We start from the raw sequence: 60,814 nt of genomic DNA, 5'->3' as shown, positions 1-60,814 counted from the left end.
ATCCCGAAAATCGTCAAAAAAATGTGTGGTTTTTTTGACACGTGTCGCTATTCCCACATTTCCCGCATTTCAGGGGCAAAGAAGTGCATATTTGAGAGACTTTTCGCCAGAGTGAGAACAATGAGAAGTAGAATGAGCCATCGTAAAACTGTTTTCATGCAATATTGAGGTCACTAGACGAAAAATAGGAATTACTATAATTTCGTAAATAAAAGATACTCTCGCAATCAGTTGTCCGCACGGCCGGTACAACCGAACGTTCCTTGGTTGAAAGGCTCGGCCTTGTCTACCGGTAAAGAATATTGCAAATGGCCGCCGTGTCAATAAAATTTCGTTATGTCGAAAAACATTTCCTTATTTTCATTCGTTTCCAATTACCTAAAGCGTTCCGATCTGTGGCGGCTCATGTTCGTTAATCCAAATTACTGATATGCTATCTGAAAATGAGAACAATCTCCTGTACGATGAAGTAAGTATAAATTTTGAGCCACAACTTAATTCCGGGTTTCTCGAAAAGCCAGGCATCACATATTCCAAATTTCTACCTTACCCTCAGCTGCGCCACAAATTAAATGCATTTCGTATTTAAGTTGAAGCCATAGAGTCTACACACCTAGAATAAGCATCTTCAATGGCCGCTTGCAAGCTGCGCAAGTCGTCTGCCATTAAAGGTATGTTATCTCTCTCGCTCTGCACGCTGAGAGAATCGAGAGCGAGAGAGACAAAGCCTACACCGAAATTCAGTAACCCTTAATGCATTTGCCCAGTCTCGGCCATTGAGTTGCCTACTCCAGAAGTATAAAGTCTATGGTCCACCAGGTCTGGTTCACGAGCCAATCACACTGTTCGGTTAATTTCAAACAGCCAACGATTGGCGCAAATTTGATCGACCGAATCTGTCTGACGCTTCGACTATTAGGTATATAGCCAAAGGTCTGACGGAATTTCATGGGCCTACACAACTATGGACCCTATGAACCCTATGGACCCTATGGACCTATACTTATTTTGTTTGCATATTTCTCCAAAATTTGACCAGGTGATTCACTATCGTTCTCACGTGTGTATGTTACATACGGCGGAGCAGGACAAGAGCGAAATCATATTTACTCTTGTACGGCGCTGTTGATTGAGATGACAGCGAGTTAATTACATAAACTAAAACGATGAAACATTTCAGAATGTCTTTCAAACCGGTTGTATAGTAAAAACCACTCATTATCGACTGTTATGTCAACCACGAAAACTGACCGGGAGCAGAGCCTTGTTCGTAGTATTAATTCATATCTCTTAATTTTAGGTTAATTTCTTCATTTCCCGACGTAGCTTATGAACTAATTACTGGTTTCGTACCTATAAAAAGAGTAGAACGCTGTTTATTCGATTGTGTGAATCACTGTTCCTTTAGCATAAAATTTCTGTAATTATTGACGTATATAACATTATGCAGTTGCTGCAGTACTTCAATTTGAAATTTGTTATATGACTGTTAGAGTTCAACAATTTTTATCAATCCATTCTAGGAAGGAGCTAGTGAAACTGCCCACGATGAATACCCTCGAATTCCAATTGACTCGATGGCCCCTCCTGAAGAATGGACTTACACAATGCGACGGAGAATGCAGGTTTGATTAAAAATGAAGAATTGGCTTTGTCTATGGAATTTGCACATTTGTTGTTTAACTGTATTTTACAAGAATAAAATTGATACTGCAATTAGCAAACAAAGTAAATGCTAGCTTACGTTGCACCTTTTAACATTACAGAACAACATCTTGGATTTAGTCATAAATTTTACAAAATGTTGAAGAACGTTATTCCCATGATTTCAGGAGGTGCTTCCTGGTCTTTATCTCGGCCCTTATAGCGCCGCGAGCCCTTCAAAATTAGAATCGTTGCTGGAACATGGCATAACACACATAGTTTGCGTGCGTCAAGATATTGAAGCACATTTCGTAAAGCCCAACTTTCCTGATAGATTTCAGTAAGTCAAAATATTCAATATTCTTATGAGTTATCAAAGATCAGTAATTTCAGTACCAGTCTATATCCAGCTTAATCTTATTCTGATCAAATTCTGTACCATCTTGAAAATCGCTTTGCATTTTCGAAAGCAGTTCGTCATGCAAAATACTTTCCTTTCAACAGAAATTTCACTTTCAAGACTTAGATAAAATCAGTCTTGAAATAATAACTCTTTTTTCTAATAAATTTAAAGATTTCATATTTTACATAATTACATTAAGCACATTACAATCAAACAATTTATATTGAAAAATTGATAATATCTGTGCTTGCAGGTATCTTGTACTGGATATAGCTGACACAGCTCACGAAAATATAATACAACACTTTCAGAAGGTAAAAATCTATATAGATGATGCTCTGAGTTCCGGTGGTCGGGTTTTGGTACATGGCAATGCAGGAATATCCAGATCCGCAGCATTGGTATTAGCCTACATGATGGAGACTTATGGATTAACGCAGCAGTAAACCTGTTTTTTAATTCAACTCATGATTGCTATTTATTTCGCTTCTGAAATATTCATCATTTGATAATCTGAATAACAAATCAGTGCCGAAATGAAATTGATTGTATATATGAAACTTTCTCTTACAAATCGCACAGATTTGGATCAAAATTGACCGACACATTTTTGATTTAGCTGAATTTTGCTTTTACGGGTTCTATATCGAAAAAAGAGATACTTATTCGAGGATGCTTTTTTCACATATTATGGAAAACAGAAGGGATCGAAAATTTGATAATCTGGTAACTTTTGGCTTGGAGACTCATTTTCAAAAATTCATAACTCCAGTTCTATTTGTGCTAGACGTTCTTTTTTTACATTTTAAAGCTAAAAGAATGAATTTTAATAAAGAAAAATCGTTTCATTTAAATTATCAACAAATTCATATTACTATAAACAATTAAAATACTTAAATCTATTTTTAACAATTGCCCACACCTCGTAGCGAGTTCTTAGTATAACCATCGTATTCTAGGTCAAATTTTCTATCAAAAACGCATTTTTAATCGATGGAGAAATTATTATTACCATTGGAAAAAAATTAATTTATCTACCGCCACACTTCACATCGGCGCACGGGTTCCATTGCACGCCTCATCAGAGTATAATATATGGTACTTATTAGTTAATAATAATGTTTTGAAATCTTAATAAATAAATTTTTTATTTGCTACAATAATATTTTTTATACGTAAAGTCTTATTTTCTAATAAATAATATTATTTAATTAAAAATATAGAATAATCATTTACATTACAGAGAAAAACGATACAAGGCAAGAAAATAAGGCGTGCAATGGAATCCGCGCTCCGATAAATTACTTTTTTCCAATAGTAATAATAATTTCTCCATCGACTGAAAATGCGTTTTTTATAAAAAATTTGACGTAGAATACGATGGTTATACTAAGAACTCGCTACGAGTTGGAAGCAATAGTTAAAAATCGATTTAAACATTTTAATTGTTCATAACAATATCAATTTGTTAATAATTTTCAATAAGTCTGAAATTTTTTCATTGAAATTCATTCTTTTAGCTTTAAAATGATAAAAAAAACTTTACAGCTCAAATAGAATCGGAGTTATGAAAATGAGCCTCCAAGCCGAAAATCACCAGATTCTCAAATTTTCGATCCCCTCTGTTTTCCATAATATGTGAAAAAAAAATTTTCGAATACGTATCTCTTATATATAGAACCCGTAAGAAAAATTCAGCGAAATCAAAAATATCGCATACACGTAGTCAATCGCGTAAACCGTTCCGATAATAAACAACACATTTATTACAGAAGAGCCTTCGAAATAGTACAAAAGCGAAGATATTGCATCGTTCCGAATGAAGGGTTCATGGCACAATTGAAAGAATTTGAGCCTATTTATCAGGCACAGAAAACTCTCAGACACGGACAGCAGAGTTCAGCAAGACAGAGGAGCAAACGTACTATTCACCAAATGGACACTGAACAAACGGACGAATGCCCTGTCGCAATGGATAGTTGATATAAACTCTAAAAGTATCAAAATTACTACAATAAGACTTGATTAAAACCTAGGAAGACAAAAATAACCCAATATTTACCTCCGTATTGTGGTACGGAATTGAGTTCTGGTTATGAAACAAGCCAAACGATGTTCTGGTCAAAACGCAACGTACTCACAAATTCCTCAAAAAATAATCCTCATTTGATATCAAACGTTGAAATGACATATACGGGGCAACGGTTTTTAACATTAATGACTGCAATAAAATAATTCCACGCATAATATTAATTAATGACTAAAAATTACAAAACCTAAAATGGGCGATGATATTTTGTTATAGTAGGTATATAGTAGCGTCGAGTACTCCTCCGGTGTTGCTTACCTTATGTATTCGCCAGCTTCAATATCAAATATATACCTTACATAGAAAATAGGACCAGAATCTACTGCTAGAAATGATGTTTACGTTAATGCTGGTATTTTTTCCCTGGTCTATAATCGCACCTGAATATTTGTATTTAGAAACTGAATTTATTTGATTAGATAACTTTAAGCTAAATAACGCCACCTTATGTATTCTATGTTTTATTTATTGATCGTTGAAGTTTATTTCTATATGTAATGAATCATACATAACAGAAATAAATATAATATTTTCAAGGACTCTGCTTTTCTTAACTCCTTGGAAGTTGGAAATCTAAAGTCTACGCTCAGTGCCGGTAATTATATAGGTATATATGTACATATATTTATACTTACACTTTGTACAATATAATGATTAGATAGTAGAGCCACATCCGGTCAGATTATCAGCATGGCGATTTGCCAGACCAAAAAACCAATGGTAATTAAATGAGACTTATCGCACTACCGGTTTGGTTTTTACTTCCCTTTTTCTAACATTTATCTAAATTATCTACCTATTAACTATAATAATTACTTCTAATACCGAAGAAGAAAATTTTAATTATTAAATCTGTTACCAATACATTATCAAAATATAATATTTATAAATTTATATTTTTATCGTATTACAGCTGGAAGTTTGAAGCAGACAATGTCATTTCCATTCTGATCCTGAAGTTCCCACTTGACTTTAACGGATACCTACAAATAATATTCATATTACCGAAACCATTCTCGAGCCAAACTAGTTTACGGGCACAACCCAAACAATATTTTTTTCAGCAAAGCATGAAAAGTCACTTAGACGCTAATTGAGATCCGTAACTCGGGACATTCAACAGAAGTCGGAACTGACATATAAAGTCCTTGTACGATAGTTCAAAATGTGCAGTTGTGAACTGCGACATGAAAATTTGATACGGTTCTTCCGAGGTTAGCGGTGTAAAGAGCAACTTTATCAAAAACAGGCGTTAAGAAGTGACTTTTTTATGCCTGTGCCTGGGAAAGACATTTTTTGTGTGTTCCTAGAGAAAACTGCCTTGAGTTTTACATCTTTTATGTCAACCAGTTTTTCATTTTCATTGTCTGCAATTTAATATAATATACTTATTCTGAACTAACCGAAGGGTATTTTGTAGATACTGGTAGCTCTGCCTTGTATTTGTAACTTTGGCCCTTCCTCATGGGACAAGTTATCCCAGACTCTGGGTGTTGGCATGCGTCAGCATTTGGCAGATGAAAAGGTACGGGTACAATCAGAACAGTGCCATGCACGACTGCCTTCAAGTCGGTAGCATCTTCGTCTGAAAATATTTAGTCTTTTTGTAAAAATTGTCAGAAAATGGGTGCATTAATTAAATCACTATGCTTTCAAACAGCTGAGCAGAATATTGAGCACCAATATTTATTGAGAATCAAATAAAAACGAATGAGAAAAACAATTTTTCATACATTTGTGACTTTTGTCTTAAGATATAATTTCAATAATGTATAATTTTGCATCAAAATACCAGCTTACATGTTATAAAGTCAATTTCTATCGATGCGTTCTTTCCTTTGTGCAAAACACAGGGTTGGTTTGAATCGTCACAACCTGATATTTGAACTCGGCTGTAACTTCCTAACTTGGAACCTGTAACAAAGAGAACATAGAAAATCGAAATGAATGACAATTATATCTGATCAACATTTTTGTTATGATTTCTAAACACAACCAATCAGTTATGGAATCATTTACTAAATATGTCGTCTACATACGTCATATCAAAATGTTTGCACAGTAAAAAGATAAATATATCTTAAGCAAGAATTGCGTTCGAGTATTGACTTTGATGCTTCGTAAATATGATGAAGAGAAAAATGGGTTATAAATATTGAAATTATGCGAACCGCAATTGAGAATTGGAACTCCATCGACAATGGATGAGAAACTAAAGAGAGCCACAAAAATTATCGGAAACATGTTGCCGCCTTCGCCTTGACGATCTAACGAACACTGGATACGAGATGAGTCGCAGTCGCCCAACACATCGCGCGAGATTATCAGAGAACAGAGAAAGGACGTGATATCGTCATATTCCTTATCCGTCGAAACGCGCAATACACAAAGTATTTTCGAATTTCAAGGGTACCGGGTTCAGTTCAGTTAGTCAGCGGCGTTGAACTTCCCTTGTCTCGTAAACAATACATGAATCACGACCAAATGAATAACAAGTGCTGGGAACTGTGTTGTGTGATGTTGCACCAGAAGTGTTACACAAGGTTAATTAAACTAATTATAATTAAAGGTCGCACAAATGTTACAATGTTGCGAAGAATAATATCTGCATTCAGTCAACGGTATATTTCATTCAATCAATGTATAAGGTGGTAGAAAATGATAAACGATGTCACTGATTGTAACCCATCGGTATCGACTCACCGGCGGAACAATCAATGGCTATAGCTCGTTTCCCTGTTTGTTCCACTCAAAATGAGATCGTAACATAATTTTTGATCTAGAGAATAATAATTGTTAGGGAAGTATTTTTCTGCTAGACGCTACCCTGCACGGTAATGCCACCATGTATGCTGAACCCAGATAGCATTTCATGCAATAATTGCACCACAAAGAAGGAACCTGTAATTGTTGGTAACAGACGCACGATATTATCGTATTGACGAGTCTCGGAGGCTGGCATGACAGTCTTACCGACGGAGCTTGTATATTTGATAGACGTTCGCGTTCTCGGTCGATTGTCGAAACGAAAACACATCTACCCAGGCTCTGACTAAATCTATTGCATCGATTCTTTAATCATCATCGTCGTATACACTGAAATCAGTGGCCCTAGACGACACAATCCACGTCGTGGGTTCGCTTGACGGTGATACAATACTAAGCTATCGACCAACAACCAATCAGATGCTTAGAAAGAGACAGATATTGGGCGCGTGTGTTTCTTTCTCTCTCACTTCAGGCATTACTACATTAGTATAGGGAATGCGCAGTCGATCCCATGGTGTCAGAAGATAAGGTGTGCTCTTCCGTGTCCACTGCCATTCCAGCCATTGAGAATGTGTGCGTATATGACGTCATTTGTGTTTGTTTAACTATGCTGTCGTGAAGTCACGTGCGGGTTATCACGTGACTTTACTACTGCGCATCTCCATTTAGAGTGGTAGCGTCTGTGGAATCACGTAATGGCCATTGGCCATCACCTGGGCGCATTTGCCGGCTGGTGTATAAAGAAGACTTGCACATGTTCGCTTCTGAAAGAAGCGGTCTGCTGATTGCCGACAAGTACATACATGACAGGTATGCTCTGCCGCAAAATATGGTATTTCTTCGATAACGTAACCAATTTACGTCATACATGTTTCGAGTGACGTACATCAATAACCTTCTTTCGTAACTGTTCACCACGGTGTTGTATTTATATGATTATTCATGCATCAATCCAGATTATACATTATACGGAACACGGTTATAGTTGTACACTCGCAAGGAAGTTACAAAGGAGAACCGTTGAATCGCTACCTATATGTAAGAACTCGAAGTATATGAACGAACACCTCGTTCGTTTTTGCTTTCGACCCATGCTACAGCAGTATCAGTAACAATCATGTCCAATTCTGCCGTACATTCGACCCACGCTGCTGTGGCATGCAAAAATCATGCCCAATTCTGCTATAAAGTTGCTATCGAACACGATCTTGTATGATCGATGCTACAGGAAATAAGTCTGTGGTCGTATTATCGACCGATGATTTTCTTGTATAAGTCCATGGTTTTGTAGTACCGACCGTTCACTGAATGTCAGTCTACCGACCTATAATTTTCTCCGTTTTCGTCATTCTTCGCGACTCGTTTCTCACTCAGTCCATTCATTTATGAAGGGCTGATTTTAGATACCCATTGCGTACTCTGTTGACAACAAGTCAAAATGCACAACGCCATGCATGCCTGTAAAATTCTGGGTATCAATTTTGAATTTTTACCCACAAACTTAGAGTATATATTACTGAAGAGAGCTACCCATCCTGTCGCCCTCGCAAAAATTTATATATATATATAGAATATATACAGAGATATATATTCGGTAGTGTCCGACCGAAACACAATTTTATATTTGGATTCTCTCCTAGAAATCTGCATTTTTTACCGAAACCGATACCCACCGATAACGAAACTTCGGTCGGTCTTTAATATTCGGGTTGCTCAGTCTCTCTCTCTCAATTCGGTGTAGAGCGAGGCAGATTATAACCGACATATACCTTCAGAGCTGCGTTCTGAAATCTTACTCGAGTTAACTCACGTATCATCGTATCTCTGTCAAACGCATATGATCAAACAGAGAAACAATGATACTCGAGTAATTCGTGTAAGGTTTCAGAACGCAGCTCTGAGCATACATATCTAAGGATGCGTTCCGAAATTAGCCCTCAGTGCTATCAGCAATCTCTTATCTCTTTTGCGCTGCCGAGTTTGTGAATAGCTCTGTTTCTGTCCTACGGAATTTTCAGCGCTGCCAGCTAGTTTCGGAACGCACCCTAAGCATATGCCTCTCTTTCTTTCACTCCGCCGCTACACTTTCTGTACACGCGATGCTACCTCTAGTATTATATGCCATAGACTTATCTGGCCCACAAGCCAATGTGGCACGCGAAGCTTCCGTTTCAGCTTACGAGCGTAGTGTCACGTCAATCGAACCGGAAGTTACGTATTTCTATACGTCGTCCACGTAGCTGGTGAAATTAATGTCAGTGGTGGTTTTTCGTCAATCACAGAGAACAGTGTTTGAAGTAACCGCAAGCAGTACGCAACGTAAGTAAATGTCTCATTCCCAAAATTTACTTAATCATTTTAAATAAGGAAATCAAGTATTGATTTATTGGTATTATACTCTTAAAGAGGACCAATTTCACGTCATAACCTTTAAATATACGATTTAATACAGGTTCAGTTTACACACCTTTTCAAGTTTATACCATATGCACCGACTCAATTTTTTATCGAATTGATTCACATTTTTAAAGATGATTTTAATTTTAGAAAACACAATCAACGATGGATCAAGTCACGAAATTAGTTGAACCTGGCCGCCAATTTGCCAAAGACAGCATTCGTCTTGTCAAAAGATGCACAAAACCAGACCGCAAAGGTATTTACACCTACCTTGTAACAATAATTTTTAACTTGGCGCAACACGTTACCTTGTCGAATTACATGCATAGGCTAAGAAATCTCAGAATTACATCAAATATAAATTTGTTATTACGTCTTTCTGCTAACGAAAAGTACTGCTTGAAGCCAAGTAAATGAATCTTAGGGTTGATTAGTTTTGAAAATTAGGAAACAATCAGGAAATTCTCAACCAAAATTATTGTCCTAAAGCAAAACTTTCAAGAGAGCCAGTACTTTCATTAAAAAAGTATAATTTCAGACTCAAGTATAGCTTCGAAGATTTCTATTCACCTTTTTCTGCACACATTTTACTATGTGATTCATAAGCCAATTTCTGATTTGAATTTCTATTAATATTGATAATGAATGTTGAATAATGTATAGTATAACCATGTGTTATAAAAGGAAATTTGATTAGAATTGATACTCTTTTGCTATTATGCAAGGACTTGTTATTTGAATAACGCTCAACGCTGGATTCTATGCCTGTTGTGATTTATATATAATTTCATATATACGACTATAATACCGATCACATCTTTTTTAAATTGGTTTTTACTCAAGTACATGAATGTTAAGTATTCAATGAATATACTTCAAATTAATTGAAAATGAAAATACTTCAATTATATATACATATTATACATATAAGTCAAATACTGAATATAATAGATCTGGTTTCAAAATCCAATATTAAGAAACCAAAATATTTTTCGACAAATTTTTCTCTCCTTATTCATTACAAGGAAAAGAATGGAATTTTAAACCCAATTGTAGAAGTGAAGGTAGACCAAGTCAACGTGTGTTATTCGGTTTATAGAATATGAACTTTTTTCACCTTCCGTTATTGTATTATTCTCAAAGATACCTGCAAATGTTGTTGGCATAACTATAATACTTTTGGCAAAAACCTTATTTTAGTTCGTATCTACATTGCAGTGAAGATATTGCTGTAGTTCGTATTTGGCATTCATAGTTACAAATGAATTTGAAAATCTTCGAAAAGCACACTACTCTTTGATTTTCTGATTCCACTTGGATGAAACCGATAAAAATCGTATTAATTAATTAATTCGTTACTTCCAAACTGATGCTTTATATGTAATTGATACTGATTTGTTCTATTTACTTTACAGAATTTCAAAAGATAGCTATCGCTACCGCCATTGGATTCTGTATCATGGGCTTCATTGGTTTCTTCGTGAAATTAATCCACATTCCCATCAACAATATCATTGTGTAAGTATTCCTTTAATACGGGAAATTCATGTATCATTTATTTGCAATGTTTTTGTAAATTAGTCTAATATTGGTGCAGTTACTTAATATCGATTCCACTGTACACTAATTATATTGTTTTTTTTTTTCTGTTACAGAGGCTCATAAGGCTAGGCTACAATTGAATTGTTTTAACTGTTAAGGTCCATCAGCGTTAACGCCCCCAACCCCTACCCATCCTCCACTTCCCGACCTCTTTAATTTATATCAAAGAAATTATTATGGCTGAATTACAGTATGTGATGATATGAGTGTGTGAAAATGAATTTTGTAATAAAACGAGTATTGAACAAAAATAAATCATTTCCTGAGTAATTTGTCCCTCAAATAACAGATACAATGCGCAGTGAAAAAATGTCAATTTGTAAAAATAACAGGCACAAGGATGTAAATTGGGAATAAAAAGTGATGGGTGAAGGCACTTTTACACTTTTATTTAAAGAATAGAATTTTTTTCTTCAAGTACAATACATAGTAAAATTTGACAAGCCATTTTTTCCATTGATTGACAAAAAATTTCAAGGCAATTTCACTTTTCAATTTGTCGATATCCTTTTCAACGGAAAAATGACTATCGCATGGGAACCCATAGCCAGGTACTGAGTATAGAAGGATATAAATATCAATTCAGCCACTTTATCCGATCGATGAAAATAAAAATTGGTATTAAATATTTTTGTGATAGAAAAAAAATATATATATATAATATGTAATATAAATCATACTTATAACTAATGTGCATTGCGTATCACGCTGGCAGTATGCTGTGAACAAATATCTCAGGGGGTTATTTTTCTTTATATTCCTTTCATTAAATTTATTTCATCAAATCGAATAAAAGGTTTGGCAATTTATAGATTATATTAGACGAAGTTTAAAGCTAGGAAGCATTAAAAAACAAAAACATATTTGAGACTCTTGACATACGTGGAGATTTCCTTTAAGGAAAAATAAGCTATCTCCAAATAGTTATCAAATCTCCTGCTAAAGGCAATGCAACGTCATTTAGAACATTGATAAAATTGAAGGTAAAAATTTTCAATCTACCATTAAATGGTTATAACATTTGACGGAAGCATCCAGTCCTTGGACTTTATGCGTTCGTTTATATTTTTTGTGTAAAATTTTTTCTCTACAAGCATTGCGCTAGTACGAAATTAACCAATTAATTAGGCGAATGCTCAATAATCATTATTTAAAGTCTGTTTGTAACTCGTAACATATTTTCTCCGTAAATATATCTTTAAAAAAAAACACATATGCAAATAATGGTGTTTGAACATTGAATAGAAAATCTCGTGAGAGCAAGAGTGACAAATTCTTGATCGTGACAACATGTTGAGGGTATTTGAATTGATGTCATAAACGATGAATGTACCTCGTACAAATCAAAGAAATAATGCCAAATCTTTCTTTAAACATTCGAATGTATATATATTATACATGTAGCAAAATTAGTAAGGGACAAGGGTTAAACCAGCTGAAATCTGTTCGCGTTACAGACACATTTTAAAAAAAGGTAACTGCTACCCACGGTAATAATGAGGTATATCGTTAGGCACGTGGTTCTCTTAACATTTAATCAAATCGGTAAATGTTCACTGATTATCGACAGGTTATAAAATACGTGTACATATATTATATAATATATTGATATACATACATTTATATGTGTGTGCATATATACACTATAATTATTAAATATTAAAATTATTGTAAGTATCTCTTGAACGCTGAATTGATTCATTAGAAAATAATTATTGAATTCAAGTGTCAACAAATTTTCTATACACTGGTGTATACTTCAATAAGCTTCGATAATTGGAAACGAGAAATATATAATATATTTCGATAAAATATTGCTTGCGTGATAATTTTCTGCACAGCACTGGTACGCTTAAAACGATTGATTCCAAATTTCTCGTCTCTCTCGTACTAATTACAGCAATTCTTGTCACAGATGCGCGAATATAAAAGTAACAATCTGAAAAAAAATTTATTCCTAAAATCAACACACATACACCACAAGTATACATACATTCAAACAAGCATTCATACATAATTGAATATGAAAAGAAACATCAAAAGCTAGGCCTCTGTACGTCCGTAGAAATGCATTTTTTAGATATTGAAATATGTTAGTTTGGACCTCAACGACTCAATCCTAAAATGGATCCAAGATCCTCTTCGAATCACTCATTGCGACGCCGCATTTTAACTTGCAGCTAACATTATATTCGACTAGAGCTCACTCACCAACAATGGCATCAACGTCACACAAGCAAGATTACGTAAAATGATTACTGTGCAAGTAGAAATTATATCATTTACATATCACTACAAGTGACAAGATTCTATGAAATACATACTTATACTCGTAGTGCAAAAAAGTACGTTAGTCTTCGGTAGCCAAATAATAATATAGCACATAGTACGTAAAAGTGTGTCTGCAAATGCGGGTTTCCCTATTGAGCACGCAATTCGTAGTTTATATTCGCCCAGCAAGGCATTTGAAAATAAAAAAATTAAAATTGAAAAACAATTAGCTTTAGTTCACAAATGCGTACAATAGCCACGATGTATAGTTTTTGCAACTGTCAGACAAAAGGAAATATATTCAAATGTTATTTCAATATAATGATGATCGTAACTTCATATTCGCACATCTAAAAAACGCATTATTTTATCTACGATGTCAAAGCTTTTAGAATGTCACAGTAGATTTACTACAAAGGAATGTGTGAAAGTTCATTGCAAAAAAAAATTAACGATTCTTATAATACGAGTAAAAATAACAAGTTTTCAAACGCCATTACTGTAGTGGTAGTAATCGGAGAAAAAAAAATGCTAAAATGAATCTCGATAGTTAAAAAATATTATTATACATGAATAGTCTTACCGCTGAATCTAAGAGTATAGGGAAAGAGTGCTCGCTATTAATCTCAAATTTCGATTCATAAAATACTTATGTCACTAGTGACATCAAGTACATGAAGTTCCTATAAATCTGAATCGATACCTTTCATCTTGAAAGGACACTTGTATCTAAAGTTCGAAAATTTAGGGTCAATTTTAAAGAAAAGGAATTTGTATTTCAACAAAATAAAAGTGAGTTTGTTAGAAGCACAGGTTTTCTTCAATTTTATGAAACAAATAACAATAAGCAATTGCGTGTTGCTAGACCTCCACGCTTTGTGAGAATTGACCATAATTTCATTATTGAATAATCAGGTTGCCTTGAATCCATTAAGTTTTTTTATATTTTTTAGTCAAGGAGCACGATCCATAAAATGATTAAAGTGAAGTTTTTACTAATTAACTCATCATTTCAGAATTGTCAGACTAGTTTTGTAGATTATAAAGAACTTCATATTGGTTTCCTCTTCGTCACATAAAGTTGAATAATTTTCTTCTTACTTTTGTAAAATGAATGTACCCGAAACTTTCGAACTTCAAAAATAAAGTGATCTTTTTTGTTCATTTTACCTTTAACGGAGAAGTTATTATCAATAATTAGATATATTGAAAATCGCATTTGGCGAAACCTAAAATCGTAACATAAATCTACTTTGATCATTTTTTGTAGATACATATCGTATAAAATAACGTTTTAATATGTCAGAGTAATAATAATATTAATAATATTAATAATAACGTTTTGGCGCAACTATATCACAACTGCCGTTTTAAATTACCCCTCTTTTTACGAAATCAAAACTCTGATATCACAATATATAAGTGGTAAATCACTATTCATTCAAGTGATTCACTCAGTTATATACCTACAAAGTTTCGTCGAAAGAGTTAAAAAGTGCGCAAAACGAAGCATCGAATCCATACATATATTATAATTTATCTCTCTGTTTTTTCTTTGAAAAAACGGAGAAAGGGAAATAAAAAATTTAACCAGATATAACGGAAGCATGGCAGGAAGTTTGAACGACTTGTTAAAGTAATGCTGCAATACTCACGGAAGATATCTAATTCGTCGGTAACTAAAACTCTATATAATTTTGCAAATATATCAAAACTAAAAATATAGAATAAATTTACCATCTGACATTCACTGATTTGGTAATAACGATGTTATTTGAGACAAAAATTCGTTATAATCGTGAAAAAAAATTTATTATCTTGGCCCGCAATGCAATACTACGATTTTTCAGTTTTCGAAACTGTCTTCTTATCTTTGTCAGCATTAAAGAAAAATTAATGTTCGTATATTCTGCACGTAATAGATACATAAAAATTACTTGGCTTTTGAAGCATTAAACGGTTTGAACTTTGTTAAAATCGTTAGAACGCTCAATCAAGCAGTATAGACATTCTCATGGAAATAATTATTTTTCTTCTCGATTACAATAAAGATCCCACCGCAATTGATCGACCGAATGCAATAACAAAAATCAATTTCACTTTTCCGTTTGTGAGATCATACGACAATCTGCAGTAATTTGATGGGGCAATTTCAGCCGGTAAAGAAGTACATACATGTCGCCTTAATGCATGTATTTTTTCCTAGTATATACGCAGCACTCTCCCCAAGGTACGTGGACACGCTATACTCTTGGACTAAACCGTACAACCGGCATCCGACGTAGGTATATAAGGACTGTTTTGCCGGTAAAAATCCTGCCCAGAGTTTTCATACCCTTCAACTTTTACGGGGTAATCCGTGACGCAGTTTTGAGGTTGATTCAAGGTGGATTGGGCGAAATTTTCTTGGTAACTGGGCAGAGGTAAGGGTTCGGTAAATTGTTGAAACGAACTTTCGTTAGCACCACCTTGTTTCAGACACGTTGGACTGTGAACGCTCAGCATTTCCACTAACCGGCGCCTCTGCGTCTCAAGTTCCTGTATCTGTGATTTTAAATCGTGATTTTGGGTCTCTAATTCCTCCGATTCTTGGACGAGTATCACCGTTTTCTCACGCTTTTTTAGCCGACATTTCGTCGCTGCTATTTTATTGCGCTCTCGCCTTCTTCTACGCCGCTCTTCGTCCTCCGGTGTTAACTATTACAGACAAAAAATAAGATTGTCATTATAATCAGAACTGATAACAAATCGATTTTTTACTGTCAATTAAGCACTTTATACAGCGAGAAAAATTTCATTGGTTACACTAACTAAAATTTTTTTAAGAAAATTGGTATCGTTACAATAACAGTTTAAATATTGTTGTAGGAATTGCAAGTAAATGTAGTATAAGCAACTATTTAGTGTGATTATAGTTGGCAATACTACATTCCCTGGTATAGCAATGTTAAGTCTATTTCATCGGTTGACTATTTTCTTTCTAGTTAAATAAGGCCCTAACATTAATTTATTGTTGCACCAACGTCAAATTATTGCAATTTTTACCAGAAAATACAGTGCGATTAACAATAATGAACAAAAATAATAACATGTGTTACATTTCTTGGTTACTGCAGAACTACATACATACATATAAGTTCATTTTAATCTTACATTTTTTTTTTTGCCTCTTACCTGAAAACTCGTTGCTAAACTCAGGAGAAAGAAATCTCGTTGAAGCGCAGAGCATGAAAAAAAATATTTAGAGGTCACTACCAATTATTGAAATATTTTTTTATTTATTATTATGTGTAAAGCTTACGGACTTATATATATGTATAGTATAAAAAGTTCTTGTTACCGAAAGAGAAGTATCACATCACCTCAATGTCCACATTTTGTTTTCTACACTGATTTTTATGAACAATCATTAATTGAACCACGATATGAAAAAATAAAACTATCCACTTTTTTAAATTATTTTATTTTTTTCGTATTGCGGTTCAATTAATCATTCGTCATAAAAATCAGTACTGAAAACGAAATAGGGACATTAAAGTGATGTGACATTCCTCTTTTGGTAGCAAAAACTGTTTATACTATGTATACGTATATAAGTCCGTAAGGTGTACACATAAATAAATAAAATATATTTCAATAATTAATAGCGACCTCTAAATATTTTTTGTTAGTACTCATCTTTCAGGAAAATCTATTTTCAAGTATTTTGTAACACTTACTCTGATGGGAGACAAAAATGAAATTCAATTTCTATATAAAAAATAAGAAATCACGATAATTAATTTATTCCTATCGATATATATTCAACCATCGGTAACGACCTTGGAATAAGCTGTTTATCCTGGTCCTTCAGGGCAAAAAAAAAAATTTATTCCAAGTGAACTACCCTTAAACGATATCTGACTCATTTACAACAATTATTAACATTTTTTACCTTTTTGACCTTCGATAGCGATACCCATTTCACTACATAATTTTTTTATTCTCTGTGCTTCAACGAGATTTCTTTTTTTCTCAATTTGACGTGGAGTTTTCAGGCAAGAGGCAAAAAGAAACACATATAAAATGAACCACCTTACTGTATAGTAACAACAACAAACAATTTCTCATTGTGTATTGACACACAATTTAATGAAATTTGTTAATAGATATGTCACTTACTCCACCACCACGACCGCTAGTGCTACTTCCTTCGTCATCTTCTTCATCGTCTGCACTACCATCTTCTTTTCTCGATTTTTTCCTGCCCTCGTCCCCGCTACCATTGGCCCGTCTTTTCGTTTGTAACGTCAACTTTAGACCTACAAGATAAAAAATAAAAATAAAAATCGATTTTAGTGATATGGAGCTATATCGTATTCCTGACAGGTATAGGAGTGTGTAGTGTGTAAAGATTTAATATATCGCAATTTCTCGATACATAATCGAGAGATGTATAATTTTCATAAAATGTTAAACTACTATCTAAAAACTAAAATACACATAGGTATAATATACTGTGTGTTTATGAGGAAAGTGCGCACCTTATGCGCGTGCGTCAAGTCGTTCGAATTTTATTGGCCGACAGTTACCGCCTGATTGAGCATCTGACCAATCGCGACTGTCAGAAAATGTCCCTAGGAGCCCATAGCTAACAGCTAACGGTGGTCTCCTAGGGACATTTTCTGACAGTCGCAATTGCTCAGCTGCTCAATCAGGCGGTAACTGTTAGCCAATACGATTCGAACGACTTAACGCGAGCGCATAAGGTGCGCACTTGCCTCGTGGACACACGGTATATTGCAGTGTATTGTAAGGGGGCTCTAAATCCGTACTTTCACATGATTAATTCGCAAATAAATTTATAACTAATATTGCAGAAAAATTCCTAATTTGTCGATTGATCAATAGTATGTCAATAAGTACAACCTACACGCTATGTATGCCACTATTATCATAAAGCTGCACTGTTTCTCTTGACCTTTCATTGCTGATTTCTCACGACGCGCGAGGTGTTTGTCAATACTTGAAAAAATGGAACAAAAAATATCCTATACGGATTGAAAAAAAATTTAGCCTAGTAGAAAGGTACCTAATTCAATTTCACCTTGAATACTATACAAACAAGATTAATGTACCCATATACATACGGCGTGTATATTACGTTAATAATTGTGGTTTTTGTGCGCGCTGTCACTGCTGATGAATCGCTTCGTCTTTGTCCCGTTCTTTGTATACAAGAACCAGCGTATAACGTACGTATACGTTTTAAACTGTATAAACTGCGACTAATTCGAAAGAAAAGATAATTAACACTCGCAATTTTTGTCAAACAAAACGATTATGCACAAGCAATTCCGAGGATGCCCTCGATAAACTTTTGACAAAATAAAACCGCAGCCTGTGATGTGCATGCACCGAATAATGCCAATCAATTGGCGGCGTGAAAGAAGTTTATCCTGTTACAATTGACCCCGAATTAACGATTTCTAAATATTTCTCGTACGTGGTACGTCAAGAAAATTTAAGGTGTAATGTACCATCAACAAATGGAATGTAAGATCTAAGAAATCGATTAATTTCAAATTATCGACGTAGATTGTTCCCAGGTCAAGAATTGATGTTCGACAAAATCGGTTTTTGAATAAGTACTAAGAAGAATTACATCCATCGCAGTTTCAAATCTTGACTGCATGCTTAATATTTTATACGCATAATAGATCGATATAATATCAGAATCATAACAGTTGCAGCCGAATAAAAAATCGTTTTTGTCGGAGGGAGGGCAGAAACTATTATTTACAGATTCGGTTGAATACATTTTATTTATGGTAATTCCGGGTGAGATGGCCCACACATCACAGTATTCGAAAATGTCCTCATGACGTCAGAACCTGGTTTTCGGCGCCATTTCACGATCACATAACCTAAGTTCTTCATTTTAATCGAGGCAAATCTTAATTATTGAGGTTTCAAATTACACATGTCACATAAATTAATTAAACATAATCAATAATATACCTTTTCTACCATTCACACGCGGAAAAAATACGGTCAACGGTCAAATGTCAGCCTGGTTGCATTTATTACATTTTCTTCTACCAGATGGCGCATTGCAGTGACAGTCCCAATAGTCCAATGCAGTTAAACTACACAAGAAACTATACTGTGAGCCATCTCTTACCTACGGCCATCTCACCCGGAATTACCCTATCACGTTGGCAATGGTAAGTAATTGATTTTACACTATTATTTTTGTAACCATCAGTCCATATGTTCGCTTATGGCTCCAGAACTTCTGAACCCGTTTCGATGTTTCTTTTTTTTTGTATGGATAGTTACACCGTCTGGCCAGGTTTTAGGCTATATTTCATTACAACCGATGAACATGCAGTTTTGGAGATATTACAACGATATTTGTAAGGCAGGTCGAAACGAGATCACACGCTTGAACGTTGGCTAAACTCTTAGATAAAAAAAAGTTATGTTCAAGATCAGTTTTCAAGGTCTCGGGGAGCTTTAGATAAGAATCCGCTAGTGTATATGGCTATGTCTAATGGTTATGCTAGTAAAGAGTATCCTTCAGCCAAGGTGTAACCACCTAATTATTTACGCATTAATTAAGTAAAAGTAAAATGTAAAACACGGAGGGTGTATGAGGGTGTACCTTCTTTAATGAGTTGGCTACAGGTGTGCTGAACGCTTGGAGGGCTCGGTTCATTGCTGCTGCTAGAATCCGCCCTCTCGCGGTTTCGCTCGTGTGGATAACCCTCGAAGGGATTGGTCATGGCGATTAGAGAATTCAAAATTTCTGGTGTCCTTGGCGTGACCTCGGCCGCCGCGACGCCAAGCAGACCTGCAGCTGCGGCGGGGCTGGGATTCACATTCACGTTCAAGTTATACATTTTTCTTTTTTTCTCTCCTCCTTACAGCGGCTTCTCACATTTAATCTGAAATGAAAAAGAAGAAAAACCGACGTTAAAATTAATGTAGACCAAATGTAACCTCTCGCAACAGGCGTTCAATCGGTAAAAACGCATTGCGTCTACGCAGTCTGACCAACACAAACCGGGATTATCAAAAACCCGAAGCTGGGCTTGTGAATCGCAACCATAATTCATAAACAACGTATCTCAATACTTCGGATTCCGATTCTCTCAATCGGTAACATACACATGGAACCTGTAAGTAATCGAAAAATATTCACGAGGAACGTCTAAGAGCCGCAGGTCGTGAAAGACACGATGGCATAAGAATATGTATAAGGTATACCTCAATACTAGCCTGGAATCGTTTGCATAATACACGTGTATAAACGTTTATTGATGTGTGAGTCGGCATGCATGTGTAGCTCGTGTATCTACATCTGTACACAAAACAAGCAGAACACAGAGATTCAGGCGGACTCGACGATCGCATCCGTGCCTGCCAGCTAGTCTGTCTGCTCCCAGCGCGGTCGGTATCTCAAGGACAAAACGTCTATCAATTTGCATTTTTGTGCATATTTTATCAATTGTCCCGTGACGCTGTTGTGTATTATAATAAAATGTTCCAGCGCTGCTTCGTTGATTTTGGAAGGACCGGATCCCAATTTGGAGAAAGGGGATGCATATCACGAAAAATTAATTATCACTTGTGTACACAATACTAATAGGTATATCTACACGCGTTGTTGTTCTCTTACGTTAGAGTACCTATAGACTTTGGAGTTGCGTGATGCTGCACGAGAGGAAAAAATACACTTTATGAATATTGAATATATTATGGAGATAGTAGTAGATGCAACACTGTTGTATAGATTTTGGCACGTATTTCGGATAGGAAATTTATTAATATCCGAGGTATGTATAGTAGTACAGAAAAGACTAAGGAGGAGAAAAAGTAAAAAAAAAACAAAGTACTTTTGGCCCATCGCTGACGCACGCATGCGGCTCTTGGTTACGCAGCTCTACATGTCAAACTGTAAGATAATCGTTCAAAAGTTTCAAACGCGAGACACATTTATAATATTTATGTTACGAGTGCGGCATCTGTCAATTCGTTCTTCAGAGCTGAGGGATATTCTCGTGCGTTTCGCGAGCCCATCAACTATAACAATAAGCGAATATTTCAACAACAAGAATAATAAACACATTGCACATATTATATTATATCATATCCATGTTGGATTTTAAATATACTGCATATCCGTATAGATATAATGATTATAACGGCACTTGCTCAAAAAATATATCTATAGGTATTATACCTAACACATATACCGTGTGTTCGTGAGGAAAGTGCGGACTTTATGCGCGTGCGTCAAGGCGTTCGAATTTTATTGGCTGACAGTTGCAACCTGATTGAGCACCCGACGCAATTATACCAATTTCGACTGTCAGAAAATATCCCTAGGAGCCCACAGCTAACGGTAGGCTGCTCCTAAGGGCATTTTCTGTCGGTCGCGATTGGTATTGCCTCAGCTGCTCAATCAGGCGGTAACTATTGGCCAATAAAATTCGAACGATTTGACGCAGGCGCATAAAGTACGCACTTTCCTCACGGACACACGGTATAATACCTACGTTCATGTATACAATGGTATTGCTGCTCTCGAAGGCGATGAATGCTATGGGAGTACATAATCGTGCAGTGATGTATAGACACATTCACGTATTTCTCTATATGTATACGCATGTATTAAATGTATATACTGATCGACATAATGTAGCGATGCTAATATAAAGTCGCGCGCGGTATAGAATTTCATCAATATTTTCCATGGGAATCTGTACTTAAATACACATGGGTTTAAGTGTATATATTTGTAGCAGCACACTGATCACGACAATTACATTGTGATAATGTACGAAAACATTACGCGGCTAAGTGCAGACAATTAGATCCGAAAGAAATGAGTTCCCCGGTGAGTTGTCTTCTCCATTTATAATTACTAAATATGCGCAGGTGAAGTGACTGCTTTCACAATGACCCATGTTATACGATATCTTACGTTTAGGCGTCGTTAGAATCGTTAGAATTTGACTTGAACAAGTAAGAAAAGAAAAAATGTACAGAGTCGGCCTGCACATGCCGATAATTTTCTGAAAAACTTGCCAAGATCTGAATACAGTTTATTGATAATCAGGATCGTTTTTCCTATACATGCAATATGGTAGAAGTTTTTTCTTAGCTCAAAAATAACTCAAAAATATATTGTGAATTAAATTTTGAGTAAATTCGAGTATTTATATACTTAAATCGCTGCGTGTGGTCTTGCAAAAAATTTTCCCGTCGAAAAGTTGTACCACAGTCATGGGCCACCAACGAAGCATGAATGCCGACGTGTGCTCGCGTTGGAAATAGTACTTGACGAATGTGAGCTGTCGTTCGTCGATGAAAACCGACGTGAAAAAAACCAAACTCAAAGAAAATCGTCACGTCTTTCTTCCAACTCTATTTACTGCAGCCACACGCGTATTCCACATACTGTAGCTTTTTACTGACCGCGTTAAATGTCATGTCTCATTTTGTCAATAATTATCATATCTTGTGCATCGTTGATTCAAAAATTTGTACCGAGTGCAATTTCATGCAAACAATGCCGAACACAAATAGCAAAAAAAAAAAAAAAAATGCATGAAAAAATAACTCCAGAAAATGTATTTCTATCATTCAGTTACCAGTTCTTTCAGGAATACATTTTCTGACGTTATTCTAGCATAATGAAATAAAAAAGTTTTTGGATACTTCTGTCCAGCAGTGCGTAATTGTATAGAAGTACCCTATGTGCGGTATTTTATCGAGTGCAGTGATGCATAGGCTCTGATAATTAATAGACAAAATAAGTGATATTTTACTCGGTCGGTAAGTATTGCTCGCGAATTTGACAAAACATTGAATTGCACGCAGCATATTCGAGATTGAACTCCAATCATTTGATTTTTATTACCGAACAAGATATTTTATATGAAATTATTCGGAATTAGCCAATTGAAGAATAGTGAAAAATCTATAATAAATCATATGGTGTGTTCAAAATTTTGTCCTGTGAATTTCTGGACACATAGAACATCATTGTTTTTCGAATTTTTGATCTGCCGATGGCAGAGCTAGAAAGTTGTTAACTTTATTGGAACCTTCTATATCAATGCGCATATTCATTAATAATATTATGCCAGGTGTAGAATGTAGGTAAAGCATTGTGTCGATGATGGCAGGGAGTGTAAAAAAATGTAAAAAGCAACTTTTTGTTACCTCATGCAATCCAACGAACCAACTTCATATGCTGCATGGGTATTTCATAATAGTACGTAACAACAAAATTATCACCTCGTTCCGTATTCAAGCCGAAGGGCCTTCTTTGGCTAACAACGGCACACAAAACACACACACACACACACGCACGCACACACAACTTCGTATCTGTTTAACGCGCCGCGTTCTCGATCACGGCATTATACCTGCACCAACGCTTTACACGAGGATCAATTTATACATTCATACACACCTATAATAACGTGTAAGCCACACATCAGCGCGGGCGCATAAAAGGGCCTTACTTCTAGCAAACGTAGGTATGTATGTACACGAGGCCTGTAACTAGGTTCGTGCATGTATACCTAGTGACCTATATACAAGCGTGGTCCACGATACACATGTAAGCGTAAAAGTATATAAACTGTAAAGCAATACCCGCCAGTTTTCGTGACGATCATAAGCGATGGGACCGAACGAGGTTTGGAACTTGTTTGAAAATATGTATACAAGTAATAGTAATAATGATGATGATGATGATGATGATAAGTACTATCTTTCGATGACTATTTCTCAATGCCAACAATCAAAGGCGTATCGAATAAGATTTTGTTCATTTTTCTGTCTGATGGAATGTGAAGGAGAAAATGCTTCTGTTGTATTCATGCAGAGAACGATGATCGATAGTTTATAAATGTGGCGAACATCTTGTCTGGTTTTGTAGTTTATCTTACATTAGTGAAACGAATTTCAAATTATAGTTTGCATGATGCGTTTGTTCGTGTCCATTGATCGTTTTTAAGGCTGCAGCAAGAGAGCTAGCCGCTCGTCAAGGATTATAAATAGAAATCGTTTGATTTTGACGTATGGGTTCAGACGCTTTGGTATTTGATACGGCAACCAATCGTTACCGAGAATATCTTGTGTAACGAAGCTTGACGCATGTGTGTGTGTGTGTCTCGAAATGTAACTGGACGTACGGACGAGAAAATTTTTTAGAAATTTGACCAAAAGCCGAATTCGAATCTGCAGTATTTCAGGCTGTAGATTGATAAAAAATTATATACAACAGACCAATAAACTCCATACGCTTGTTATTTCTTCTCTTTAAGTAATTGTACTTGGGTATAAGTAAATAACGCTCCGCGTTATTAACATATGATGGATACAGAAAGGCTCATTGCATTACTTCCGCATATTTCAAACGCTATTGATTTGTACAGTAATATTGCGATATGGAGGAATTTTCGTTTAACGAATGCGAGGAAATCATACGAGTCATTGAATGAATAGTACATTGTGAAGTACATACAACGAGAAATGACTTGGCAACTTATTTTTCAGTTGAAAAATAACGCTTCAAGAGAACCGTTTTTTAATTGAATGACGATGTACCAAATTAAAGAACGAATCAAAGGTAATTAGATGTAATAACGTAGTTTGTTCAATTATAAATTAAAGTAAGAAATTCAAACTACGGATAGACTGTACACACGTAAACCGATATAAGCACGTAGCATATCATGATGCATTATGTATGCGAGGTAATCGGTTTGTCCGAATACAATATTTTATCGATACTAAAATATCTTGATCGTATCGTTAGAGATATATAAAGTATAAATTGAACCTTACGAGTACAGAAAACAAGCAAACACACCTACGAAATACTGATTAACAAGTATTTTCCATTTTACTGATAGCTCGTTAAGCGTATACCTATGTATACTACTTACGTTCTATACACATATGTCATGTATGTACACGTGCATATACCTATAGACATACCGTTCGATAACTAGAATGAGGTGTTCAAACGTATTTCCAAGGACACCAAATTCCGTTGGATCTTGTTATTGATGCTGTTATTTCCGTGCACAAATGCGCAAATCCCAACATTTAGATAACTAACAAGCATTTATCGGTACCTTGTAGCAATGAGGATATAGAAAGAAAGAAATTGAAAAATCAATTTGTGAAATGTCAGAACGACGTGCAACTATTTTGCGATATTCTAAAAATTAATTTACCAAAGAACAAAGATAGTTTGTTGCTGCTAACGTATCACACGTATTTAGCGAGCAAGGGTAAATAAAATATACAAAAAATAATGGTAAGTAAACAAATAAATCATTTATCAAAACATGTACTATTTTAGCTGTGTTGCAATAAAAATTGATTTATATACTTGCATATATACCTATATGTATACGTCGAGGCTGCACCTGTACATCGGCATTCTTTATAAATAATTTTGTAACGACTTTCGCGTACGGGAATGACATTAAGATTCAAGATTCTTGCAGATTCTTGAAGGCGAACCGATCTTCAGCAGTATATGTATGGTATGTAAGTACATACCTATATGCCTATGTAATAAAACTGTAACGTGCGGGAAAGTTACACAACCGCGGGAGACCATCTGGTCACAAAATTTTTATCATGCTCTTTGGTCCACTCGACAACGACGAGGCTGCATCGAGATAGTTTAAGACTAAGGCTCGACTCCATAACGCACGATTCGTAGAGTCTTTTCAGTCTGCGCAAAGTTTGGCAGCATTTGTAGTGTCTATTGTTAAAAAGAAGGAATTTTTTATCTGTAAAAAAAATTTTTAGAATTGGCTGAATTATATTACGAAATTTTACACGTACATACAAATGTGTTGCGTTTTCAATCCGAACGTAGTGAAAAAAAATTCAACGACCGAAGGTTCGTGTATAGAATGAAGTCTTTTTTAGAATAGTCTAAAGACCTCTAAGAATTTTTTTTTTTTTTTTTTTTTTTTTCTATTTAGACTTTATGTGAAAATTTTTGTAATTTCACGCAATATTTTTCTAGTATTTTTATTGGATTTTTTCAAAGTGACCTGAAGTTTTGAAGTTCATTCGCTTCGCGAATATCGAGCGATCATTGTGACGTTGAAAAAAAAATACTGATGGTGTGTAGTTAGTTGGTGATGGTTCGATTCACTGTATGAAACTCCCATATCCATGCGACCGAAATTTCCGAGTTTTATAAATTTTATTCCATCTCTTTCTGCCGTTCAAAGACACAATTTTTCCCCGACTATTCTAGTACAAATATTATGAAACGTCTTGGAAGACTTCAATTTTCAAACCTCTGTCGAAGCGCTGACTTTGGGTATAAATAACACCGCGTTTTGCGGTATACGATTGACTAATGCAGTAGATTTTCAGATTTTGTTTTTCTGCCTTTTATTTCCTGCAGACTACAACGACGATTTTAGAATTGCCTTCATTTTCCCAGACGACACGAAGCGTCTGTGACAATTCGCTAATTAGTTCAAATATCCATATTTCATTAACCCCTCCGATTTTGGTTCGAATCTTTTTTCTCCTAACGGATAAATGCCATAAATATACTTACTAAAATTTCTCTCAAGTTAAAAACCTCATCAGACCTAACCAGGTAAATAATAAAATAATTTTTCACAAGTAATTCAAATCCAAAATAGTATAAAAAATAATAGGTTTGTTTTCCTTAATGAGCGAAAACTAGACAGAGAGACTTAGATACGGCCATATTGCATTTGCGGTGATTGTATAGTAAGGCGCGAAAGAAAACCTTGTCAGAAAGGTGCAACGATATACGAGAATAGCTATAAGAGAATGTTACATGTACAAGTGTAAAATAGGTGAATAAATATACACGGTATATTGTAAATATACACCAACTCCAATTTCATACGCTATATATATGTATAGATGGCATACAAGATTCATTGAAAACGACGCTTATAGGTGCGGTTTATATTGTTATAAATGTATACATATGTATGTATGTACATACGTACCACAATACACATAGTAAATAATATACGCCTGCACGGATGTATACCTACACAGTGTACCAAATATTCTTCGGTGTTTTATTCCCGCACGTATATTGTATATTATATATATATATATATACATACATCGCACGCGATTTCCTCGTCTCTATGTTTGGTGTTCGTAAAATTTATGTTTCCTGCCAGAACCGCGCGCAGCTCGCGCGCACAATACACCTATGCATGCGCTTCGCGACAAGCGAGAAGGCATCGCGCGCAGCGTTTGAAAGTATTCTTTCAGTGTGCGACGCTGCTTTTCGCGGGGTTTCCAAGGCGGCCGGCTACCCTCACCTTCCGTCTCCTTCTCCTTCTCCTCATACCAAAAACCTCGAAAGTAGGAAGGATCCTTTCAGAGTTCTACAGCCTTCGCCTTGGCCTCGGTTATTATCGTCTAGCTTTCACGCTGCTTTAACTTCGCAAGAGAAGAGCGAGAGGGGAGTCACGGGAAGGTTCTTTTCGATTTTGTTATATCGAAGAGGCCAAAAGATGAGACGCCACCTACCTAGATGTTGCTTCTATACACTTATTCATATTATACTTTCAGTTCTGCTTAAAGTAAACACAACCAACGGGACTTGTTCTGTTGAGGAGTCTCCACTTCTTAAAAACTGTTTCTATGCAGGGGCGTTTCATGGAGAATAAACCGATTTTGGGCCCGTTACTCTATTTTTGATTTTGTTCGCACTTTTTTAGGTCGCAGTTATAGCATCTACAAACCCTGAATTCATTTCTTTGTCTCTATCTTGATTTTTGCTGAAATCATTTTTACGTTACAAATATTGAAACCTTGTATGGTTTCACCTTTGTTTAAAATTCTTAAAGATTTAGCAAAAGTTTCTGTCTTTCTTACGGTCACTCTGTAATTGATCCCATAATGGAACGATTTTTTTTTTGTCTAACTTTGACCAGCATAAATCAGTATTTAACATTTAGAAAGTATGAAGATAATTCTAAGACATTTTCCACTCTAAGAAAAAAAATATCAAAATTATGCAGAACGACAGTAAACTGTTTTTGGAAATTATTTCAATATTTTTAGGAGATATAATCCAAACTGGATTTCAATCGATGTAACTTACCACGGTGCGTGAAAAAATGAAATAAATAAGTTATAAAGTAATTAAATCTAACACAAGGTTGAATAATTATAAAAAAAAAACTTTATTTTAATAATTTTTCAAAAATTTTAATCTTTCAGTCAGTAGGCTTGTAACTTGAAAGTGATTTCATGAACGATAGAAAAATGATGACGGTTTTAGAGATGCTGCATCTAAACAAATTTCAACAAAATTAAAAACAGCGCGGGTCAAAATTGGTTTATTTGGTACGGATTTTTCAAAAATTTCTTCAACATTTTGCTTTTGCTCATCTGATTCGAATAGCGAATATTTAATTAACTCATCTTCTAAACTTTATCTTCCAAGTCCAATTTACAAGTTATATCAACGGCCTAGATGGCCGTTACAAATTAGTACAAATATAATTCAAACATGTCAATTGATAAGCATTTTTATTGTTAATTTACGTTTTTGGAGGATACGAGTTGAAGCAATTATTCGGTCTTATAAGCATCGTCACGAGTCTCTCGACAAGTTTGCACGAATCAGCGAATCGTAACTCTATTTTAAGGTAGTTCTTTCGTCAATCCAAAGTCCTAAGCCATAATTGAGACTTGGGCTGATTTTTTCAAAGGAATGAAGTGAATTTCCTCGTTAAATATCAGGCCAGATTACTGGCCAAAAACGCGAATTCGAACTTTTTGAAAGTTGTATTTTTGATAATAATTTATTACGTACGCGTACTAATGTTTTATTAATAAAATTATAATAAACTATCCTCCAAAATGTTTTCAAAATTCATGAATTTTATTATCGTGCATGATTTCAACAACTTTAATTCAAATTATACACTTCTTTAAAAAGAAAGTTCATTGACTCCGGAGTGACTAAAGAACCACCTTTCCTAACAATAAGATATCGCTAATAGATAATAGATAAGACTAATAGATTTGAAAAGAATCTCACTTTTACTGTGAAACTATTTCACTCGTGTGTAGCAAACTTGGTCTATCCAAAAAGTTCTAGTTAATATTAATCAAAAATTAAATGTAGAACTATTAGATTCAAAATGGCGGACAGTAAAAGAATTATTATATTGAATTAGCCAGAAAAAAATATGAAAAATTGACGTCGACTTCGATATCGATATGTGTTCTAGCGAATTTTGCGGTATCGAGATACCTTGTGTGCCCAAAAGTTGAAAGTTTCGTGTAAAAATTAACACGTTTTCAAGTTTGACCTTAGATCGCGGATCCGTGTAAATATTCTTTGAAAAGTGTTACATCTTATAAGTAATATCAATAATTCAGAAATTTTTACACAGTTCATAAATCGGTGTTGACACGCTAAATATAACCGTCAAATGTGCCGCCATAAAATCCGGAAGTCGGATATAGAAATTCGTGACATTTTCAAAATTCTTCCAGATTTTTTTTACGCATCAAAAAAAGCCTCGAAATCAACGTAATTATTTTCTACTCAGACAGACATGTTGCTTCACTTTCAACAAGTTACATATCACACTTGCAGACACTATCATAAAAATTCATGAAATTCAATCGAGTTTAATGCCCGAACCCGCATCTCCGTGTCCCGTCTCATACGGGCATAAAATTCATTTATCCGGTGACACGAAATTTATAATCGTCAAGATATTCAAGTCTTTATTTTACCTTACGGCCGAGAAATATATATAGCTGCATGCTTAATTACATAATTATCTAATTAAGGAGTGAAGCAACCTATATATGAAATAGTACTCGTGATATGTCGACCAAACTCAAGAATGCTTATTATTTTCATGATACACACTCGCGAATATATGTATAATATGTTCCTTGCAAAAGCTTCAAGATAATTAAACAAATTCGGAGAGTCACCATTGAAATGCGAGGAAAAATTAGGAACCAAAATTTTTGCCATGGGAATAATTCAAAGAAATTTCCTAATATTTACACTGCGGGTACTACTTGATAAATAAACGGCAGACAATAATTCTCTGTATAATATATTCTCCCAAAATTTTCACATCATGTATAACGTACGTATAACTTGGCAAACGAATGTAGCATAGAAGACACAGTATATAAAGTTAACACGTTTAAAGTAAGCTTATACATATTACCCAGCAAGTTTTATTTATTTATATTTATTTATCTATCTACGTTTCGTTTGCATACGAACAACGGCTAACTTTTTCCTGTAACCTTTGCCAGATTAGCACATGAGTCAACGTCGATTGGATTTGCACATTCATTCAATCACCGCCGATATTCTCATTATTATTATTATTATTATTATTATTATTATTATCATCATCATCGTCATCATCATCATTATTATTATTATTAAGTAGATTACTTGGCTGATGAATAATCGATTTGTAGACTTCACTCCTATAATACAACGTATTACAATATGTGTAGTAAGAAAAAATGTATTTAATTAGGGTGGCCATTAAAAATAAAGTTCATGATCCAACTTGAAAGATTTTAAGTTCACCTTGAAAGAAAAAAGATCCTGAAAGTTGCGCTATCTCATTATTAAGGGTCGCCGGCAGGTTTTTAAAATAATTTTTTTCTATTTCTTATTTTATTCCAACTATTTTCATTTGTCAAATTTTTATTCTAGTCCTCCTTAAAAAATTTTATTCACCAATTACTAGGCTATTTTTTTTTTTTTTTTTTTTTTCATATATACGCCATGTTGTTTATTCCATCATGAAAAATTGAAAATGTTTGAATAAAAAGTATTTTTGATCCTAGATTTATTTGTTTAGTGCTTAATAATTTTTTTCTTTTTTTTTTGATTCGTTATAAAATTCGAAAAAAATCGGTGTCCGAGAAAAAATGAAATCTCATTTTATAAGGAAAACTGATGAAAAAAAAAAAATTATTTTAAAAATATGCCGACACCCCTTAATAGTGAGATAGAGCATTGAAACTTTTATGATTTTTTTTTTTCCTTTCTTCAAAGTGAACTCGAGATTTTTCAAGTTAGAGCATGAACTTTTTTTTTCACAGCTGCCCTACTGTACATAAAACGCAAGATACGATCAATTCGTAATATACGATACGTACATATACAGTTGGATGATTTTTCTTTTCTCACGGCTAAAATCGGGGTCATTTTTAATTTCGTCAAAAAAAAAAAAAAAACAAATTTCGCACGGCCACGGCGATGACGCAATCGTACTGACGATAAATTGAATTGCATACATATATTTATAATATTGGTAGGCATGTGAGTTCCAAAGAAGGATAATCTGAGAACCAGATACGCGCTTGTGATAAAATAAAGCAAGAGACAAACTGAGATCTTTCACAGCTTGAGTTGCGTGCGTGTACGTTTAATATATATATATATATATATGTATACGCATAAGAATATTTGTTGTTACAAAGCTATTGAAATAATGTCACTCCCAGCTGACAAGCCTCGCTCGACAATATTGCAATAGCTGGAATTACTGGCATCACGAGTTAAATACTACAAATACTGTAATCACAATAATAGCACTTGAGTTCCTCCGATTGCGGTAAAAAAAAAAAATTTGTGCGAAAATGGCATAGTGATGATACGATTCTGACAGACAAGAAGAGTGCGAATCGATTTCGTAAAATAGATAACGCGGTTGATTTGTCGATCTTATAATTAAATTGCATCCGTCACGATCGGTTCATTATGTTGCAATAATTATTCTGTAATGCGTATACAATATGGATACACATACTTAAGCACGAGATGCACGATAAGTCACGTACGTAAAAGAAAACAATCGGTAAAAAAAAAAAAAAAAACAGAAAAGAAAGGAAAAGAAACGAAACGAGAAAAACCCTGCAACTCGTACAACGTCGTGCAAATAGTTATACAAGCTTGCAATGTTGAGTACGATAATTTGTTTTTTCATGTTATATGTATATCGTATAATTTATACAATGGATTTTTAACCGAACTGTCATTCAGGAATATTTGGTAAAACTTAAAGAAGAAGAGACTAAGTGACAAAGAGAAATTGTGTGCAGTATTCATATGCATAAGAAAATACCTTTCGAGCATTTTTATTACACAATATGTACTTAGGGTGGGCCAAAAAAAAAAAAAGATACTATTTTTTTTCGTTAGTCACAATGAAAATATCGTTCAAGATACCGAAAAAATAATTCTGTAAAAGTTTCAGCCTATTTGCGATTTTCCATTTACATTTTTGTAGGAAATTTCAACGGTTTAGAAAAAAGGTCTGTTACGATTTTTTCGTAAGTCTACTGGTTCAAAAGTTGATAAAAAAAAAATATGAATTTCTTTGTATTTAAAAAAATCTTAACATTAATATTAAGAACTCAAAATTTCACAGCATTTTTTTCTTCATCATCTTGAACGATATTTTCACGGTGACTAACGAAAAAAAATGATAATTTTTTTTTTTTGGTCCACCCTAATGTACACGTATAATTTATATTTAGAAATTTTTTAATTTTAATCCGTTGTAAGAACGAAGAAGTGTTTGAAAAAAAAAATTATTTTCGCCACTCAAACGTAAAAATAGACGCATTTGGCTACCTGATGAAAACGAACAAAAGACGCTATTTCCCAATGAATAACGTTCTAGTTGAAAAATGACAAACCATTTCTTCACTAATGGGTAAAAATTGGGAAAAATAATTCGCGAATATTGGAAAAGTTGTTTGCTATTTCCCAACTATTACGTAATTTATTGAGAAATATATCGCACGCGACGAGTTGGCAATGACGATTACGAGTGAGTGTGATAATTTCACATTTTCACACTCACTAAAAATCTTCACTTTTACCCACTCGTTTCACAATGTATTATTCTCGTTTATCCTTTCTACCAAGCAAATGTAGTGTAATATTCACACAATCGCATACACGCTGCAACGTTTCCATGAAATTCATATTATCCTTGTGTATGTTTAAAATTTATTTACTTTTTTAATCAAGTCGTAATTGGTATGCCTACGTGTAAAATACATGCACGCAGTTTGATTACTCTTATTTATTTGTCTTGCTGTCCTGTATACATGGTTATACTGCAGGGGTGTGTATGTATTATACAAAAGCTCAATAGAACGCATGGACAACTCTCTTATATACAACCCGTTGACAAGACACCTGCTGGCAAACGTACGCTTGGAAGCGAAGTGTATTTTCGCAGCGTCTATTTTCAACCGAGATTTTAAAACCCCTTCTTATTTATTTCTCTTTATTTCAATACCGCGAGAGTATTCTCTTTTTGTTTTTTTTTGTTTTTTTTTTTTTCATTTACCCGAGGCACAAGAAAAGAAAAAGAAAAAAAAACTAAGGAAAATAAGAGTCAAAGAAATAACCGGTAACCGAAAACGGCAACAATTTTTTTTTTTATTCTTATATTTGCGTTGTATTAATTAAACTTGTACGAATAAGTCAAGTCAAGCTAAACTCTCGAACAATGCGATAATCTTGATGAATTTATACAATTTTTTGGCAAGTATTGGGTTTTAAAGCAAACGTTAAAATAACGTCAAGCTCACTTAATTACCTTTTGTAACGAGAACTCGACCCTTACGTATATAGTTTATTCTTCTGATTATCGTCGTTTCGCTGAACGGTGTGGTTTTTTCTCTCACTCCGTTTTATGACTGTACAGAAGCTATTATATCCTTATATTTCCTCAAGTTATCAAAAAGGAAGTGGTTTTACAAGCGGCTAACAACCGGCGGTGTTATACGGTTCGCGATTAGGATAAACCGTTTAAAGCGAGTGTGTGTAGACAGCTCGTGGTACATTCCATGCCAAATCGCCAAGCCTCTGAACCTGACAATTTCACATTTTTCAATTTTGTGATTTCCTTGTGACAGTCCTTAACTTTGGGGAAATATTGGGGGAAAAAAATAATTATTTAAGCTATTTCAAATACATCTATTATTTAAAACCTATTTTTTATTTATGTTGTGATGATTGAGATTAAATATTGAACTTCAGTTACAAGAGATGGCAAAAGCCGAAACGTGATTCCCACTTTAGTCTCAAAATCATCGATCATCGTTCTATCATGAAATGTATGTAATTTTTTACGAGATAAGAAAAAAAATTGAGATTTCTAGATAGTTTAAGCAATTTTATTTTAGTAAATGGATTTGAAAAAAAATCTTTCAACACCTTTTCTGTGGTTTCGAATGAAAACTGTCAAATATTTAAGCACGCAAAGTAGTCAGGGTACTAGGCTGGGTGATTTGGCACGGAATGCCCCATAGAGATTATGGAGTTCCATTCGGAAACAACATTCGCTTTTTCACTATCAACTGGAAATCCCGTTCTACATAGAAAAAAAAAACTCCTCGCGAAAAAATATCTCTTAAATATAATTTCAAAAAATTGCTCTCGAAATTCAAAAATTTTACCTTTCACGCTCATTTAATAACACGGACTAATTCCTTGAAGCACTTGACAGAGTTGACTTCTCTACAAAGATGGCATTCAAATTTTTCTTGTAAAACTTAAAGATGAATTTTTATACAAAATTTGATTCTCTCCAAAATGCTTTCACGATCAATTCCATATTATAAATTGTAACAATGTGTGGAGGTGAAAGAATGAAAGAAATGGAGAAAAAGTTGGAATTTCGAGAGAGAATTTAAAAAATTGCATTCAACAAATTTCCTCTCGCAAGGAATTTTTATTATTATTTTTTATTTTTATTATTTTTTTTTTTTTTTGCTACGTACAACAAATTTAAAAAAGTGTTACCTTCAGATAAAACACCCTATAACGTACACATACACCTACATACGCTGTTTTGTACAATACTTTCTGTCCGACTTACAATGAATTTCGATCCATGCCTACGTGTTATTGCATAAGCAGATGTATTCGTCCATTTTGAATTTTCGAAATAAATTATTTTCGCTTTCGCGCCGAGCGTAGCGAAATTTTACTGCGAAAAGTCGAAGTGTTCGCTGAATGTTCTTTGCTTTTTATTTATTTTTCTATTTATTCGGGCAGAATATTGGCTGAATATAAAAATTCTTGCTGGTTGAAGGTGTATAATAGTAAATATACGCGAATACATATACATGTAAAAATATCCCCTCGAGTGTTAAACCCTGGTGTTAGTGTTGAAACGATGCGTTGGAATTCAGCGCGATGCCTTAAAACATTTCTTAACACGATGCAAAAGTATACCGTCCAGCAATACTCGAATAGCAATTCAGTAAAAAGAATCTGATTTGTTTACTACCAGTGACGATGGTTTGTTAAAATTCCAAACAAAGAAAATTCGATTCTATTTTCTTTATTTCTTTTTATAAAACAGAATTTTTGCAAGTAAGTTCGTTAAATTTTCTTGTTTTTCTTGCTCTTTTGCTAATCTTTTACAAATCATTACATCTTTTCGCGTAGAATAAAATGCGAAAATAACAGAGGAATACCATTTCTTATACCGGTGTAACAAGATGAGAGGAATGTAAGGCGAAGAGAAGACAAAAAATGATCCAGTAAAGATCACACAACTTTCTGTAACTTTCCACCTTCTAAATTTGACTTGTTCTCGATTTTTGCAGCGCGATAGAGCTTTTCAACTTGCGGCTACAAATACGAATATATAAACCTAAGGCATATGTATATCAGATTTCCGGTGCCAACTATAAGCGATACCTGTAATGACTACAATATGATAATTGGATTAACTTTATGCATATATTAAAAGTAAAGTGTACGTGAGGTGAACACTTCGCGATATGAATAACAATTTTTATGTTTCATTGGTCAATATTGTTTACGAATGGAGGAAAATTGTGCGATTTTCTACCTTTATTTAATCAAATTCACCGCATATTATACATTTAAGGATGTCTAAGGAATTTCTCTATAGATGTCTCGGTTTTATTTTTTTCTCGGAAAATAATCAAGGAGAAAACAAATCAGCTTCTCAAGCCTGCTCGTCAAATGTGTTGATACCTGCTATGCATATTCTATATGCGTTGATTTTTGGTAACATTCATGAATTTTCTAATAGGCCATACAAAATTTAATATTTATATCCCATATATTATATGTGTATAATGATCTCAACGTTTAATGCTTTTTTAATTAAGTGATAGGCTAAATGAAGAATCTGCCACGACCGAGGTCTACAACAAAAGTCTCGTAAAATGAGTGCCGTTACAACAACGGTTTAAATGCTATTGGAATTACAAGAAAATGTAGTGCAAGTGACTATTCAATGTCATTGTAGTTATCCAAACTAACTTTTTTTCTCATTGAAACAACAGATCTGTTTGTTTAGTTTACTATATTTTTTTTTAGTAAATAAGGCTTTGACAGCAATTTCTTGTTGCGTCAACATCAAATTATCGTAATATAGTTACAAGACAACATGGATATGTAAGAGGCCATGATCAAAAAGAATAGTAAGACATGCTGGATTTTCTGGTTACAGCTTGTACAAAAAATATTTTCATTTTTTACCCAGCAGGATATGCTTGGTTTATGGTTAAAAAAAAATGAACATAGTTAAAAACCGTATAGTAACCACAACTAGGGATTTCTCTCTCGATGTGAATACGTCATAAAGGGGATACAGTTCCAATCAAATGTAACTCAATCCGTTATAATCTTGCCTCCAGATAAAACTTATTGCATTCGAAACATTTTCAAACTCCTCTCGCGTCATTTGAAGCCTAAGGGTTTCCACATGACATTGAATCCGAAATATGTAATTTCGCAAAAGGAATAACGATATCTGACCGAGAAAGAATGATAATGGTTGAAAATGGTAATTGCGACATCGGTGTATCCGGTTGGTAACAGTTTTTTACGTATAGGAACGTTCGATCATGGCTGCTTATTGTTTCCTCGAACTTTTGAAAAACCTACTTCTTTGGTCGCGTATTGTCCTCTAGGTACTATTTGTCGCTGTGTTGCAGGAGACAAGGAATAAAAAATTGGTGCGAATTCATACCCAGAATATTACAGCTATTGGGATTGTCACTTTCCAATGCGTCATCTGGTGGGGAAAAATCAAACTAATGTAATGAGGCATTACGATTTTTCACTTTTCACATTTCCCACCATCCGAGCACTCTGATTGGTTCGCAAAGTTTAGTCAACCAATCAGAATGCTTGGATGGTGAGAAATGTGGAATTTGAAAACCGTAATAAGTCCCCTGACCGTTGGTCGTGTTTTTTCGCGTTTGGGTGGTAGAACAGATATATCATTGATGACTTTTCATGAATTTATGTGACGTAAGGAAATTGAAGATTCAAGAATTACGAATTGTCTCCATTAAAAATTGAAAACTTAGGTTATGTGGTAATAAAATGGCGATAACAATCTGGCTCTGGCGTCATGAAGACATTTTCCAATAGTGCACGAATGTAGTGCAAGCAAGCTGATTTATTTACGCGTATTTTTAGAAGCTAGCTATTTAGAACCGACACGTCCCGATCAAACTACATACTGTTTAACACTCCACGATGTATTTGCCGGTCATTTACAGTTCGTTGCAAGCATATCGGTATAACGTGATACGCGTAATCCTATAATATACATTAATAGATACGTATATTAATGTGGCATTACAAATATGAGAAAAAAAAAACTGTTTCAGACGCTAAAAAATCCTATAAACCTAGTTACACATACGTATGTATGTACATACAATGCATTACGTAAATGTCATATATACTTGAAGTCCGCGACACAGCACGTGACTTCTCACTCCCCCCACAAAAAAGAGTACACAATACACAAGTTTGACGCGTAAAAAAAAAAAAAAAAAACGTGTATGCAGGCATTTCTGTGTCGTCGTGGGTATACCCAGTGTGTGAAACTACATGGAATCCTCGAACCCACGGGAACCCACCGCGAAGTAAGTACACACATACGTGCAACGAGGACTAACATTAAAGTTCAACACCGGACCGGCATCAGTTGTTAAAACTAAACTTGGAAGTTGTCCAAGGCCGCGGGAGAAGCTGGAAAAATATCGAAATAAAGACTCGATCGAAGAAGATATTCGTAATGTGGGAAAGCTGCTTTACCGATAATCCGTGTAACCAGTGCACTCTGGGAGCGGGAAAACCGCGATTTTCAAATCACTTGCTCCGCGTATCCAAGCCCCCCTCCCCCGTTTCGTCTGTTAAGTAAAGTTCTTCGCGTTGCTCTTAAATACAGGTGTGTAATATACGATATACACTTTTGGTCAACTGTATCACTGGTGCAGCGGGAGAAGGTGCGGAATTTAATTGGTTGGGGATTTCGACCAGCCGATAAAAGTTCTGCACAGCATCAAACACCGCACTACGTATCATAGGTAAGTATTAAAGAAACGCAACGAAGCCTCGAAGTTGTATGTATATATATATATATATATACAGTGATAGACGTCAAGCATGGGTAGCATGCGCGGTTTGTTTCGGGACGTTACATGCGCGTTCGAAAAGCATGATGTTGTAGGTTCGAATCCTACCTTCGAGCTAACTTCAAGGTATCAGACACGACCACCTTAGGCCTTCTCCCGTCGGCTGCCGGCGCACGACTGTAAAGTATTCGCGGCCGCAACCGGCCTAGATATATACAAGCTATTTTTAGCACTTGCCGTCACCAAGCGGCGACGCGATTGGCCGAAGATGGCGTACTTCTCGCCTCTGATTGGCTGGCCGCTTTTCAGGAGGGAATTGAAGCTGGGTGCGACTCGCGGACGCGACATTTGTTGACATGAAACTGTCAGGGAATTCGCGATCGGCCTCTTATTTTCTCCTCCGCTCTACGGATTGAGAACTCAAATCGCACCGATATACCGATTGCCAGCTGGGTATATGGAGCTGTTATGCATCTCGCCACCGTCGTCGCCGTTGCGGCTGCGCCACCCGCCAAAGCATCTGCGATGCTCTGCGGATCGCCTTTATGCAACGTAGCCGATTATCGTGCCCGACGTAACCCAATATTTATGTACACACTAGCTAGTTGAGATTTTAACCCGACGCCGTGCTCTCGTTGAACGACAGATTTTGAAGTCGCGGTTACAGATCGAATTCATTCGAAACGGAAGTCAATATTGGATTTTGTCTTTGTGATGTTAGTTCAGATTTTTTCGTTTCAGGGTAACACTTCAAAGCTCGTTAATACAGGTTTGTTTTACGAAGAATTCGGAAAACTGTAACGAGGTGATCAGCCTTCAAGAAGTTGTGAAGCACCCCATCAACTAGTTATTAACTCTTGAGAAATCACTTATCTTCGAGCATGCGTCCAGACTCAAGCGTACAACTTCGTATCTACGCACAAAATTGGGCAACGAAACGTTACTGAATAACAAAAAAATTCAATATGCAGCTGTAAGGCTAAAATGAAAATCAATATAAAAATTGAACATAGTTGATTGCAGATCACTCCTCAAAGCTGGTATTGAATCGTGGAAAACTGTGGTTTCGACTTGTCTCAAAAATGGCAATAATTTTAAAGGATCTGCAACGTTTTAGAAATGTTAGAATACTTTATATACGACTTTTTTTTACATACTTGTACGTAATGAATATGTATCATGTATCGACTGTTTCGTTGCTTTCAAAAGTTGACAAATTGAAGATCATTCGATTTATTTTGAAATCGCGGTACGCAGGGTTTATCGAAATGTCTCTATTTTTGGTTTTAATAATATGTACACGTGCTGAAAACCTGTTGCAATATGCAGATACTGATTTATATATTCATATAACTATACATTATCGATTACAAGCTGCTCAATTTGTAATGTATGCCTAATATGTGTTCAAATTATATTCTCACGTATGAAGAACCTTGTGATTGAATGAGTTACGGATAATATACGAGATATGTAATTAGCAACGTATCTCCGTTACGCATATGCGATGGATACCTGCCTACCTATATTAAAAAAAAATATCATACAGGTAGACACAGTAACGTAATATTGTTGTGAGAAAATGTCCGATATTTTTCCAGCCCGTCCTCAAAGACTAATCACTTATGACTAATTTAGGTGCAGGTATAATTTTCATATAATAGTCACTTCGCTTGCAGGAAGTCACGTTACACATAGTCGACTGCACTGGGATAGAATGATTTCATAGAACAAAAGGTATGCCGCTTCGTCCACTCGCCGAATGATCACCTCAAGGCTTTTTGAAAGCTCACTGTTCAGCATTATGTATCCATCTATGCATATTATACCTATAGGCATATAATAAATTAATAGTAAGGTACTCTGCATAAATTTAAGCAGATTGTGTGTAATTCTTATATAGCTCGGCCTATACGCTGTATGTGTAGTTACACGTATATTTAAGCAAGTGTTTGTGATATACATGAATAAGGTACACAAATTGCGAGTGTATGTCACCCCACATATGCACATACGATCTCGCCTTAGCGTTGAATGTTTTTTTCTATGTTATTAACATATTCGATGTGGTCACCCACAGCACATAATGTTCTCATAGTATTATTAGATGTTCCCGTGCGTGGTGAGGAACGTTGGTGAAAAAATTCACTGCATGCTTGCGAAATAATGCGTGTAGGTACGTAGGCACATATCTATATGTATGCCTAGGGTCTATCCATACGTATAATAGGCGCGTTGGACGTATGTGAAGCGCCACGGCTATTCTCTGCACACGATCTCGTTCTATCGTGTATTTACTCGCACCGTTTCATTTTACAACTTTCAAGTCCGAGCCAGATTTTCAATCTTCGCAGTAGGTGTAGGTATACAGCCTATTTACCACCTTGGTTATTATTACGGAGTCTAATTCAAGAGCGCCGCACTTCATTTAGCTATATTTTTTTAAGGAGGTGTCCTAGTCGATTTCAAAGTGTCGTATCATGTATCTCCAAATATGGAAGTCCACGTATCTGAAATGCAACAAGGGCTTAACAGCCCCATTCTGTACGCGATTCTGAACAAAAACACTCTAATACATATGTATTATCATTTGACGCAAAAATGAAGAAATGGCAAGACTTCTACAAATTTACTATTGCTATTTCGTAGAACCCATGCAATTACTTTATTCGTGCATCAAATGTAAATGAAATTGCGTATTTTTGCTCGGAATTGTGCACAGAATGGGGCTATTAAGCCCTTTTTTGCGTTTGAGATACGTGGATTTTGATATTTCGAGATATGTACGTCGAAGTCGAAATCGACTAGCGCGATTGGTTGAAAAACGATCGATCTGTCAGATTTTTTAAGGATTTTCAAAGTGAAGGAATTACAAATCATCGATTTGCTGTTGAAATAAATTTTAACTAATTCGTTCTACAATTAATTAGACAGACCTACTTGATATTTATACCTTATTTATTTCCGTGATCGACATCTTCCTGATGACAAGTATAATTCGCTATTGTCATACCGACAATCGACAATCGATTCCAATGTTTGAATTCCAGCCATTTCTTAGCTGTTGAAGTTTAACGAGCCTCTAATTTTTCAATCAATGATCTAAATTAGTGTGCGCGTTGATGCGTTTTTCAAATATACGTCTTTAGATGAAACGGAATTTCTACCACATGATTTTTAACTATTTTATTTTCCAACTATTGAAGAGGAGAACTGAAAATGGTGTGTTTTAATTTTCCTCTTCGATTTTTTTTTTCGTATAATGAATTCAGCATTTATTTGAAAACTGATTCACTCATTATTGATAACTGGATATGTTAATGCGACGTGATTAACGAAACGACGTATTCCACAAATTTCATCAACGCAGTCTGTTTTACCGACAGATCCTCTGAATTTCGGCCTTTAATCATCGACTTATGCTTTAGAGCACGAGAGCGCGTTCAGCACGCTACTTGGTGTTGAAAATTCCAACGCATTTCTATATGTTCGTATGCATACGCGTAGAGACCATGCATCACTGATATATATTCTATAGATACCCATTATCATTCATTATCATCCCTTTAAAAATGGATGCTCGATTAAATTCTTGACAGAAATGTTCAAAGACTCTTTTAAATATTACAAAAGTAGGGACCCGCTCCCTGATCTTGATGCTGTTATCGATCTTAAAACGCCAGATTTATCCAAAGTAAGATCCAGCTGCTCGGAATGAGAACTTGGAAATTTTTTGATGGGGATGTTTTTTAGGTTAGAAAAATTTCACCTGTTGACATTGTGGAGGAGCAGCCTTCGTTAGGACTCAGGTCTACCGAGGATTGGAATATTTACGAAATTATCGCCAAACCGGGTAAATTGATCGATAAAAATTTTAGCAACTAATTCAAACCAACACACTTTCCGCTAAAGCATTCTCTCTTTTTGCAGGTCTCATTTTTATAGAAAATCCTTTCACAAACGCCGGTCATCGGTATTGGATAACAAGATGCGTTAAAGATTATTCCAGGAAGCCAAACAAAACGAATCTTGATTTGCACCGGGTTTTATCCGAGCATGAAGATTGGTGGGATGTGTGCTCTGAGTATGTCGATTTTTGGGTGAAGGCAACTCCGAATATTTAATTATATTTTAATTTATCTGACTAAGTTATATGTACTACAGTTTCCGAGATCTCTATTTCACATTTTGAAACTGTTACGTATTGCATACTAATCTAAGTCCATTAAAGAAAGAACTTTTTTCTCATTAGCTCACAATCAAACTCGTTTGAATTTTTCAGTAATGTTGAGCGAGCCAAAGTTCTTTTGCCAAAGTTGAGATGGGCAACTCTAGGTTATCACCACAATTGGGACACAAAAGTGTACTCCGAAAACTCCAAAGGCGAAATACCTGATGACATGGTAGACCTTACAGAATATCTTGCGAGAATTTCTGGTCTATGTCATTTCAAAGCAGAATCAGCTATAGTCAATTATTACAGAATGAATTCAACTCTTTCTGGGCATACGGATAAATCAGAAATGGATTATGATGCACCGTTATTTTCTGTCAGTTTTGGTCAGACTGGAATATTTCTAATCGGAGGCTTGTCGCTTGAAGATCCAGCAGATGCCCTGTTACTTCGAAGTGGAGATGTTGTTGTCATGTCAAAAGGTTCTCGCCTGAGGTATCACGGTGTACCTAAAATCTTACAAGCAGATTCTACACCTTGGAAAAATGAAGAGTCTGTGAACGATTGCAAATCGAAGACGATGTTCCATGATTGGGATAAAATAATGTCATACATCTCTGAATCCCGCGTCAATATGAATGTTAGGCAGGTCTTAAGACCGGGACAAGTCTCGCTTGATGATAAAGTTCTGTAAATATATTCTTATATTTCAGTATTAACCGAAGTGAATATTATTTAATACGTAGAATCAATTGTTAGGATAAAAAATTGAAATTCATTCAAAGATTTAGCAATAGCGGCTGAATAAGTGCTGAAAAAATTCTTCAATATTTAAAACCCATGGACTGAAAAATGCTGCGTTACGTTATTGAAAAATTGTCACATTTTTCGATCAAGGCATTTAAACTGGATTATTGTTTTAAAAATGTCACCGAATATTTTCGCTTGTTTTTTATTACCAATCCATTTGACACACGTTTTCAAATTAAACCTTGGCTTTAGTAAACTTGAAACCTGAGTTTTCAAATTCATAGAATTAAAATTCTCCGAGTTACCGTATTTTTAATGTGTGTGTATGATTGGATTGAAATCAGAAAATAAATTATTTATACCGTTTTAATATGTTTTTTAATCATAATATAATATCAGCATATTAATAATATAAATTACATATATTATTAAAAATCATACGATACATTGCTTGGCAGAATCAATTCATATCTGTCTGGTGACTCCTTTCACCATTTCTATCGGAGCTGACTTATAAATTATTAAAAAATTTTATATTTCTTGCGGGAATATATTTGAAACATTCAAAAAATTCCAAGCAATAGACGCCATTTTAACAAGGAAGTATCTACACGTATGAAGATGATTTTTTTTGTTTAAACTGTCAACCTTCAAATCATCTTCTACGATACGAACATTATCTATCACATTTTCTGGCTTCTGGAATACTCCATTTGCAGAATACTTGTCTGTTACGTCTACACTGGCAACATGCGATTTGAGCAATATCGAAATTGCAATTTGAATCCCATTTTTTAGGTCAAATTTTTTCGAAGATTCCGATTCACCGATGCTGGTCATTTTAGGCTTCAAGCAGGTGAAAAATTGCTGGAAAAAGAGCAGCACTCACTTACAAAGGTCATTTATTAATTGCGTTATAGATTTAACATATTTCACACAGGAACCGATGGTTTCTGTCCACAATTTTACAAACGTTAAAATTACTGTAAAACTTCTAATTGGACTGGACGCTCAAAGTCTGTGTGTTAATACCGCGCAAAACGTGAACAGAAACTTAAAAGCAGATTTATTTGCCAATAAAATTATTTCCCTTCGATTTGAAATTCTTGAAAATGAGCAAATAATTGAACTGGTGGATTGAAACTTACTATTTTGTGTTGAAATTTCAATATATTCATCCTTGTTAAAACTTTGTCGCAAGCTTGTTTCAAATCATTTCATGCTGCCATTATCTTCTTCCGTACGCGTTTGAGGGATGAACGCCTACCCTATCGGTTTTATGTAACACTTTTTCGCGCATAAAAACAACGATCTTCCATTGTCAATAATATTTCACCGCGTGATCCATTAATTTTCGCATAAATTTGATAGTGATTCGTAGTCCGCAAAAAAAAAAAAAAAAAAATTCTCTCGATTTCATCATTATGTGTAATTATAATAGATTTGATGCTCTTGAATCCAAATATCGTAATAAAAAATACGTACCACGTATACTTTTCTGTAATATATATATATTTTTTTTTTAATAAAATGCTATTTTTGCTTACAAATTATAATCAAACACTAATGGTAACAACAGTATTTACAGAAAACAAAGTTATAAAGTTTAAACTAAGTATAATTCTAATTATTTTGTGGTTTTCTTTCTTTTCATATCATCGATTGGAGTTTTACGGCGAATCGACCAACAAAAATCTGCTAAAAAAAACAATCATATCACGTAATATACATATACGTGACAGCGAAAAGCAGATTCAGCACATTGAAACCTTCATATCTATAAAGTTTTTTTTAAAGGAGGATTTCGTCGCCGACCTGTATGATTAACATGAGGCGTTGATTCCTATTATCTCCATGTAAACTGCAATTCTGTCATGCAAAAAAATTTTTCCTGATCTTGCATTAATAAACGTTCTTTTAATTTTCTGACCATTTTTGAAAACTGAACAATCATTATATTTGCGCGCTGATGAAGAATCTATTCATTGAAAAAGATAATTATCTATACGGTTCAATTCAATACCGCGGAATCACTTAAATAATCTCTGATAATATCGACGATCTGCAATGAAAATTTTATTTCATCGGAATGCATCCCTAGGACTTTAGATAATTGTGTTATTGATAATTGTAAGTCAGCAAGTAGACGGCAGACATGACCGTTCCGTCGGTAAAACAGTTGCGTCGTTGGTACATACGTTCTCTGGTACAATTGGCACACTCGGTGATATTTCAGGAAATAATATGAAACATAACGTATGCAATGATTTTCGTGCAACATAAATATTCATATTGACAGCAACATTACACAGAAACTTTACTTTGATTTTCAAAACCCTGCGGATCGATCCATACCTCTCCAAAAAAAAAAAACGACGATACATACGGATCGTAAATTAAACGTTATGCAGTTCAGGCAGTTATAAGTTTTCTCAGTTCGGTATACGAGTTGCGACAATTTTTGCCAATCGAAAGAAATAGTTGCGCGCCTAATCGGCATGTAGCAATTGAATCAAGCGGCGCGAGCCGCACTTCCGGTTGCGCAGCCGAGCAAGGAACGGTCCGTTTCCACATGTCAGCTGATTTAACTCATTCCTGTCTGCTCGCTGACCGAAAGAAATATGTCTGGAAAGGATAGGCTACCGATTTTCCCTTCTAGGGGGTGAGTATTCTGATTAACTAACGTCACGATTAACAGCTTACACTTTCAAATACTCACAACGCATATCATAATCTTGTTAAAAATGTATTCACATGACTAGGTGTCGTGTATTTGCCGTGCTGAAAAAGTGGGTGTAACCCCTCTACAAATAACAGAACTGCTATAACGATATCAATAGTTTCAGAATATTCAAACTAGTACATCTCCGGTATTTTCGTGATTGTAATATTCGTTTCACTAAGAATTATGCATTTTCGATTTTTCAAAAAATCCGAATTGTCAATGAACTTTCAACTCCAAACCAATAAAATTCTTTACAAAGTTTTTCGACTCTTTCGAATAGTTTCTTTGCCTGCGAATATAATGGTCTCCTAACAAAGATCGAGATCAATTTTTTGAATTCCTTTACCCGCACAATTTGCGTCAAGTAATTAACACTTCAAAGTTTAGAATTTGATGAGAATTCACAGGATGCATCTTAGTCGATTATCATTCATACCAAGGACGCAATTCGATATTGTCGATGAATTGCGGAGAAGAAATCATCGGTGAGCTTGATATTTGTCCGCAAATCGATTCTGATTCTTTTCATCACTTCATCACTACATAAGTTTAACCTGATTTTAACTTCTTGTTGAATTTGTAAAGCAAGGGCGTCATAGTTAATTGAGCACAGCTAATTTCTTTGCATTACTTACAGTGCCCAGATGTTGATGAAGTCTCGTCTGGCTGGAGCGCAGAAGGGACATGGATTACTCAAGAAGAAAGCTGATGCCTTACAGATGAGATTCAGAATGATTTTGGGCAAAATCATTGAGGTGAATTTTTACTTTTGCAATATTTACACTCAACAATCTACCTATCAATAATTAAAATTCAAAGAGTGTACAAAAAACTGATATAATGTATACAATTTATATTGAGTCTAACGCCAAGATTAATCTGGACTTTTTTTCGTGTGTATAGACAAAAACTCTGATGGGTGAGGTCATGAAAGAAGCAGCATTTTCATTAGCAGAGGCTAAATTTGCGACTGGTGATTTCAACCAAGTTGTACTTCAGAATGTGACTAAGGCACAGATCAAAATTCGCTCAAAGAAGGACAACGTCGCCGGTGTTAATCTTCCAGTTTTCGAATCCTACCAGGATGGTACAGACACATATGAGCTAGCTGGATTAGCTAGGGGAGGTCAACAGTTGGCCAAATTGAAAAAGAACTATCAGAGGGCAGTGAAACTGCTTGTCGAATTAGCTTCATTGCAGACGAGTTTCGTCACTCTGGATGAAGTCATCAAAATCACAAATCGTCGTGTTAATGCCATCGAGCATGTCATTATCCCTAGAATCGAACGCACTCTGGCATACATTATTTCGGAATTAGACGAGCTGGAAAGAGAAGAGTTTTACAGGCTGAAGAAAATTCAGGATAAAAAGAAGATTGCCAAAGCTAAGGTAATATATATCTAACTTAAAAATGTAGTCTACATTCACAAATTATGATGTAGCTAACGCCAACAAATTATTCCAATTTTATTCCAATATGTTATTTACTACTCGTCACCATAACTCGGATTTTAGTTGAAGTTTGACTCCAGGTCTGGAGGCCTTCAAATTCTTTTGTTCCGCTGATTTTCTATAAGCGATGTTTTTCATTTCAACTGAGCTCTAATCTTTCCTGCTATTACAGATCCTTCAGTACGATATATATCTGGCATAAATTTTCTTAGATCAGATATTGTATAACATAAGATTATAATATTACCGATGTATTTTTTATTTTTTACAGACCGAGGCTCAGCGATTAGCGAATATTGAAGCTGGAAAACACGTAGATGCAGCTAACATGCTGGATGAGGGTGACGAAGATTTACTTTTCTAAAAAGTGTGAATCAGTTTCTGGGAAATTGCGAAGTACATGACGCAGAATATGCAGTGTGAATGAAGAGATCATTACGTATTGTATAATCTGCGCGATGAGCTCCAAAAAAGTTAAAAATTGAGATGAAAATGTTAGAAAAGTTTCATAATGATCAGACAATACTTGAGAGTCGAGATGAAGAAAAATTAAGGAAAAAAAGAAAAATATCTCTGTATTACGACGTTACTATCGATCGACACCGAAACTGTTGATAATACGTAAATGTAGGGCAAAAATAATTTTTTTTTGTACCGTATTGATACTCTTTCTTTTTGTCTTTCATTTTTACTTCGTTGCTCTTAGCCAACGGCATTTTGATAATGCGTGCAAAAATGTTTCTATTCAAGAGTCTCTAATCAAGGAAGCGAATAGCTCCCTAGCTTCCTTTTTCACGGACTCTTCAGCACAGTCGACAGCCGCCCAGCCAGTTTGCAATAATTTATATGTGGTAAAAACTTCAAGAAAAGCATTAGCAATGATGCTAATACTCTTAGTTTGTGATGTACTTGATGGCACACAAGGTTTACGTGGAAAAAATTGCAACGGAATACGTACCTACCAATTTTGCCAATACATATGTTATATATTTCAGCACTCATAAATCTACTAGGATGTTCAGTACATCAAACAGTGGTTTCTGATCAGAATTAATAAAAGTATCATCAATGTAGTAATAATAATAATTAGTTTAATTAGGTGATACGATATGAGACATGATACCTTGCTACCGTTTTGAAAATGTACTTCTACTGTTACCGTTTACTCACATGGGTAGGTCATGTAAGTGTATTATAAATCATTTGTAGGCTATTATTATATATTGCTTGGAGAAAGATTATTATACATCATCGCAAGACATAAGAATGATACCATATATATATATAGCCATTATTATTTGAGCATAAAAAAATATGTACATTAAATTTAAAATACATATAGGTGGTTTTGGCTTATTCTCTGTACCTGTATGATATAAAGTGATTTATAGTTATTTTTAATCGTAATTTATTCATGCATAAGTATATTTTTTAGTCTTTTAGCTTTGGTCAACAGTTTTAGGGATTATTTGATTGGACAAAATGACCGAAATTATGATAAAAACAGAATTGGACATTTCATTTGTTTCCGGTGGTGCATGGTGCTATAGACGATATAAGGTGATGGCATCGGGCTGCACTGACGATTGCATAAACGACGCTTATCCTCAGAATCGGGGAGTATTATGTCCGCGGGTAGAAGACGCGGTCAAACTTGAGATATTAGCAGCCAGTAAAATGTAACGGCAGGTACATTATTATGTATGTAAACTAATTGCTATTTGCCGGGGCTAAGTCAATGAATTATTAAGTTATCGTTTAAAAAACGTTGTAAAGTAAAAATTTAGAGGTCATCTACGACTGAAGTCCAAGACATTTTTATCAACTTAAAAAATTGTTAAAAAATTTGAGGATTCCTTCGACGAGAAGATTGAGTAATGACAAAACAATACTCCATGCGATGGATTTCACGTATTTCCATAGTAACAAAGCCATCAGCCTGATTAGTTCGGTAAAAAGCACGTGTTAAAATGAACAAAAATATTCTTAAAATTTCCCGTTGCCAAATATCATATGCCTCAAAAGTTTTTCCTGCGTATGAAGTCACGTTGAATCCAATCTAGAATAAGGAAAAAAAAAACTTCTGTCTAAGCAGAAAATGTAGAACACAGTTTTCGAATTGGTCTACAAATAATTTTGATACATTCCAACCTAACCTAATATCTAACTGACAGCTAACCTCTCAACATTTTATCAGTTTTGAATACATCTAGCTCCTGCAGATTATAGTTAAATATTTTGAATACGGAAACGCTTCGACATGTCCTGCAAGAATAGAGGTCCCATCGGTATAACGAGATCTCAGAGGCTTTGGAACGATCCCAAAACTGCTGTAGACGAATACTTGCTAGGTTTTGCCCTGACACATCCTGGGACTACAGTTCTCGAAGAATACAGAGCAATTCTACGAAGAGACTATGCTGAAATGCCTGGGAAGGTAAGCTTAAATTAACTTTGATGACTGTTTTAATTGGTGGTTAGCTACGCATCTAATGCGCCTACTGGAAATGGCAATAAATCGATAAGTCACATAGCATTACAGTTAGTAAACGTCACCAGACGTTCAACATGTTAGAAAAAAAATCTGACATATAAGAGAATATTGAATACAGCAGGCGTGATTTATTTAAGGGACTACCACAATTGGATTCCTAATAATGTAACAGGTAAAATTAATGTCTGGTGGAGGAGCGGGCAATGAGCCGACACATGCCGGTTTTGTTGGACCAGGAATGCTGACTGGCGTCGTTGTGGGCGATATATTTTCAGCACCTCCCACCAAATCGATATTAAAAGTCATTCAACAATTAGGCACCAATCATTCACCAGGTGAGCCTCCCTTCCATACTTACAGATTACATTACCAAATAAAAATTCAACAATTTCTAGTTTCATTGCACCAATTACACTAACTTCCTATTGCATCTCTTATATGAAAATATTGACCAGGAACAAAGTTAGCGATATCTGAAAGGCATTAAGTATATCCATAAAATTGAGTTTATATGGTCACCAATTATTCAACAAAAGTAAACACTGTCAAGGGCAAACCCTGTATTTTGTAACGGTGTGGAATTGTCGGAAATATTTGACATAGATGATTAACCCTTGGAGTACTCACCTGTTTTCAAACAGTTGGTACAAATTCATATCACTGTGCACACAAAGGGTTAAAAAAGTGAATATACTGTGATATCCTAAAACATCTAAGAAGACACAACCAGACATAGTCAGTTTTTTACTTGAACTATTTACATAAATTGCATATCATTGAAGAATATTGTTCTCTTCATTATTTTTTATAAAATTTACTGTTCTTGAAGTCCAGACTAAAGGAACGAGTTTCAGTAAATTCTGCCATGCCGTAAATGAGTGCGACTTGCAATACTAAATCAGCGTAAACAAGTATTCTCGCTTGGAAGGAGGAAAAACAGACAGTATAAGAGTTAATGCTTGAATTTATTTTATTTCAGGGGTACTGATCATCATTCAAAATTACACCGGCTACCGCATCAACTTTGGACTTGCTAAGTCAAGAGCGCAGAATGAAGGCATAGTCGTTTCGATGCTCACTATTGGAGATGATACCTGTTTAAAATCATTTGAAAAAACAGCTGGGCGTCGAGGCTTAGCTGCTACTTTGTTCATTCACAAGATTGCAGGAGCCATGGCTGAGGAAGGCAGAAAGTTAGGAGAGATTTGGGCAGTTTGTAACAAAATTATAACGTCGGGCGAACTTGCTACCATCGGCATTTGCACTAGGATCCCACCACCAGCTGGCATTTGTGCATGTACTGGAAATCCAAGTACAGAACAGATAGAGATCGGTGCGTTTGGTGAACAATTAATCATTGCCATCTCTTTCATCAAGTCCAGTTCAAAAATTTGTCAAACAATAAATCAGAGCTTATTAAAGGTACTCTTGGCGATGTAATGCTGCGTCAGCAGTTATATTCAAATTAAATTTACAGTGAATTTCCACAGGCTTTGGGATCCATGGCGAACCTGGAGCAAAACGAGTTGACTTTACAACTGCTAAAGACATTGTTTGTCAGTTGATAGATATTATGACAGATGTAACAGCGGAAGCAAGTTTGAAATTTACTGAGCCTGATGATTCCAAAACGGCTGAAAATAAGGTTGCTGTAATTATTAACAATCTCGGAGGTAAGAAAATTCTAACAGGAGCATATAAAACGAAAAAAAATTAAACAAGTGCTCGTCCACTAGCACATTTACCCACCTCGAAAATTCAGCCCCTATTATTCTCACGTTATTGTTTCATCATTCAAAAAGGGTCAAGTCAAATAGAATTAGGTGTATTTACAATGGAAGTCATACAACAGTTGACCTCTCGTGGCTTATGTGTTGAAAGAATTTACGTTGGAACCCTCATGACTTCTTTGGACACCAGTGGCTTCCAATTGTCAGTGCTGAAACTGTCATCAGATACAAGACTCATCAAATATCTCGACACTCCGACAGCTGTTCCAGCTTGGCCCAAAGTATTAAACTGGGTATATAGTTGTTGTATTTTAATATATTTCGGTATAATTTATATCGTTCAACTTAACTGAGATTTTATTTTTGTATTTACAGAATGGCTTACGTACTAATGTGGAGGTAATGTCACTCGAACAAGGCTCTAAGATATCAAGACTTGGTGTTAGTATTAACTGTACAAATATATGTATATGTAACAACTACTTAGCCATCAAATTGAGTTCAATACTAAATCTAGGGTTTTGCATATATACATGTAAAGCACGTAATTGAATTTGTTATTGGCGACACTAAATAATTTTACTGTATTAGGTTGTCTGTGGAGGTGATATACCGGAAATTGAAGCTTGTGGTCCTGTACTCGATGAACGTACAGCTCAAGTCTTTCTTATGATACTAACGTTTGCATGCGATGCATTAACTAGCTGCTCCAAGCAGCTAAATATCATGGATGAAGATTCGGGAGATGGAGATTGTGGTACATCTATTGCACAGGGCACTAGTGCCGTAAAAGCAGCAATCAAAGTACCTCCATTTATATAGTACTTGAATTTACAGACTCTCAGTCTATACTGCCATGCATGTACCTTATTATATTCCTGCTGTTCCAGGAAAAACAAATTTCCGGTTCGAGACCATTTGTTACACTCAGGCAAATCAGTTATATCATCGAGCGAGTGATGGGTGGAATTATGGGCGGGCTGTATTCACTGTTTTTTGATGCAGGTGCTAAGGCATGTGCTTTTTCTACCTTTATATGCAGTTTTTAAACTACTACAATGTATAACTGATTGGGTAGGCCCATATATAATATTAGTTGCCTTAAACAAGTGGATAAATAATAGTAAGACGTATGAATTGAATATCAAATTATAATAGAAATGCTAACAATTTTGACAGTTAGTATTTATTACAGGAGTTTGCAAAAAGATCCCAAAGAGAACCAGTTGATGCTTGCATGTGGCTCAATGCGCTTGCAGCGGGTAATAAAGCAATAGCAGAATATGGTCAGGCAGCTGCTGGAGACAGAACAATGCTTGATCCACTGCTTGCAGCCCAAGATCATCTTGCGGAGGCATTGACGTTAAACTTACATCCTATCAGGGCCTTTGGAAATGCTGTAAAAGCAGCAGAATCTAAAGCTATTGAAACTATTAAAATGCCGGCAGCTGTGGGTAGAGCTAGTCTGATGAAATGCAAGGTAAATTTTCCCATTTTTCGCATTCTTAGCTCTGCTCGTGCATTGTATTGGATGATATACTTGCGGACGCATTTCATCATTGTTATTTTAACTTGTCTTTAATTTCTTTAATCAGCCTGTTTCTAATTCTGTGTATCCATCTAATTTAAGCGATTTGAATATCCGGATCCAGGAGCACATGCAGTTGGAATTTGGATGAGAGCTGCATACGAAGGTGTTAAATTAAAAATGTCATGCCAATGTGAGGATAAACATCTCTATTGACTTATCAAGAAATTTATCATCATTGGATATTTTTTGCATACGAAGTGAAGTACGACGTATTTCACCTGGTTAGATTTAAATATACATTGGCGTATGTACGTATGTACATACTATTATAGACGGATATGCCGACTGATCTCTATACCTATGTCTGATAAATGTAAAATAAAACTTTTGTATACTTTGGATTTTTTATGAAGAAGTTGATTTTAAGAACTTCTATATGTATATGAAAAATGACTAATCCTTTTGACGAAACGCATTAATCATAAAAGATGTCTTTTCTGATTTATAGTCAGAATTTATAAATAATGTGCGTCTTATTCCAATGGTCAGTCTTTCTAGGACATGTGACAACGTAAATTCAAAAATTTGACAATTATCAATTCTAAAAACTAGTTGCCTATAGTCAGGCGTTTCGAGACAATCGTTTACTGAAAATTCAGTCAACGCATTCGTTATAAATCTCATTCATATGTTGTACCGACTGTGAAGTAGTCTACATTAACGATATTGTGCAGTATAACAATAGACTGTACGAAACTAGACAAGAAATTTATTCGTTTGATAAGGCAGTATTCGATCTTATCTCAAAATGTCATGTGCTTCTGTCTGGCTGTTATTTATATTGTATTCCGGGAAATGACTGCGAAATAATTATTCGCTCGCACATAATTATTAGTGAAAAGGCAAGTAATTAGTAGCTTTACTACATCGCGTTAACCGCTGCCGGTTAGCGAACTTTTTTGAAATGTACATGATCTTTAGGTTATGTCACCATCAAATGTATTCTATTTACAGTAATACGTATTTATCAACTATATGGCAACCAGGTTTCACTTTTAAAAAAATTATTAGCCGTCAGAATATTCATGTACAAAAGTAGCTTTTGCTTTTAACTTGTGATAGATTCTTTTCTCATTTGTCCAAGTCGTAAATATGTCAAATTCCTTTGGTGTTTGTTCTATACCTACTTATGTATAGAAGAGCGTATATTGACTTAATCTAGAAGTACATACATTCATATTCGTATAAATTATACCATTAGAATATTATCTTAGCAGATATATATCATCGTTAAAAAATTACCTTAAATTCTAGGTAATGTCAAAATTACCAAAGAAAAAGAAAAAAAAATATAAATCTCGTGCCGAAGGATTGTTGCCTACGATCCTTTTACCGAGGGGAAAATGAACGCAGTGATTGCGCTCTGTACATTCTGCGAAATGCACGGGCCTCAAGTAGTATTCACAACACAAACTTATCGCAATTGCTTCGACAACGAGAGTACAGAAAAGCTTAAATTCTACGGGCCTAAGGATGTTTTGAAGAAAGCTGACAGCCCCCAAGGGAAAGCTCAATCAGAAGACTGTGAAGGCTGCAAAAGTTTGGGAAATATTAAATATTTGAGCAACGAACATGAAACAAGAACCTCATTTCTCTCTGCTCAATGTCCGCTCACTCAGGAAATAGGAAATCTATTGAAAGATGCATGTATAAGGTATACGTTCTGGATTCCTTTCCTTTCCATAGTGTAACTCAAATAATTTCGGAGTTATCGTGCTCAATTGAGAACAATTAAGAGGACGGGTGATAAAGGATTGAGTTAGTAAACATCATTTTGTGAACTGAGCTTAAAAAGTGGATGGAATTACTTCCAAAACTTTCTAACTCAACAAAATTTTTTGTTGTTCGTTTTATGACCTGAAATTTTCATTTTCTTGGTAGTTAGTACAGTTTCCTACACCCACTAAAGTGTGGAAAAACATGTACCATATTTGCTATGTTTCTAGTCTTTTATTTCAAGCATCTTATTTATGCACAAAAGTTTTAAGATAGCTTTGTACAAAATGCAAACCATTGAATGCAGATGTCATATATTCCAGTTACTTCAGTTGCGTATGGAACTTAGTGAATTAAACTTTTTTTTCATATTTTTAACGTGTTTTTGTAAATTTCAGAAGCTTGAGCTGCGAGGTACACTCAGGAAAAGAAGGCATATGCTATTTCGGTGACGACCATAGAGGTCATGTTTTGAGTCAAACATTTACATTGAAAGATGCCCAGGTGATTATCATGAGAATAAATTGCATCTCTTCTAATTGTATAATATGAAAAATTTGTTTGACAAGTTGCATAGACACTACAATAACACACAACGTATTTAATCTTATTTTTTTTCACTCAGACTCGAGGATTCAGAAGGTGGTACAGTTTCATAGTGTTTATGCGCGACAAACAATTTCTCTTGAATATGTGGCCATTCTTAGTTGATAACTTGAGAGAAGTGATTAGAGAACTTCAAGATATTTCGGAGAAAAAGTACAACACAGAAGAAGCCGAATGCCCCCAAAGAGCTGCTAGATTAAAAACCGCTAGTAGCGGGTCCGAAGCTAATTCCAATAAGCAGCCTAGATCACTTGGAGATATTACAAATGAAAAGCATGTATTTGCAAGGTAAATGTTTTCTGTATTTAATCCTTTTTCACATGTCAGTGTTTATTAGTATTGTCATTTTTTCTAGGATACACATGTGGTTAGTGTGGATACTTAGTGCAGGAGCTAGACATTTTGTTGAAATATTACCAATGAATTTGTTAGATGACGAATTGAGCTATGACTTGGAACATCACATAGGTATGTGAAATAATTCAATAGTACTATTCACCTAACAAATTGTCACTATTGTAGATAAGGAATTATATTATGCCTATCCTACATTCTAAATTTTTACTGTTAATTTTTTACAAAGATATTCTGGGTCATTGTCGCCATATTTCTGGATAAATCTTGTGCTGAATCTCTCTTCTAATATAACCTGTGACAAATTTATCTTATAATAATATCACTTAGGCCTGGTGTTTTCATCTTTCAAGTAAAATGCTCCACCGAAAATTATTGAATTATATGTAGGGCAAATTTTACCCAGAAGATGGAATAACTAGCTTTTAAAAACAGTTATTTACAAATATTATTTTCAATTTTTTTACAATTATACCTTTAATTTACAATTGAAAAATGCTTACATATTCCAGAAGTAGATGAAGGCTTTACCCTGGTCAATGCAAAATCACCCATTATACCAAAACTTACACTAGAGGAGACAAAAGTGGCATCAGAGTTTTTAGATGTTTCTTATAAATCGCCAATAACCATTTTGAAGGAAATCAGATGTATTCTTGGAAAAGAGCATTTCCGACAAGTATTGTATGCAAGTTTGACGGGCATTCAAGTTTTAGTACGGGGTTCAAAACTAGAAGTTCTAGAGTTGTTGTATGGACTGAGCTACTTGGTTCCAGTAGCATGTAGACGAGTTGTCACGCAAGCATCTGAATATATGAATCCAAACACGTGCAATTTTATTGGTGAGTGTACTAATTTATAGATCCACCTTTAAAATTAGACTAAAATTATATGACACACAGGGGTCGACACATCCGTGGCAGTACCGTTGCTGAGTTCCGACATATGTCGATTGGATATCATACCAAAAGAGCATAAGATTGCAAATGAAAACTCGTACATTGTCAGGTGGGCCGGTACTCTGCCTGCAAAGTTACCCACACTATTGGTTAAAATAGAAAAGTCGTTTGACAACGAAAAGCTCGGAGAACCTGTTTTGAAAGCACATTTTGTTGCTCTCCAAGAAGAATGGGCAAAGTATGTATGCGTATGGCGATCACAAATAATGGAGCCTCACTTAGTGTCATCTACGAAGAAACTTCATTTCTTGTTTTTTTAGCATAGCCAAAGTAGTGCATGCTATGAGAGGCCGGGGTCACAGAGGAGATTTGTCCGGACTGATGATGAGCTTAGGAGCAGGTCCTCATGATCAAAAATTATTGGATGCTTGGTCAATGGGTTTACCATCCAATCCTGCATAATATGGACAATGTGTTTACAATTTAGCCCTTCAGGTAATTGATTTGATTCATTACAAGAATGTGGGCAATATGGTTTTAATGAAAAAAACAATGATTATTCAAGTCCGGTATTCATTATTCAATCATTCAATACTCTTCGAGTTGTGTCTATAACTACCTGTAACAATAGATTTTTTAGTGTATATTTGAAGTTGTGCTTTCACACCTACCGCGAACTTTTTTTGTCGCAGTGAGAAAAAACTGACATAACTAGGATTAAATAATTTAAAAGTATGTAAGTAATATATAACAGTGTTTAACATAGTTTAGGGATGTTAAATAAAATATTCTGTGATCTTATAACAATCTTCAGAGCATAATTATTTAAGTAATATTTGTCGAATCAAATCGCCCATGGTTTAATTCTATGTGCCCTACTAGGATATAGGTATTATGAAAGAAACAGATTTCCAGGATAGAGCTTCTGGGATTATTTTCTTGGAGTCGATTAATCGATGTATCGATCATTTTTAGTTCATGCCTGGTCTATCGATGACCACTAAACTATAAATAATCGATGCATCGAATCAAGTCCAGAAAAATAATTGAACATGACTGGATTAAATCGGTAAAAATGAATCGATTATTCTATATTTTTTTAAAACGGTGCATTTGAAAACAAACGGTGCATCGACCGTACAGGTTTAGGGCTTAAATGAAAGCTCTTCAAATCTAGAAAAGTACAGAATTTATCAAATGTCGAATTTATATATATATTTATCATTTTTTGATAAATCTACTCTTTCAAAAGTTATAAGGGGTTAATTTTTGACCCTACATAACTTTTGAAAGAGTAGATTTATCGAAAAATGACAAGAAACCTTTTTTGTAGAGAGTTCAATTTCCTACAAAAATGTGTCTGTGAATCTTCTGTGCAACGCGTCGTTGGCTAGTTATAAAAATCATAAGCAGCAAAAACGATTTTTTCCGTGTTATTCTTATGGAAAATAGAAAAGTGCGATGCGGAGCATCTTAATATTAATATCAAGAGCTCAAATTTTTACAAGCTTACTTTTATACCCAAACGAAACTTTTAAGCCTGTTTCCGCGGAAAAAAAAAATAATTTTTTTATTTTGAATCACTCGAATATACTGATAAAATCACTTTCAAAACACAATCTCTTTCACTTTTATCTGCATTTCAATTATAAAATCGTATTGAAATTTGATCCTTATCCGATATACGCCCTTGTAAATTATCGTACCAGAATAATTGAGCATCCCTCGTAAACTTTCACCAATTCATACATACTTATTCATTGATGTAATGTACTTTACAGAGTTGCATACCGTATAAAAACTTGATATAATATTACGAAAATTATTTTATTTGTAACAACTCTTCACATCAAGGGTTGTATCCATTAGGTAAAACGAAATTAAAAATGTTATGAATACTAGCTGCAGATTGATGAAATGTATGATTTACTGCGGCGCCTGCAGGGTCCTGAGTTTCTGAAGGACTTTCTTGAACCCAGTTCATTTCTACACTCGACCGAAAGCGAGGTAACTCGCAAACGTAGACCAATTTATTGTCGCATCTTTCATCGTTCATCCTGCCGGTGGTGTGAACACTGACGCAATCTTCTCCCGGCGATGCATTGTTCGGTTCCCCTGGTTGCCATCCCTCATATCCAGCTTCGATCAACGATTCGTCTTGGATAGTTACAAACTGGCCTTCGTGGAAGAAGTCATGGGCACCGACCCAACCGTTATCTTTGCCCGCTTGATTAATGAGCTGACCGACAAGTTGCGCCTCGGCTATGGAGTTGAGTATTACCAGGGATGCACTTTCGTCGTGGCAATTCTGCCGGGCATTATTCCAGCTAGCCGATTCAGTATGTAACTTGTGAGCACCAACGCCGGGTGTGTATCTGCAATAAATAGAAAATATAATGTTTTCGAACATCTGCTGTTGAGAGTTCTATGTTCGAAGCCTGTGAAGCGTGCGCAAAGTGCCTGGCCATTACCGAACAGTGCGGTAAAACGACGTTGACGCATGCGTACAAATGTAATATTGCTATATATTACACAGTAATGATTAACTCATTGTCAATTTTAGGCTCTGTATCATGTAGCATAAGTCGCCTGACCCGAATTTTACTCGATATCAGTGGCACCTTAATTATTTCGTAAATCAAACTTTCTTTGGCATATTTTGGAAGTGCCACGGGGGGGGGGGGGGGGGGGGCCTCAAAGGCTTGTATATTTGTAATTATTTTACTTAGGCTTTGAAAGAAATCAGGGCTCCAATTTTCAAGGCTCATTTTCATGAAGCAATATTGGGAGAAATATTTTTATTAATCTAACTTTACTTAAAAATATTGCATATTTATAAAATAAATTTTTAAGACCATCTTAATAATATGAGATATTGTGACACCAATATTTCAATTATTATAACAATTACTTTTTCATCTGGATAATCAATTAATTAAGCTTCGATAAAAAATAGTTATTGTAATATACCTATCGCTCTATGGAAATGAGCCTTCAAAATTTATTTTATTAAATTGTTCGCTATTTTATTCGCACTAGGTACTTTAAAATACATCCATGGAATCAATGGATATCGTGAAATTAGAAAACTTGTTGATATTTTGCAAAATCGCAATGATTTATCGTAAATTAGCTGTTTTTAGTAATCTTACAAAGGTTCATTAGTCAGCAGGTCAGACCAAGGCGAGTCATTACGTCGTGGTTTTTATGAAAAGTAGGCATGCGAAAAACTTTCGATGTTGACCGATTAATTCCACTATACCGTGTGTTTCTCTAAGAGACAAATCTTACTAAAAATTCATATATTGTGACTTCAGAATTTTCGTTTCAACTCTGAACCATTTTAAAATAAACTTATACTGTATCTACTGTAAATTTTTTTCAAAATATATTTGTGTCATATAAATGCAATTTTAATATCGACGGAGTAGTTAACTAACTGTTATCTTGATTTGCTCCGAAAAAAAAATCGGATCAGATGAGAGTGATTTGGTACAATTTTTTTTGTGTTTGGACTGTTGGTACTGATTCTTCTCAAGTGTTGGTCATTAAAACAGTGCTCAAAAATAATTTTTAGCAGGGCAAACCTTGATTTGAAGTTTATAAACGAAATGTATGAAATTTTTATATTAAATTATGAATATTTTTCAATTTTTTATA

At 35.0% G+C, this 60,814-nt stretch overlaps 8 protein-coding genes across 10 annotated transcripts; 5 read left to right on the top strand and 3 right to left on the bottom strand.

Annotated features, from left to right (window-relative positions):
• Window positions 1-416: 416 nt before the first annotated feature.
• Window positions 417-4,669, top strand: LOC124413149 (serine/threonine/tyrosine-interacting protein-like). Of its 2 annotated transcripts, none has more exons than XM_046893530.1 (5): window positions 417-469; window positions 1,524-1,625; window positions 1,833-1,984; window positions 2,301-2,489; window positions 3,820-4,669. In XM_046893530.1, the coding sequence occupies exons 1-5, from the start codon at window positions 431-433 to the stop codon at window positions 4,028-4,030; spliced, it is 693 nt and encodes a 230-aa protein (XP_046749486.1). In that variant the 5' UTR covers window positions 417-430; the 3' UTR covers window positions 4,031-4,669. The 2 variants fall into 2 exon arrangements, with proteins under 2 accessions (XP_046749486.1, XP_046749487.1); XM_046893531.1 differs by lacking the exon at window positions 417-469 and adding an exon at window positions 1,073-1,266 and having other exon boundaries at window positions 3,820-4,668.
• Window positions 4,670-4,952: 283 nt separating this feature from the next.
• Window positions 4,953-6,460, bottom strand: LOC124413150 (NPC intracellular cholesterol transporter 2 homolog a-like). The gene is made up of 4 exons (XM_046893532.1): window positions 6,308-6,460; window positions 5,937-6,050; window positions 5,540-5,721; window positions 4,953-5,119 (listed from the first exon to the last, which is right to left on the bottom strand). The coding sequence occupies exons 1-4, from the start codon at window positions 6,378-6,380 to the stop codon at window positions 5,036-5,038; spliced, it is 453 nt and encodes a 150-aa protein (XP_046749488.1). The 5' UTR covers window positions 6,381-6,460; the 3' UTR covers window positions 4,953-5,035.
• Window positions 6,461-7,440: 980 nt separating this feature from the next.
• LOC124412863 (protein transport protein Sec61 subunit gamma) lies at window positions 7,441-11,158 on the top strand. 2 transcript variants are annotated; one of them, XM_046893034.1, is made up of 5 exons: window positions 7,441-7,448; window positions 7,527-7,530; window positions 9,453-9,561; window positions 10,721-10,823; window positions 10,961-11,158. In XM_046893034.1, the coding sequence occupies exons 3-5, from the start codon at window positions 9,468-9,470 to the stop codon at window positions 10,968-10,970; spliced, it is 207 nt and encodes a 68-aa protein (XP_046748990.1). In that variant the 5' UTR covers window positions 7,441-7,448; window positions 7,527-7,530; window positions 9,453-9,467; the 3' UTR covers window positions 10,971-11,158. The 2 variants fall into 2 exon arrangements, with proteins under 2 accessions (XP_046748990.1, XP_046748989.1); XM_046893033.1 differs by lacking the exons at window positions 7,441-7,448; window positions 7,527-7,530 and adding an exon at window positions 9,094-9,224.
• Window positions 11,159-11,658: 500 nt separating this feature from the next.
• On the bottom strand, window positions 11,659-38,901 carry LOC124412862 (activating transcription factor 3-like). The gene is made up of 4 exons (XM_046893032.1): window positions 38,772-38,901; window positions 19,825-20,107; window positions 17,340-17,479; window positions 11,659-15,875 (listed from the first exon to the last, which is right to left on the bottom strand). Exons 2-4 carry the CDS (start codon window positions 20,060-20,062, stop codon window positions 15,435-15,437), a joined length of 819 nt encoding a protein of 272 aa, XP_046748988.1. The 5' UTR covers window positions 20,063-20,107; window positions 38,772-38,901; the 3' UTR covers window positions 11,659-15,434.
• A 3,301-nt stretch (window positions 38,902-42,202) lies between these two features.
• Window positions 42,203-43,669, top strand: LOC124413330 (nucleic acid dioxygenase ALKBH1). Its single transcript, XM_046893847.1, has 4 exons — window positions 42,203-42,357; window positions 42,417-42,516; window positions 42,594-42,747; window positions 42,946-43,669. The coding sequence occupies exons 1-4, from the start codon at window positions 42,265-42,267 to the stop codon at window positions 43,529-43,531; spliced, it is 933 nt and encodes a 310-aa protein (XP_046749803.1). The 5' UTR covers window positions 42,203-42,264; the 3' UTR covers window positions 43,532-43,669.
• A 2,442-nt stretch (window positions 43,670-46,111) lies between these two features.
• On the top strand, window positions 46,112-48,697 carry LOC124412818 (V-type proton ATPase subunit D). Its single transcript, XM_046892961.1, has 4 exons — window positions 46,112-46,249; window positions 46,950-47,067; window positions 47,216-47,701; window positions 48,036-48,697. The coding sequence occupies exons 1-4, from the start codon at window positions 46,209-46,211 to the stop codon at window positions 48,126-48,128; spliced, it is 738 nt and encodes a 245-aa protein (XP_046748917.1). The 5' UTR covers window positions 46,112-46,208; the 3' UTR covers window positions 48,129-48,697.
• Window positions 48,698-49,753: 1,056 nt separating this feature from the next.
• On the top strand, window positions 49,754-57,961 carry LOC124413611. The gene is made up of 17 exons (XM_046894332.1): window positions 49,754-50,201; window positions 50,431-50,593; window positions 51,238-51,600; window positions 51,749-51,931; window positions 52,061-52,281; window positions 52,364-52,429; window positions 52,580-52,792; window positions 52,879-53,001; window positions 53,184-53,468; window positions 53,619-53,709; window positions 54,876-55,233; window positions 55,694-55,799; window positions 55,921-56,189; window positions 56,257-56,369; window positions 56,768-57,097; window positions 57,158-57,392; window positions 57,475-57,961. The coding sequence occupies exons 1-17, from the start codon at window positions 50,025-50,027 to the stop codon at window positions 57,614-57,616; spliced, it is 3,438 nt and encodes a 1,145-aa protein (XP_046750288.1). The 5' UTR covers window positions 49,754-50,024; the 3' UTR covers window positions 57,617-57,961.
• Window positions 57,962-58,878: 917 nt separating this feature from the next.
• Window positions 58,879-59,568, bottom strand: LOC124412958 (hemolymph lipopolysaccharide-binding protein-like). The gene has a single exon (XM_046893211.1). It carries the CDS (start codon window positions 59,562-59,564, stop codon window positions 59,004-59,006), a length of 561 nt encoding a protein of 186 aa, XP_046749167.1. The 5' UTR covers window positions 59,565-59,568; the 3' UTR covers window positions 58,879-59,003.
• Between the last annotated feature and the right edge of the window lie 1,246 nt (window positions 59,569-60,814).

Source organism: Diprion similis, chromosome 12, assembly GCF_021155765.1.
Source record: "Diprion similis isolate iyDipSimi1 chromosome 12, iyDipSimi1.1, whole genome shotgun sequence".
Taxonomy (NCBI): domain Eukaryota; kingdom Metazoa; phylum Arthropoda; class Insecta; order Hymenoptera; family Diprionidae; genus Diprion; species Diprion similis.
This window is presented reverse-complemented; position numbering and strand designations above follow the sequence as displayed.

Bases quoted from the DNA above. Each gene is read 5' to 3' on its own strand.
- LOC124413149 (XM_046893530.1), top strand. From the start codon at position 431: ATGCTATCTGAAAATGAGAACAATCTCCTGTACGATGAA. The intron at 1,626-1,832 runs GTTTGATTAAAA...CCATGATTTCAG, and splicing joins CAATGCGACGGAGAATGCAG to GAGGTGCTTCCTGGTCTTTA. The intron at 1,985-2,300 runs GTAAGTCAAAAT...CTGTGCTTGCAG, and splicing joins AACTTTCCTGATAGATTTCA to GTATCTTGTACTGGATATAG.
- LOC124413150 (XM_046893532.1), bottom strand. From the start codon at position 6,380: ATGTTTCCGATAATTTTTGTGGCTCTCTTTAGTTTCTCATCCATTGTC. The intron at 6,051-6,307 runs GTTCGCATAATT...TCTTTGTTACAG, and splicing joins AGTTCCAATTCTCAATTGCG to GTTCCAAGTTAGGAAGTTAC. The intron at 5,120-5,539 runs GTTAGTTCAGAA...TATTATTTGTAG, and splicing joins TATCTACAAAATACCCTTCG to GTATCCGTTAAAGTCAAGTG.
- LOC124412958 (XM_046893211.1), bottom strand. From the start codon at position 59,564: ATGTTCGAAAACATTATATTTTCTATTTATTGCAGATACACACCCGGC.
- LOC124412818 (XM_046892961.1), top strand. From the start codon at position 46,209: ATGTCTGGAAAGGATAGGCTACCGATTTTCCCTTCTAGGGG. The intron at 46,250-46,949 runs GTGAGTATTCTG...CATTACTTACAG, and splicing joins CCGATTTTCCCTTCTAGGGG to TGCCCAGATGTTGATGAAGT. The intron at 47,068-47,215 runs GTGAATTTTTAC...TCGTGTGTATAG, and splicing joins TTTTGGGCAAAATCATTGAG to ACAAAAACTCTGATGGGTGA.
- LOC124412862 (XM_046893032.1), bottom strand. From the start codon at position 20,062: ATGTATAACTTGAACGTGAATGTGAATCCCAGCCCCGCCGCAGCTGCA. The intron at 17,480-19,824 runs GTACACCCTCAT...TTTATCTTGTAG, and splicing joins TAGCCAACTCATTAAAGAAG to GTCTAAAGTTGACGTTACAA. The intron at 15,876-17,339 runs GTAAGTGACATA...TGTCTGTAATAG, and splicing joins CTAGCGGTCGTGGTGGTGGA to TTAACACCGGAGGACGAAGA.
- LOC124413611 (XM_046894332.1), top strand. From the start codon at position 50,025: ATGTCCTGCAAGAATAGAGGTCCCATCGGTATAACGAGATCTCAGAGG. The intron at 51,601-51,748 runs GTGAACAATTAA...GAATTTCCACAG, and splicing joins GATAGAGATCGGTGCGTTTG to GCTTTGGGATCCATGGCGAA. The intron at 56,190-56,256 runs GTAAATGTTTTC...CATTTTTTCTAG, and splicing joins GAAAAGCATGTATTTGCAAG to GATACACATGTGGTTAGTGT.
- LOC124412863 (XM_046893034.1), top strand. From the start codon at position 9,468: ATGGATCAAGTCACGAAATTAGTTGAACCTGGCCGCCAATTTGCCAAA. The intron at 9,562-10,720 runs GTATTTACACCT...TTTACTTTACAG, and splicing joins CACAAAACCAGACCGCAAAG to AATTTCAAAAGATAGCTATC.
- LOC124413330 (XM_046893847.1), top strand. From the start codon at position 42,265: ATGTTCAAAGACTCTTTTAAATATTACAAAAGTAGGGACCCGCTCCCT. The intron at 42,517-42,593 runs GTAAATTGATCG...CTCTTTTTGCAG, and splicing joins CGAAATTATCGCCAAACCGG to GTCTCATTTTTATAGAAAAT. The intron at 42,748-42,945 runs GTATGTCGATTT...TGAATTTTTCAG, and splicing joins TGGTGGGATGTGTGCTCTGA to TAATGTTGAGCGAGCCAAAG.